We start from the raw sequence: 72,089 nt of genomic DNA, 5'->3' as shown, positions 1-72,089 counted from the left end.
AAAAACATGCGTATGCAGAGTGAGCTGGAACACTGCTCTCTGGCTCAGGTGCAAAAACTCATTTAGATTGCATTTAATGCAGGGGCGTTTTCACAAATAACACCTACTAAAATATATATATATATATATTCCCTCTTTTTTTAATTATTTCATAGTTTCCTTGCTGCCTTCTGGGCCTGAAGTTTTTGCTTCATGGTCTGTGGCTTGCCTGTTAGCTCATGCTGAGGTTATGGTGGCTCCCAGAGCAGCCGTGATGAGCACAACTATTAATATCTCGCTGCCCGGTGCTGTGCTTACTGAACAGCAGTGACACAGCGCTGCACATGCTTCTGCGACAGCCTTTAACCATCTCTCTGCCACTCAGCATATTCAACCACACAGTGTGAAGCATGTTTGCTGTGCTCTTCCACATACCTGATGGGGCCTCGTAAGAAGAGGCATGCTACCCTAAAGGGCAGCTGTGGGAATTCAAGCAGCTCCGGTCCCACCTTTAGTCTCTGTACCTAGTTCTGTCACAGCTGCTTCACTTACAAAGGAATGATTCATGTTTTACTGCCTACAGCCAGGGCTGTTTCCAGGCACAATGAAAGCTGGCACCAAGCTCTCAGAGGTAGCTAAATGCCCAGGACCTCCTTCTCTCACATTACTTATGATAGCACCCTACAAAGCCAAAGGCATTGCTGCCTTGCTCAGATAAGGGACAGAAGCAGTTCTGAAGAATAGGATGTCAGCTTCCCAGAAGCAATCATGACCTGCCTCCTACCCTCATGCAGATAGGAGCAGACTCATCTGTCCAGGTGATTCTCCAAAACCTGACTGTCCACAGCAATTTCAGCCTGCTGCTGTAGAACACCCTCACCCAGGACATCCTCCTCCTTGGGTGACGGTGGAATCCATCCCACATCCAAAATCCCATGCTGTCTACCCACCTGAAAAGACCTGAGTGTGGTGAATCGTCTGTTGACGATTCAGTTCAGTTTGGGTCTTTTCTTTCTGCTTTGTCAGTATTGGCTTTGCAGACCAAAGTACACACAGAAGAAAACTTGCTGAAATACATCTCTTACGGCTGGTTTGTACAAGGAATTAGAAATTAACCTTCTGTTATGGATCTACAGGGAGCAGCACAGACCAGCTGACTATCCCTAACAGGCACTCCTCTCAAGATCTTTTTACTTCAAAACTAAAATTCAGCAGCAGGTCACTTGATAAGGAAGCAGATGATTTTAGAAGGCTGGTACCGAGGGGTGGCCTTTTACTTAGTCTTATAAAGAGAGGTGACTCCCAGCTACAATCTTCTTGCAGCACATGCAGCTGGGTAACAACTGGATTCACTAACCTGCTGCACACATTTGGAAAATTATATGGGAAAAGCACTAAAAGATGCACAACCCTGAAAGTCAGAAAGCTGGAACAAAATGCACAGTCTGCTCTTCCTCAATGGCATATTACTGGCCTGACCTTGGGTTTTGTCATTACTGCGAGCTAATGCAACTTAAAAATAACAAGCAACATTTGTGACTATTTCTGTTCCATGAGTATCTGAAGAATAAGACCACCTTTAAAAATAAGAAAAACAAGAATGATGGTATTAAGAGTGAAGAAGTACAGACATTGAGAGGGGAATTTCCTTTCAGACCTTTTAAGTCCTTCTGATGCTTACCTATCCCCTCTGATTCCCTCCTTGTTCATCCATCCTCCCCATCCATTTTACAATTTTTTTGTGTGTGTGTGGAAAAGGGTAGAGAGCTTTCTGAAACTCTGGCAACACCTAGCTGAGAAATCTCAGGGAACAATACAGCAGATATTTCCTCTTCTAGAAAAGTCTGCCTTGACTTGACAAAGCCAGGTATGCACAACAGCCTCATGGACATCTTTTGTTTGTGTGCTCACGTGCAAGAAAGGCAGGTACCACTTTGCATAGCTGGTCTTGAAGCTTTTCTTGACCCCTCTGCTAAGGGGTGCAGTGAGAACACCTGAGCAGTCGCTTCTGATGAAACAGGAGAAAATGTGAGCTTGTGCACTGTGCTGTCACGGTTAGGATAAGAACTTGGCAAATAAACTCCTCTTCTGTCTCAATCCAGAACACCAGCTCCATTGAGAGCCAAAACACAAGATTTTGGTCTGTCCTTCAGTAAACTACAGCATGCAGCCTGCTGGTGGTTTAGTAGGAATAACAGTGCCAGGAAAGGGAGTATACCATTCATCCTTAAATGCATTCAAACTTCTGAGCCATCCACCAAATCCCATGCTATCCGCCAGTACATGGGCAGAAAGTTGCTCGTGCAAGATCTCAACACAGGCAGTCAATAGTTTCTTGCTTTTGACTCAGAAAGGTGAGAAAGAAAGCACTGGTGACTCCAGCCAAGCCACTAGCCTCCTATAACTTATGTGGAATGAGTCTATCTTTTCACTCCCCACCATGTTAGGATCTGCTGCAGTTCATTTACAATGTTCAGCATATAAGAGATGCAACCAGCTTCAGAAAAACAGCTGAGGCTGCTCACTGAAAGAAGAATGCTCTGCACTTTTAGGAGAGAAAAACAACTTGTGAGCAAGACCAGGGTGGAAGGTTCAGGGGAGTTTTCAAGACTCTGCTAATAATTTTCTTTCCTATTCTTATTCAAAGCTTTTCTAGTCACAGGGGAAATATTCAATTAGGAAACCCCTATGGAGCAAAGGGAGAACCCAGCAGGCGAGGAGTCAAAATCTCTGCAATCAGTGGTGATAAAGGGCTGTTATTTTGACAAACGGGATAAAAATAAAAAGCATAAAAGGCTGCAGCAGGAGGCCCAATACGGACGCTGAGCTTTCTCTTTCCTCAGATTGGATTTGTTTGCCATAGTAAGTCATGCATGATTGTTGGAGGCAATACTCTCTGATTTGTCACTGCTTTTTATCTTATTAGCAGTTACTGTAGTTTGAAATGTGTTAAGCAGAGCAATGCTTGGTGTGTGAAATGCTTTCAAGAGTTTGAGTGCAGCATTTTGATTCATTTTGCAGGCTTTCTGCACTGAAAGAATTGCTCTGAAGATAGTGACAAGTGGCTCTGCTGTTTGGGATTCAGTGTCCGTTCAATGCTGTAGAAAAGCATCCAAACGAGATACACAAGTTGGAGGCTCCATTCAGCACATACTAACCAATGTTTCATGGGCCTCATCTTTACCTGTCAGATGCTTTAGGGGGCTACAGGGCATCAGAGCTGACATTTGACTCTTTACCCTCTACCATATTAAGGTTGGCCAGCAGATTGCTCACAGCTATTTCCTCTGTCCAGTTGGAGCATGGTGGCTGGAGGAGCAAACCACCGAAATGTTACACAGCCATGCTCAGCAAGATCAGCCTTGCAATGTGCAAACCTAGCTCCATCTGCCACAGAAAATAAATTGCACATGGTCTAGGAGTTTTTAGTATCTAAACTGAGCTAACACTGAATAGCACAAAAAGCAATGGAGAAAAGCCATGAGAGTGGATGTAGTGAGTCACATGTGGGACACTTGCAGCAATTAGTATGCTGACAAGAATCAGGTTAGTTTCTCAGCCAGAAGTTCTCAAAAGCTATGCCTGTTTAATTAAATAAAATGCAGATCCATCTTTACCCAACTTTTCCCATGCTTCTAATAGTTAGGATATCCGTGTTCTATAGTGACATTTCTTGCTTTGCTTGGCCTGCACCAAGATGTCTGATACATATGTTCCACTCTCATTGCTGAGTTTTTTTATCAGTAAAGCAGGACTAAAATCCTTCTTACCATCCCCTGAAGCAAACAATAGATGATAGAAGACAAAGATGAATTGTCTTTGTGAGCAAATTTGGATCTGAAACAGCTTCACATGGATCTACTATGCCCAATAACATCAGAGTAGTATCTTGTACAACCAAAGACTGTCCTAATCTGCAGAATCTAATTGTTTGGAAAACATTGGATTTTTCCAGTCTTTGAGTGTCTTTAAAAAGATACATTTTAATCCTAAAGAAATAAATAAGACGTTGACTTTAGTCTACTTAGCACTCTCTAATACAATATTCATTATAAAGTGATCAAAAACAATCATAGAGATGTAATCTAATAAGGAGACAAAAGCACTGAAAAACAGTAAGAGATTAGCAGCACTGCTATATATGGAGCCTGGTGCTGACAAAAGCCAGCTAATTATTGCAGTTATGCCTCAATAATTTATAGAGCCAGCCACTTCCCCAAAAGATCTATAGATCTCTTTTGACTCCTCAAGGGGAAAAATAAATGTATCAGAAATAAAGTGCCTCGATTCTCCACAAAGGGATTCTAATGCACAGTTAATGCAGATCTCCACTCCTTTGAGAAAGATTAACTGAATGCTTACTGCCTGAATTACATCTGAAAACTCACAGGCAGAAAATCACAGGCAACTCTAAGTCATAGGCTACTCAAGATTCCCGAGTTGTTTGGGATCAAGAAACAAAATGAGGCCAACGGATGGAACAAGATTAAAACCACCACCAACAATAAAATATTTCCAGCATACTTAACAAACAAGGTAGAACGGTGGCGCATTGTGCAAATACTTACTGACCTCAAATGGGTTTGGTGCCATCTCATGTGAGATATGTATGAATTGTTCAGGTGGAAATTCTCCTATGTAGTATTGAACAGATGAGGAACATGGGTCTACATCAGAGCTTCTCCTTTAGGTTCCCTTTGCAGTCACTAAAAAGAAAGACACTTTATGGAGGCTATCTGCCTAATCTACATTAATTTTAGGAAATAAACTGCATTTCAGAAAGAGGCATTTCTCCTCGTTGGGGTATGCATAGTGTATTCTCTGGGGAATTCAATTCATAGCACAATGGAGACTGCTCTAAAAAGGTAAGACAGACAAAAGAGGAACTGAACCCACATTTTCATAATCCTCTGGGACTGAGGAGGTCATGTCTTCTGCTAGTTTGCTGTGTTATGATGTCTTTCAGATCCAGTGAGAGAAATAAGGAAGAGTGACTTCTCCAAAACCTGCTGATAGCCACATTCTCTCTCATTCCATGCACTGTTTTGCTACAAAGCTGTTTCAATATGGCTGTTTGAATGAGCATCCTGAATTTTGGGGTGTGTCTTTGAGCTCCAAAAGGCTGAATGGGAAGCACAGAACCTTTACTTGTCCCAAAATAGTTTTCCCCAATCCACTTATAGCCCATAAAAAATAATAGTAATAATACCCTGTCATAAATACATGGCCTGAAACTCTCAGAATGAATTAGGGTTTTTATATCTAGATATCAGATTTGAACCTTTCGGAAGGTCCTAGCCAATAGTCCCTGAAAACTTGTGTCCTTATCTGGTATCTCCAGTTGGTCATCTAAAATTACCAACATTTTTTGGCCATAGTCTGAAGGTTTGTTTGCTTCCAAGTAAAAAAACAGTCCTGTCAGATGAGTTATATATATTTAGTAATAAAATATGATTTTAGTTTCTCCATCCTCCTTGTTTTAAAGTCTTAGTGTTTTCTGCCTCAACCTTCCAGATTAAATCATTGGTTGGCTCTTTCCTTAGTCTTGCCATTTTTGAAATTTTACAGTATTTGTTTTATTGCTCTGTATTCATTGGATCGGGGGCAAGGAGAATTGAAAACAAAAAAAACAGCAAGAGTGAACACAAGCACACTGATGATGCAGGATAGAACTAAAGGAAATCACAAGCTAATTTGAAGGGCAATACAAAGATAAGCCAGGCTACAAAATCCTGAAGTTTTAATACGGTTTCATGATTCCATTTCATACTAATCAGTCATCTTTGCTATCTTAAAAAGCAGGCAAGAGAGTTCATTGAACAGTTATCAGTTCCTCTCTCTGCCTCTTTTAGGAAAATATTAAAACAATGAAAATCTTGCACCAGTGCAGACATTAAGGTGCATGCTCTTCGGGACGTGAAAGTATTATGAAACCCCAAGAGACACAAGTATGAATTTTCAGCAGAGTTTTAACAAATTCACTTCCAGGCTCTTCCTAGTGCCAGATTAGGCTTTTTGCCTCTCATGCCACATGTGTCTAGCTGGCTGATAACGGTGCACACATACAAGGCATCAGGAATGCCAAGAACTATTTCTTACATTTATTTTTTTTTTTCCCTGAATGCAGTGAATACCCTCTTACAGCAACATGGTTTGTGGTTATGCCCATCTCTCCCCATTATCATTGCAATTCCAAAACGATATGGAAAGGCCTCTCTGGCCAGCTTACACTTCTCTTCGCCCTAGGGGCATCATTACAGCCTGTTCACCACTGGAAAGAGATTTATTAGATTTGGATGAAGAGGTTTTCTTCAAAGCCATGGTTGAAGTTTTCACTGAGCTTATTGACTAATTTCCACCAGTTTGGGTCCAAATAATTGTGGTGTATCATTTAACAAGCAGTTTCAAATCTCCCTTTTTCAGCTAAAAATTCCCTTAGGAGATGGGCATATTTTCATTCTCTACTGGAAACCTTCTTTTTCTTTCCCATGAAGGAGAGTAAGAAATTATTTTCCCCTTTCAGTCTTTACAGCTAGTGTTACAAGGATATGTTTTTAGCCATATTTACATCTTAGAAAATAAAAATTTAATTGCAAGACTTTTCTCATGAAAACCCTGAGAATATTGACACAATTGATTGCTCTAAGAATTAAAGTGACAAGAAAATAAATAAATTGTTATTAGTGTGAAGAAGAGTATAAACTAATAAAATATGCATGATGGGTGCCAGAATTGATGGTAGGAAACAAAATTTAGACCTGAAGCCAGAGAGCCTGAAAAGTCAAAATTGCTAGCAAATGCAGCAATACATCCTGTTATTAACAGAACTCACTAGGAGAAGGACTTTGGGTTGCGGAAAGCACCCTCAGGTGAAATGAACATTCACAGATTTCCTTTTTTTTTTTTTTTTTTTTTTTTACCTTTCCTACAGCTCTCCTTTGATAATTTATTCTCACCAGCCTCCAACATGTTGTGCCTAGTCCTCCATGCAAACATAAAGCAAACAAAAACCTGTAATAAATTAATCAAGCCATTTCTCCTCTCCCCAAGGAAGAAGAAACAGGAATAGATGTTACCTCTATTTCAAATATTTGGGACAGCCATGTAAGTATCTTAAGGTAAATAAGTGAAGTGTAGCTTCATTATAGGAATGAAACTCTACTGGAATGCATGGGTGTAGTCTGGGATTCTGCACACAAAGCAGAAATTTGTTCAAAGTTTGCTATGAGGAACTTTTGCTGCAGCTAGCACAAACCTGCCTATATATTGCTTGTATTTTGTTCTTGTAAAATTTAGCATTATCCTTTCTACCAAGCAGCACTGATAGCACTGATGTTCCAGCTGTGAGAGAAGGTAAGGTGCTGATCTTAAGGATGCCATACCATCTCATACCCTAAAAACCAGCCTAGAAAAAAATGAAAATGCAATCAGCACAAGCAAATTGAATTATGTTTGTACATTGAATTATGTTTTTTTTTTTTTTTTTTTTTTTTTTTTTTTTTTTTTTACCATTTTTACCTCACCATTATCACACTGTAAAATCAGTGAGAAAAGCAATTATAAAACCCTGCACAATACTTGCCCTGGACATTCAGTTGCACAAAGTTTTCAATGCTGCACTAACAAGAGGACAGCTATGGTCCGGGTTGTGCTGTCACCTGGTTCTCAAGCATGTGAAAGCTGGCTGCTTTATGACTGCAGCCTGCTTAGCCCCTGCAGAGGGAGCAGGAACACCTCATTATCAGAGATGGGAGATTTGCAGGAAGGAATCTTGGATAAGATATACCTAATTAGACAAGGTTCTTCTCTCCCTCCATCAACAGAAAGCAAGGATGAACCCAAGGATTTCTACCACAGGCAGTATCTTTTGAACAAGAAGCACCTAAATATGCATTTTATTGCAGTATTTTCATAGGAAAGACACTGTTGGCCACTAGTCACACGTGCAGCAATTCCATAATCAAGCCCAGAATCCCAAGGGGCATGACAGCCAGTGGCTTTGACAAAATCCCACTCTATCAATGCAGTTTTGGGAGTATTTTTGTATCTTTTTTCTTTGATAACTTTGCTAAGGAAAATCCCATGTTGTTTTTCTCTTGTTCCTGATCCTGTTTTGTTGTTGTTGTTTTTCCCACTGAACATAATTCAGAAAGTAGATATTCATTTTAAATAATTCAATTACTCCGACTGCTGTGCAGTTTGCCTTAAACTCCCTGTTTCTATGCCCAGAGCTATGCTCAGGGCAAGAGAAAACTTCTAATTAGTTGGACAGTTTTGCTCTTTAATTATAGAATATCTTTGGCTAGAATGACATTTTTAAGCAATGAGGAGAGGCTTGTTAAAGAAAGATAACAAATAAAAAAAATCCCTGAAATCTTCATATATTCCTTGTTCTGATATAATTCAACCCATTACAATAAGTGCTGAAGTAGGTTTAAAGCCTGGGGGGTGGGAGGGAGAACAGATAACTTAGCATACTAGAGAGTGTCAGGAACACAGCTACTGTCAATACTGATTTTTCTAATCTCTGAGCTCAGTGTTTATCCTAAGAAATGTTTGTTCTCAGCTTGCTTAACGTCCTTTCAGGTTTAGCCAAATCCTTAAAAACCAGAGTAATACAGATCTGTGGAACTGGGATTGTGACTAACATATTTTCTGTCAGCCCTTCTCTCCTCTCTTTTTTGTGCAAGGGGGCTTGCATTTCCAAGAACATCCCCTGCAGACTTACACTGTCCACCTTTCTTCAGTTTTTGGGCATCCTTCTCTTCATCTTCCTCCCCCTCTCTTTAATTTAACTCCTATTGTCCATTCTGTTCCACCTGTCTTTGCAATGCTGTGCCCACTGCAACCTTCTTTGCCTTGGACCTATTCTAGGCTCCTCACTCTTCCTCACCGTTTGTTTTCCAGGACAGCAGCACTGTACTCTAAAATATTGGTCATTCCTCCTTGAGCACAGATGGAGCAAGCGCTTCCAACCACAGCTCAGCACTTACAGCATCACAGTTGGTTTCCTACTTCTTAAACAGAAGATAGCACTGGAAAGGGAGTCTCATCCTACAAAGTGATGAGCTCTCGCATCATCTGCAGAATGATTCAGCTCTACTAGAAATGCTTGCTCTGTATTGCAGCTTGCAGCAGGAGCTCCCCATGGGCTATTTGTGTGCTATGGGGAGTGTGACAGCAGCTCCTGGTTCTCAGGGAGGCTTTTTAGGCAAAAGCACACAGAGGCATGATGGGGACTCTTCCAAGCCACAGTAGCTTTGGCACTGTCCCTGACACCATGCCGCTGTAAACACTTGTTAATAGAAAAGGGGCAAGGAACATGGAGTGCACATCTCTGAGAAGGTGACACGAGATCAAGAATACATGACCTGAAAAAATTGAGCTCAGTCATTACAGAAATATGAGCATGTTCTGCCCCCAAACATTTTCACATAATGGAACATATATTCTGCTCACTGAATTAAGTAAAATGCAATTGAATACATCTACTTTATATCAATGTTGGGAAACTATTAGGACTGAAGGTACTAATAGCCAAGAGGAGAAATTTAGCACTTTGGACTAGGTCTAGCTGGAATGAAAAGAAATAATTAAATAGAAAATACTTGAAGTTTACCCGCTACATACATATTGCACAATGGGACAGTGTCTTAATTCTAACTCCATAAATTATGTTTCCAAGTGTATTAAGGTATCCTTTTGAGTTCAAATATGCATTAAAAAAACACTAGAAAATCAAAGGCAGAAGGGAGAAAGGCATATAGACAATCAATAAGAAGTCCAAATTCTGATAAATTATGAACATTTTTGTTTTCTGCTGAGGTAAATCAGGTCTCTAAGTGTCCACACCACACAGAACCTGACTTACAAGAATAACTAAATTTCTATTTAGGTCATAAGCATTGAGAAAGTCAGATTACTCAATCACTATGATGCCATGACAGCAAAATTGATGTAAATGAAAAAGTACAACACAGGACAAATGCTGTTCTGAATTTAAAGTGTTTAACATTTTCTAAGTACATACACACATAGAGCTGAAGGATGCATTGCAGCACACAGTTGCATGAAGACAGAGCCAAAGCACCTGCACAGCCCTGGAGTTACTACCTCCTACAGTTCCTTATTTTCTTACCACGTACCATTTTGTACAGGTTCATGACAGCCAGGTCTATAGGAACAGCTTGCTACATTCATTCTAGCTGCTATGAACACCGTCCTGCTGCACCCACTACTGACACTGTCCTGGGATCCTGGGAACTACATGCTTACCTGTAGGCTCTGGCCAGGATGATGCTAACCACATCTACTACTTATGAAAAGCATACTACTCCATACTATCCCTTGGGATCTTCCTTACAACCTCATCCTGTTTGCTATTCCCCCCCCCCACCCCCCCCATTTTTATTTTATTTTATTTTATTTTATTTTATTTTATTTTATTTTATTTTATTTTATTTTATTTTATTTTATTTTATTTTATTTTATTTTATTTCATTTCATTTCATTTCATTTCATTTATCATTTAGGTTGGAAAAGACCTGTAATATCATTAATCCAACCATTAACCTAGTGCTGACACATCTACCACTAGACCATGTCCTTAAGGACCACGTCTACATGTCCCTTGAATATGTCCAGGGATAGTGACTCAACTACTTCCCAGGGCAGCCTTTTCCAATGCCTCACAACCCTTTCAGTGAGGACTTTTTTCCTAATATCCAAGGTAATCTCCCCCAACACAGATTGAGGCCATTTCCTCTTGTCCTATCTCTTGTTGCTTGGGAAAAGAGATTGGCCCCTACGCTGCTACAATCTCCTTTGAGGTAGTTATAGAGAGTGTTAAGGTTTCCCCTGAGACTTCTTTTCTCTAGGCTAAATAACCCCAGTTCCCTCAACCACTCCTCTTAAGACTTATTTCTTAAATTGCAATCTCCATCTCTAAATCAATGGTCATCATCAGTTCAGACAGATTCTCTATAACTCCCTTTCTTCTGCAGATGTATTCTTTTCACATCTAAAAACTTTTCCTCCCAGACCTTGCATACTTATCCTACTAATCACTTGTTGACTTTGTCCCCTGTACACAGGGACTATGCTGATCCCCAAATACATCACTATGCTGATATTAAGCATGGCTGGAATTTTGCCCAATTGTGTGCCATGCATCCTTTACTGCTGTGTTTACCACAGCGCATGCTATAAGCTGATTAAATTAAACATAAGCAAGCACCAAGCGAGTGGAATAGAGGCAGCATTTCTCCAGAGGCTGACTTCAGAACCTTCAACTGAATGGCACATTCCAAGAGTAAATAATAATTGACTCAAAATCATTCATGTAATGAAACTGTGCTGCAAATGGTATTGTTTCAGATCTGCATAAACATCTTGTAATGAATTGGACATTCTGCTCATAGCACAGAAATGAATACACAGTCCCTGGATCATAGCACCTGTTTTCTTCTGGTTTAAAGATTAAATTTTATAGCAAAAGTTTTTAGAAGTATTTTTTCCTGCATTGTGAATAAATATAATCAGAGAAATAATCAAATTTAATTGCAACTGAGCAAAGCTGATATCATGCATAAAATGGTAAAAGTAGCCAAACATGTCTTCTCATCCCCAACTTAGCTCAGGAATACTGGTTATTCTGAGCCTTAATAGTAGATCATGTCTTTACAGAGGTTTTTCATCTGACATTATGTCTTTGTTGTTGTTGTTTTGTTTGTTTTCCCAGTCTAAGAAATTATTGGTAGCAGAGACTAAGAAGAGTATGGAAGTGGAGAAAGTGAGATGAGCCATTTCCCCTGATGGTCAGGATTAAGAAGCCTTGAAAGCTATTGCTATCCTCTCTCTCCCATCACATCATCAGGTAAAGAAAAGATAGTAAGTGATGTCTGCAAGAGAAGAAGGGAAATAGGGGATGTTTAGTTTGCTCCTAGGGCCAAAATGGCTGGTACAATTTCTTACAGTTCCTTAGGGATTACAACTGGATCAATTTTGCTGCTGACTTTGGAGTCAGCTCTTGCTAAACTGCAGTGGTGTTTTCCCTTGTTTTGTTATCTGTAAAATACTCAAATTTCTCTTCTTTGGTGAGTTGCTTTTGGAAAATCAAGACCCAGCCAAAATGCTTTAGAAAATTAAAACAAGTGCAAAGGACTTTGTATTTTGACTAAGCATATTCCAGTTAGCACATTTTAACATGTGCAGAGAAGGATTACCTCAGACTTATGGTTAGAGATTTACATAGGCTGGAAGTGACTGTTGGGGGTTATCCAGTCCAACCTCCTGCTCAAAGCACATCCCATTACAACAGATTGTATGGAGTTGGATTTGAGTACCTGGACACAGTCAACCAAGCACATTCTCAGAAGTGCCAAATTGAAGGGGAATAATCACCCTGACCTGCTGGTTGAGACTGACTACACTTGTCATAACACAGCTGGGATATTGTTGGCTTTCTTTGCTGAAAGAGTATGTTGCTGTCCCAGGCTTAACTTGTCCTCCAAGACATAAAGGTCATTTTCTGCAAAACTGCTTTCTGTCCATTCTGCCCTCAGCTTATCCTACTGCATGCAGTCATTCATCTCCAAAGGCAGGACTTGCACTTGCCTTTATCAAATTTTGACAGCTTCTCAGGAGCACATTTTTCAAGCTTCTGGAGGACACACTAAATAGCAGTCCTGCCCTCAGGATAATGACCTGACACCCCCATTTTAATGTAATTCATATATTTGCAAAATTGTGCAAGTCATTAATAAAGCCATTAAACAGTGTTGGCATTGGTATTGATCTCTGAGGGATGCCACTTGTAAATGGCACAGCTGAATTTTGTGACACTAATGAGCACCCTTTGAGCCTGACGGTTCAGCCAACTTTCCATCTGCCTTATTGTCCACTTATGCAAGTGGCATTTACTGGCACTTATCCAAACTTATCCAAAATTCATTGCTTTGGCAATATGGAAAACCAGAGCCTTGCTAAAGTCAAAGCATACAATATCTACTGATTTCCCTCTTCACAGAGCCATTGGTCTCATTGCAAAAGGTAATCTGGTTAGTCAGACGTGATTTATTCTCACAGATTCCATGATAGCCATTTACAATAATCTTGTCCTTCACATAGCTAAAAATGGCTTTAAGGAGGGTTTACTCCATACTTTTTGCAGGAACTGACCCAGATCATTCCTGTTCTTTTTGGAAATGTTTGTAACAACTGTTTTCTTTCAATCTTTGGGATCTTTTCCTGGTTGCCAGGACTTTTGAAAGATGACAGAGAGCATCCTTATGATGACATTGTCCACTTTACACAGGTTCATGCCACCTCCTCAGCATGCTCAGGCAATGTTTCTGTAATGCTCCTGGGCAGATTGTCCCTGTTTCCATTTTCCATATCTTTCTATTTTGCAAGTAAGCTCAGTGAGAAGTTCCCTATTTCAAACACAAAAGCTTCTTATGGAGAAAGAAGGAGTTAACTTCACATGAGAGATTAAATTAGTCTCATCAAGGATGAGAGAAGCACTCATTATTTCTAATGGTGATGAAGGTACTACCAATCCATTTACAGAACTGAATATAAGACAACTCTTAAAATACTGGAAGAATAACACAGAATCATTTTAGAATATCTTGAGCTGCAAGGGACCAGCAGGGATCATTGAGTCCAATTCTTGGCTCCACACAGGACCACACCAAAATCAAACCCTATGTCTGAGAGCATTGTCCAAACACTTCCTGAACTCCAGCAGGCTTGGTGCTGTGGCCACTGCCCTGTGGAGCCTGTCCTAGTGCCCGACCACCCTCTGGGTGCAGAACCTTTTCCTAACCCCCAGCCTGACCCTCCCCTGTCCCAGCTCCATGCCATTCCCTCGGGTCCTGTCACTGTCCCCTGAGAGCAGAGCTCAGCGCCTCGTGACGGAGCTGCAGGCCACCATGAGGCCTCACCTCAGCCTGCTCTGCTCTGGGCTGAACAAACCAAGGGACCTCAGCCGCTCCTCATACATCTTGACTCTAGACTCTTCACCATCCTTTGGGTGTGCCCTAATTAATTTTATGTCCTTTTTATACTGTGGCACCCAAAACTGCACACAGCTCTCAAGGCGAGGCCACACCAGTGCAGAGCAGAGAGGAACATTCCCTTTCCTTGATCGGCTAGCCATGCTGTGCCTGATGCACCCCAGGGTATGTTTGGCCCTTTTGGCAGCCAGAGCACACTGCTGACTCATGTTCAACTTGCTGACAATCAGAAGCCCCAGTTATCTTTCTGCAGGGCTGCTCTTCAGCCTCTCTTCCCCTAGTCCGTATATATTTCCTGGGTTGCCCCATCCCAGGTGTAGAATCCTGGACGTGCTCTTGTCCTGTATCCAGGTCATTTATGAAAACATTAAAGATAACTGCCCTAAAATGGAGCCTTGGGGAACCCCACTAGTGACTGGCTGCCAGCCTGATGTAACACCATTTTCTATAATCCTTTGAGCCTGATCCATCAGGTAATTGTTTACCCATCACATTATGTTTTTGTCTAGCTGTATGCTGGATATTTTGTCCAGAACAATACTGTGAGAAACAGCACTGGAAGCTTTGCTGACATCTAAAAAGATTACATCAAGTGGCTTCCCTTGGAATACTCTGTGTCTTGCTGCAGAAAGACAGAAAGAAAAGGTTTGTGCATCATATCTAGGATTCACTGTGTTAAGCTACTATGGCTTTCTTTAAAACGTTCTTTCAACTTTTTCTGCTTTGCTTCACGTTCCCTGAACCATCCTCCTTTGATTGGTGACTCACAGATCTGCTGTTGAACTTCATCTAGCAGATGGAGTCCCAGAGAAGGCAAGGGCAGAGACACTGTACTGGAAGCCTCACTGAGGGAGAGCACAAAGCAGTATGTAGAAGAGTGAGTCTCCTGCTTAATGCACGAGACATAACATGTTACTCTAAAGCACCTATCATAGCTCTGGCGTACAGGACTTCTGCTGTAATACTGAACTTAGACTTTCAGCTCGTAGCAAAAGGAATGCTCAAGAATTGGGGCCACTTCTATAGAAGTAGGTTATAGATATTTGGAGTGTTGACATCCAAATGAAAGGGATGGTGAAATATTAATAAAAACAGTCCTGAAAGTAGAGAGGTGTGAGACATGGAGACCAGGAACTAGATGTTTATTAAGAAAATTAATTTAAGGTCTGGTATTATTCATACGGAAGAACAGACCACAGAACACCAAAAAAATAGCATTTTCTTCGTAGCCTACAAAGTGCCAAAAAATGTAGGGGAAGATTTGGTATCTATTTGACTGAATTGCAGTTTTGAAAGAATTAGTAAGAATGGTTTCTATTAGAAGCTAATGAACTTGGACCATGAAGCATGTACAGAAAAGAGAGACAGAATGACAGGTGCAAAAGAATAATTCACATCATAAAGCTTTTATGTATTTTCATTCCTTCATTCTAACCATGAATGGTATGAACCTGCAACTGCATGCCAGCAAGGTGTGTCACAAGAGTGCCAAGTCAGTCACTTTTTCAAGTAGACACTGTACAGAGGTAGAGCTTCCTTACATAAATGTCACTCATTTCTACAGAATAAGAGGAAGTTTCTCAAGCTCATGAAGGACCCATGAGTTTACAGAGGCTAATAAGATTAAACCAATGTTCCTGTTCAGATGATTTGCTTTCAGCTGACTAGGACTAGTCTCTTTATTACTTTCCCAGTGCTCTCTGACTTGGTAAAGGCCTTGAAAGCTACTCTTTTTGCAGGATACAAACCTATAAACCAGGTCAAGTGGAGAGAATTGCAATGTATTTATTTAGGTTCACTGAAATATAGATGGGGTTGACTTCTGTTTCTCCCCAAATATTTTAGCAGTGCTAATGTAAAAGAGAAAAATCATTCAATCACATCTAGAGAGACATAAGAAAGACTGTGACTTGTATTAAGGAGTTAATCAACTGTAATAATAATGGTAGGGTCAAAATTACATACATCAATTTAAGACCTCACATTTACCATTAACAAGAAATAAAAGTATGTATTGAAACATTCATCAGTTCATTTAATTTATTAAAGAGTCAGTGCTCCTTCCATGGTCTCCCGACGCACTTCTAAATATCAGCCATTAATATGATTAGTTTGCATATGTAACTGGGTAGCCCTGCAATAGGGTATTGCCAAGGCTAGTAGCAGGCCAAAAGCTATGTATTGAGCTTGCAAGGCTTCAAGACCGAGGCTTGTCAGGTCTGTTCTGTTCTGTTGGTAGTTTTCTTGGCCTGCCTGCTGCTTTGCTTTACTAGCTTTAGCCCTGAGAGCAATACCTCTAATTGATGAGGTGTCTATGGCTAATTTGTTTTACTTTTGTTTTTCTTTGTGTGTTAAAGCCACAGTTTTGTAAAGACAGCAGTAACAAGCAGCCATTCTATGTAGAATGAGATATTTATGACTCTGCAGTGAAACTCCTTTGCTCATTTTATATCCTTTCCTGGTGATTGCTTTGTAATGCGTGTATCCTTGGGATATTTCATTAACAGCAACATCTGCCATTGAGGCCTTTAAGAAGCCCTGCTTTTCTGAAATGAAATCTTTATCAAAAATATGTTAAGGCAGGAGGGATTTTTTTGTTGTTGATGTAGAAATAAAAATAATTTAATTATAACCATATAATCTGGCTATAATTTTGAGGCAAGGGACCCAACTGTGAATCCTGGATGTATGTGCGAAGGCTCTGTTAAACTCCTAAGCTCTGAGAACATTTATGAGAGCATGGTTTGCCTTTAAATTAATATAGATCATCTTCACAGGCTGGAATGATGTGGGTAATTCCTTCTCATGCTCGTACCCCTCCCATCTGTACAGAGCAATTTGATAACTGTATTCAAAAAGCAAAAGCAAATGATACATGTAATTGTTATAGGCCCAAATCAAGGTTCAGCTATGGGCACTTTAATCTGTTTCCCGATAGCAGTATGGAAGTGCATTCTGTTCTGAGCTCTTGTCTAAATGGCATCATCAATGAAATACCAATTACAGGCTTGCAATCGCTACAGCTCTGAGGGTTCAATTCATGTATTTAATACCAGAATTCTCCAGCTTCATTAATGCTCCTTACCATTTCTTAGGAGTACATTTCAACAGATTGCTTCTACTGGACCCAAGGTGTCTGTGTGTGGACACAGTTAGAAACAAACTGTAATCACAGATTGCTTATATTGGCCATAAAAGCACAAAATTATAAACATTAAAAGGTACATCAAAGATATAAGATCTAAGATCCTATACTGCTTTTGCATGGCACCTCCTATTTGAAGACTCAAAAGTACTCACTGATTTTAGCCTTGCAGCAACATAGAATATCCTTCTTCACTGTATTTTAGGGGAAATGGTTAATATCCAGAGGCTATGTGTCATTTGTTGTTTTTTAATATATCATGTAAACAAGCTTTTGTGGGAATAAGTATTGATTAAAACTGATTGATGAATTAAGATCTGTTTGTTTCTTTTTACACCTTTCAGATGTCATTGATGTGGTATTCATCTATTGTGCTACTTGTCCTTATTTTCAGCAAGGCTGTGTTAAAAGAAAAGTGTGCAAGGCAATAAAAACTATGTGGCATACTATCTTTTGACACTAAAAACATAGACATAGCCTTAACCATCAGATCTACAAGCCAAGTGGAAAATAAATGTATTTTCACTGAATATATCATAAATAACTGTGAGAGAAGGAAGTACACATGCTTGGCTCTTTGAGTTTCTAGAGATAATCAGAAAAATTTAAGTATTCATAGTTCTTTAAAGCAAAAGAAAGTGATGAAAATGTTGCACTTAACATGTTGCTGGTTTGTGCAGAAACAGCAGTGAGAGGCTGTCCCATGGCTAACAGGAGCAGCACAAAGCATGCTGGAGAAGAACCACGTTTTTACGTCACTGGCATTACAGTGTCTTGTGTTGGCTCTAAGAGTAAGTGATAAGCTAGGAGACACTGATATGGAGAAAAACCTATGTGCTTCCTCACCATGCAAAAATTTTGCTTAAACAAATTTATATTGATGATGCCTCTACTGCTAGCATAGCCAGAAGTATGTTCATGGCGCAAGACTTAAAAGAGATGTTTTATTGGAATAGTGGGCACAAAAATCCACAAACTTATTTCTGTGAGTCAGGACACATTGTGTTGGCTGTTATAAGTTAATGGATGTTGTTATACATCACATGAAACATTGACCATAGAACATGGTACATGCAATCCATATTGAGTCCTGTTTATGTTACTCAGGTTTTAGAACAGGTCTTTTTTTTTTTTTTCCACATTTGTTTGTGTTTCCATCCATGCACCACAGACCATAAATCATTCCAAATCTGCACTATAACTGGAAAAATGTAGCTCACCAGGGGTTTTAGTGTGTAGAAAACAGGCGTTTTTCTTCGTTCTTATGAAGATCATGATGAAAGATCAGGGAATACTTCTTAAAGTATGAAACACTACACTTCTATGCTACTTCTGCAGGGTTTTGGAGAGAAGAGTGGGATTAGGATTTAGAAAAAGAACACATTCATTCCATTTAAATGTAAACAACAACACATTTGTCTAAGGAAGATAAAGATGCCTGTAATTTGTAAATAGTTGAGAGCTAAAAAATTCAGTTATACTTGCTATAAGAAGAATAAGCACAGAGGGCAGAGATAGCATTATCTCAAATTAGAATACCAAATATATTAGGAGAAGTAATCGTCACTGTTTCGTGAAGATTCACAACAACATCACCTATATTTCTACAGATCCTCCCCTTTTTAGGACTGTTAAATTATATGTTTAGATTACCATGAACCAAAACTGACATGGTCAAAACCCACACAAATTAATGAAAATTACATAGAGCGCTGTCTGGGAGGTCACAAGTAAAGCCAGCCTAAGGGTTTGGGGAATATACTGTGCTACATTAAAACTTCGATTTTATTTTTCTTTGAGAGAAATTGCTTCTTGGCAGGCTGCTGTTTGTTTTCATGATTAAGTGGTAAAGAACCTTAGGCATATCTCTGGGGCAGAAGAGTAAATGAGTAACACAGCACAGGCTACAGAAACCGAGGGTTAAATGCAGCCTTTCAGTGGTTCAGTATTTTTACTGTTTACATCCTGGAAAAGTGAGTACCTGAACAAGCAGTCACAGCCTTTGTGCCCTACAATTTTTTTCTCTGTGCCCCCATGTTGTGCTAGACCTAGCATTCATGCAGCCATACAGTAAACTTTGGAAAACTGCTGCTCACTCTGAATAGGCTTTTTTCTGCCCTGCTCCATTTTTTTTCTTCCCTCCCTCAAATTCTCACCTTACACTGTTTCAGTCAGTTCATGTTGTGGCACATTCACATTAACTCTATCATAAAGAGAAGAGTAGGAACGACCTTTTCAGCAGTAGCACAAACAGATGCCAGATTAAAGTGACCGTGGAATTTAAATCAAGTCTTCAGATGCTTTCTGATTATTTATAATGGCTTAATAAATATGTCATCTTCAATGGAAAAAAAAAAAAAAAAAAAAAAAGAGACTATGGCTGGGCCTGTCAGAGAACTGTATCAATGATGTAGATGTAGAACTCCATCAATTAAAATTCTTATTCATATGTGTTAAAAGCTAGCATGTCCTATTCATTTCAAAAATAACTTTTCAATGAATTTCAGAAAACAAACAAACAAACTGGCCTTTCAGAAGCTCTTTAAACAACCTAAACCTGTGTAGCTTCTGCTATTTATCAGTGAATATACGAAACAGCCTTCTTCTATGCATTTACCACAGAAGTTAAGATAATATAAAATACGCATATTCTGTTACTACCTATCTTACTGTTTTTTCTTTTGACTGCTTAAATTAAATATATCGCAGGGTATCAGTAAAATAACAAAACCATGTAATATTAAAACCCCCTACACCTACACAACAGAATTAAGACAATAAAAAGTGCCTGCCAAATCAAGACAAAAAAGTCAACAGCAAAAATCCAAGCCAACCTGGAACCACATTAAACTGAAAGAGAAACTACAAAGGAGATGCAGTCAATAGAAGGAACCGATCACACTTAACATGCATCGTTTAATCCTACTCTTACTTTTGTACAGCACAAAGGGAGTTCAACCATAAATATTCAGCCTTAAGGCTATAAAGATTTCTACAGAGTTTGCTGAGTAGTAAGACCAGATACAGTTTATTCCTTGGTTTGAATCTGTAGAATGTCTTGCAGAGAACTGTGAGCAGTGAAATGCTTCCCCCTCCACAGGCAGACACACGAGGTAACCTGGGGTTTACTTTAACCCAAGGTAAATTATGCACATACTAAAACGAAGAACAAGTGTCCAACACCTCTAAGAAGAACAGCCACAGGCATAAATGTCAGGAAGACATTCCCTGCATAGCAAAGTGAAGTGAAAGTGAAGCAAAGACTCTTTATCAAACTTACCCCAAATGTATCTGAGTAACAAAGCGTTCAACCCACCTAGGGAAAAATCTTATCCATTCCTAAAACTTCCAAATAGCTATATCAAAACATAAATAGTTACCAGCTGCTGGGAATAAGAACCAAGAAGAAACCCCCACCACAATCAAAAGTCCAAGCATTTATGGGATAGAAAGAAAAGAAATCACAGGCTCCACTACTAAATTGCAAGAGTATGTAACAGCTCCCTATGGGCTGCAGCTGGTAGTCTCTTTTAAATTCCAAGAGCTAGCAAATGTCACTAAAAGGAGAAGTGGAAAATAAAGAGTTAGTAGTACTCTGTCTAAGGAAAGAGAGGGTTTATAATGTACCAAACCCTCTCCACAAATTATAGAGAGGGTTTGGTACATTATAAACCCCCAAACTACCACAGTTGTTTGTATTAATTTGGGTTGTACTTATCTGCTCTCTTGTGAATGATACAGTTTAAGTTGCGCAAAATTAATCAGGGCAGCTTTGAAACTCTATCTCAGAATTCTTCATGTAATTTGAAATAATATTGCACAAATATTTACATATTTTAGATCTAGATTTTTATACTGCGTACCTGCAGCACGTGCAAATATAGCTGGACTAACCTTAAAAATGGTTAGCCGTGTTTTTGCAGAAAACAGAGATCAGTGTGGATTACTCACCCGAGAGTCTACTTGGGTTTTTCAAATGGATTCATAAATGGTCTGAAGTTCTACAGTGACATTGCTGACATTGACTTCACCTTTTCTATCTTAAGAAAAGAGATCTATCACTGTCCATTTTAAAGGAATACCTATGCTGGATTAGCTTGTGAGAGTGCTAGAGCATGTGATCAGGACTATTTTTGGAGCTGTAATTATGAAAAAGTATATTCATAACCAAGTTAGTCAATGAGGTTTTTTATTTATTTTATTTTATTTTATTTTATTTTATTTTATTTTATTTTATTTTATTTTATTTTATTTTTTGCTTTGATCTGCAAACATACATAGTTAATATTCTCAGTAATCTACTTTATTGGAGCTCAATCAATGTATTCACATTCTTAAAGATTGTCTCTTTGTAGAATCTGGTTTTATATTAAAATATATATTTAAAATATATATATATATATATTTTATATAAAAGCCTTAAATTAAATTACCAAAATAATACAGGCAGATTTAGAACTTGAATCTAGTATTCATGGAATATACTTAAAAATTCCTGTAACTTTCAAGGAAAAATTCCTGTAACTTTCCTGCAGTATTTTTGCTTGCACATAATGGTCATATACAAAATGTACTCATTTGCAAGCTTTCTCCTCAGGTTTTATGCTCAAGAACTGCAGTCTGTCTGCTGTGTGAATCTGTTCTAAAGAAACTGGAAATTATTTGCTTCCTACAGACAATGAGTAACTATAGTAGTAAGTTGCCTGCTATGGAATAGGAAAGCAATATTGGTTTGCGTCAACAAAACATGCATATCTCTAGGCTGCAAAGCCCAGAAGTCAGGCCAGATTGTCTTTCCTTTACACGGATGCAACTTCTGTGACACCGGGCCACTGAGTGACTCACTCCAGCAATTGTGGCAGAGTAAATCAGGCCATTATTGAAATTAGAAATGACCAAACCACAGTAGGTTACTAGTAGACTTGTATTTCTTATATTGCAAGCTCAAATTTTGGGTTAAAATAATTAACCTTAAATGGAGAAACTGTTGGCTATGAAAATATAGTAATTTTAAAAAATGTTTGCCAGGCTGTTATCTAGCAGTAAGAAGCTTCATGGATGGCCTAATAGAGTTCAGTATTTCACAATGGGGTCTGAAAGGCCAACACATGTGTTCCCTTTAAATATAATTTTCAGCATTATATGAAAAGACAATATAAGGACTTGCTGGCAGGAATGTGTATGAGCTAAAACAGCACAAGTATTAGCATATATACACACCATCAATGTCTCTCCTTCTGAGCACTATCTATCTCAATCACTTTCAGATAATTTAGATCTTTATTAAAAATGTTCAAGGGTTTTGTTTTGTTTTTCTAAACTGCTAACCTCATGAGCAGCAAAGCATTTACATTTTAAAGAGAAAGCTCTACTAGGTGAAGGTTCTGTTTGAATATTTGCATGAATTTTAATGAGTCTGTTCTAAGGTTTTTCAGTTGTTAGAAAAACCATCATGCACTGAAATAGTTTGAAGCTCTGGCAAGCTGCAAGGGCTATCCGTTTGTAAGAACTCTCTAGGGGGTAGAGGTACTGCATCCTTTACATTACTTAGCATCCTTACATATTATTTTTCTTCTTCCTGTTCTTTTATGGTTAAAAACAGTGATGCTTTTTATTTAGAGGATTTGACCATATTGTTATCTGTTTCATAGCTTAGGAGAACATTCTTTACTATTTGCATGTCACACTGTGTGGCTGTCTCATTATTTGAGTGGCACACAAATGGCCAAAGAAGTACCAAACGCTGTAAATGCTACACTGTAAAATAACACAATGACTGCTACTGCATTGAAAATTCTTTTTGACCCAAAGAATGGCATTAGGAATGTGCTCTGGTATGGCAGTACAGGATGCATTTTAATCTCACTAGAGAGAAACATATTTTAAAATGGACTATTAGAAAGCTTGTAAAAATGGAGAAGTGTCTATCTAGTGAAACAAATGAAAACACTCCTATTGATTTAATTAAAATTGAAGTGGACCCTCTTTACTCATTATCAATTGGTAGTAGAAACTTGTTTGCATCAAATACTACTGCAAACCACAAGTACTTTCAGTGGGATCTCTATAGGACTATTTATATTGTGCAATAGTCTGCACATGAGTAAAGGCGTCAGAACCAAACTTTGATTGTTTGATCAAAGACTGTGCACACTTGGGGACATTTTAAAAAGTTCTGGAGGAGAAAATGTTATTTTGATCATGGTGTCTGAAATTTAGGACTCTCACTTCTTAGAACTTTGCAAACACTAATTACTGAAATACCTTTTCATCCTCTCTCAAAGAGGCAGACAAAAGCTCTTTGTTTCATACAGCAGACATGAAAACTGAGCAAAGAGGAACATAACTTTTCATTTGCATAAGGTGATTGTCATTGTTAAAAAATTAGACTAAAATCAAACAGAAGTGTTGGGAACTTGGTATTTCCATTGTAACCTATGGGAGCTATAGAACATAAGAACATACACACTATTTGCACATACAGAAAACATACAGTCATGTTGCTGCAGCAGAGCTGCTATAGTAAGCAGCAATAACTGTACTTGTGGTCAAACTCCTGTGACTGGTGGTATCATGAACTGCTCAATTAAGATCTTACAGCAGAATCACTCCAATAGCATTACTCTGACAATGATAAAACCAGCTGTTGTAGCATATTTATTATTATTATTTTTAAAAATCAGACAAACAGATCAGCACACTGAAAATCTGACACACACATAAAAATTGGAGATGGCTCTGGAAAAATGTAGTATGTAACCAAGCCTGATGAGAGTTCTAGACCAGAGGACAGGTTAGTACACAATATATATTGCATGATTTTTGCAGGGATGTTTGACAAGATAATAAGTAATACCCAGAGAACAATAGAAGTGGAAGGATACGTTTGTGCGAGTGGATGTGTGTTTCTATGTATACATTTTGTATCTATCCATCTCCTGTTACGTCACTAAAGATTTATCAAGTGTTTTGCCTCTTTCTTTCTTTTTTCTTTATTAATATTATGTTTAAATTCCTTCATCCACTATTCTATTTTCTCTCAGAAAGTAATCCACCTGTTTTTTTTTTTTTTTTTTTTTTTTTTTTTTTTGTTTTTATAAGTAGTATTTTCAATACAAGTTCTTTCACCACTGTCACTTTCCCCAGGCAGGCCTTTAAGCAGATATTACTGGAAACAAACCAGAGCTATAATTAATATACAAGGAACACCCCAGGATACTTTTGCATCTTTCTGATCTACAAACAGGACATTTGTTTTGAAGGAAATGTTCATGTGTTCTGAGTCAGAAGGAGAACCTGAGAATAGTAGGAAAGTTTGCAGAGATGAATTTGGGACAGATAAATTTAGATACACAAGAAAAAAAAAAAAAAAAGACAAAAATTTATATTTATTTATTTATTTTAATACTGAAAAAAGGTATTTTATTATTCTTCTAAACCAATTCCATATACCTTACTAAGAATAGATGCTGGTGGCTGGCCATTACTCATTATGCAAAATTTATAGTTTTATTTTTTAAACCAACTATTTACAGATAGAAATTAAGAGAAATGATAACATATCCCAAAACATTTTTCTGGGGAAAAAAAAAAAAAAAGATATTTGTGCGTTTTTAGGAATGACTGCAACAGAGCAGACAGCATTTTCACAGTCCAGTGACAAATCTCTGGTAGTAAAGTATAGCTGATATTTTAGGGGAAGATTCTGACATCCTTCAGTAACCAGTCACAGAGAGATCTGTTTTAAGGAAAAAACTACGTCTATCTTCAAAATATGTGAACTCATCTTCAAACTTAAAACAATAAAATTGTAAATCTGATTCTGAAACATGTTCTTTTTTCAATTTAAACATCCATTCAAAATGATAATAAAATCAGCAATGACTTTACTTAGTATCCTGCTATGTTTCTGACCTCAGTTATCTTCTGAGAATGAGTTCAACAAGCAATCATATTTTCATTTAATTAATATACACCTCTGACAAATCATATTTCTTTATAGGTAGTGGAACTTGAAAATAATTTCTTAGCTAACCCACAGCTGCTTATAAAATGCTTCCCTGATATCACAAAAAATGTCAGGAAGAAACAAAAATTCAGTAGGTGGGAATTCCTAGATAATCTTATCTGTACACACATACCAGGATTGCAGGATGAGAATAAGTATATATACATGTATTTATATACCAGAACTGTATCTATACATGTCTCCCTCCTCCTCCCCTTAATGGTCATGATTACTGTGATTGAACAGGGGGCTTGGACTGATGATTTTCAAAGATCCCCTCAGCCTAAACTATTTTGTGTTTCTCTGCCTTATGCATTTAAATGTGTAGCTTGTTACTTATAAAAATCATCTTCCAAAGTTACTCAAACTTGATCTCATAACATCTCTTCATAAAACAGTTTTCTATCTGCCATACACCTAATAATTCTCATTGCTTGTTTCTGAACACTCTCTATTTCTTCATTCTTTTTGGGATCGAATCTGCAGGGAGTGTTCCATTGATTTCCAATATGATACTTATGTGCTATATATCCTGTTCATTATGCATCTTACCAAGTTTGGTTTCTTTAATTGCTGCTGTGAAGTTAAGAGTTCTCTTCAGCCTGAGCCGTCTGCAATGATAATTACTATTTAATCTCTCTGTGAATCTTTAAATGTTTTAAACCTTAAAGCAATTTACAAGGAAAGATGTCTTAAGTAGCATCTTGGTCAATTTGTAGGTTTCTAACTAAAAGGAAAAATAAGTGAAATGATTTGCCATCATGTTGGTAGCACGTCTCTAGAGCATGTCAGAATACTTTGTTTTTAAATAAATGTTTGCTTTTGTTTGTTACTTTCTCTATCAAAAATCATGGCCTATCTTAGAAATATTAGATTAAAGTTTGACATCATTGTCCTGGTTTAACCGAGGATATAGTTATTTTTCCTTATAGCAGCCAGTATGGTGCTGTGTTTCAGGTTTAGGATGAAAATAGTGTTAATAACATGCTGATGTTTTAGTTGTTGCAGAGCAGTGCTGACACTAAGCCAAGGACTTTTCAGCTTTTTACACCACCCTGCCAGAAAAGAGGGTGGGGGTCCACAAAGAGCTGGGAGGGGAGAGACCTAGGACAGCTGACCAAAACTGTCCAAAGGAATATTTCATACCACGTGGTGTTTCACTAGACAACTACATGGGGTGGCTTGCTGGGAAGGGTTGGATAGCTGTTCAGGGATGGGCTGGGCATCAGTCAGTGCGCAGTGAGCAATTGCATTGTGCATCACTTGCTTTGTGATGTTGTTATTATTATTATTATTATTATTATTATTATTATTATTATTTCTCTTCCATTCCTGTCCTATTAAACTGTTTTAATCCCAACCAACAGGCTTTTTTTTTTTTTTCGTTTTTTCTTCCCCCCCTCACCCCCCCCCCCCGACCCCCTTAATTTCTCCCCCCCCCCCATCCCCCCATCCCACTGGCTGGGGCTGGTGTGTGAGCAAATAGCTGTGTGGTGCTGAGCTGCCTGCAGGGATCAACAGCACCAGTCATGCTGCATACTGATGTTCTTGTCCTCAAACAGGCAGAAGTCTACAGAGCTCAGTTCAGAAAGTCTAGAACTGCCTGATCTGACTGTCTACTTAAAAGGCAAGGACAGGAGAGATTCTGGAATCCAGCTTTGATGCCAATCAATGCTCTCATTACAAAACTGAAAAATGCCTCAGAATCACAGAATCATAGAATATCCCAAGTTAGAAGGGACCCACGAGAATCACTGAGTCCAACTTCTGGCTCTACACAGGGCCACCTAAAAATCAAATCCTATTTCTGAGGGCATTGTCCAAATGCTTCCTGAACTCTGGCAGGCTCTATGGTGTGACCACTGCTCTGGGGAGCCTGTCCTAGTGCCCGACCACCCTCTGGGTGCAGAACCTTTTCCTAACCCCCAGCCTGACCCTCCCCTGTCCCAGCTCCATGCCGTTCCCTCGGGTCCTGTCACTGTCGCCAGACAGCAGAGCTCAGAGCCTGCCCCCCTGCTCCCCTCAAGCTGCAGGCCGCTATGAGGCCTCCCCTCAGCCTGCTCTGCTCCAGGCTGAACAAACCAAGGGACTTCTGCCGCTTCTCATACATCTTGCCCTCTAGACCCATCACCACCTTTGCTGCCCTCCTTTGTATGCTCTCTAATAGTTTTATGTCCTGTTTATACTGTGGTGCCCCAAAACACACAGCACTCACGGTGAGGCCACACCAGTGTTGAGAAGCATTAAAACCAAGAGTGAATGGACAATATTGCAGAAAAATCCTGTAAGTGTCATTAAATAGGTAGTTGTGGCATCTAGCTGAAAAAAAAAAAATAAATATCTCGAAATACAAATTCTGCAGGCTGGAGAGTATTTTCAGGAAATCCCACTGTAACTGTTCTGTTCTTATACTTTCCCTTAGATATCTTCTGTTCACCATGGTCATAGATGTTCAGCTTAACAAAACTTTGGTATGATCCATTCTAATTTTCAGAAAAAGGTATCAACAGTTTTCAAGAAAATGGATTACTTGTCCAGTTTTTCCTCTTCAGAAAAAAAGATAACAGCATTTTAAGTAGTGAAAATTTTAGGGCATGACTTACAAGCAATGTGACAGAATAGGACCTGAGTTAGTAAACTTACAGTGCTACCTCTAGTCTTCTACTGTTACTAGTCTAACAGACTTAGTCTTCTATTAGGAAGTAAAGCCATATCACAAATGCTACTTTGTAGAAAAAACTTTTTTTTTTTCTTTTCTTTTCCTATTGGTAGAGCTGTTTTTAGTAGAATTCTTAGATTAGCCACCTGACTCATGTCATAGTAAGAATTTTGCTCCTTGAAAAGCTCTTAAATATTTAGAGAAATAATGACGAAGTCTGTATCTATCAAGTTAGTTGAAATTGCACTTACTGAGGGAGAAAAATAAAGCATCTGGGATATCACATGATAGAGTATAACTAGCATGGGTTCTGCAAAGGAAAATTGCATTTAATTATTTTTTAAACTTCTTTGAAAATATCTATAAAGAGATGGGTGATGGAAAACTGGTTAACATAATTTAATAAAACTACTAAATAGCCCTAGAGAAGGTCCTGAATAAGACTCTATAGACAAAAGAAAATAATTTTGAGAGGAGTGGCAACATCGTCATGAAAAGAAGGCCAAAGAGTACAATTAAATAGTCAGTTAAAAACAAATCAATCAAACAAACAAAAATAAAACACAGCAAACATCTTTCTTCATTCTAGCTTCTATTGTTTGACATAAAACAATAGTTTCACAAGTACTGTAGAATAGAACTGCTTATTAAAATTTGCAGATGTTACTGTCATTAAATTAGGAGGTGTTGAAGAAACTTTGGCCTAATTCAAGTAGTTTATTCATCAAAGTAATGAATGTTGCATTTCACATTGAAAGGGAAAGTTCACACTTCTCCAGCATCTAGGAGGGTTCTAAATTTATTGAAGTAACTCTTACAGCATACCTGGAAATTGCTGTAGTTTGCTTGATACGAAGCTGCAGATGGGAGTCTAACAAGAAGTTAAGTTACTTGAAGACTAATAAGGTAACTAATGTTGGCATATAATGCCTTTTTATAATCAACGATATGACCTCATTTGGAGTGTGCAGTGCATATCACCTGTCTTGAAAGTGACACTGCAGAACCTAGATTAGCTCTTAGGAAGTTGAAAAGTACGATCAGTGGACTGGAAGTGCTTGCTTATGAAAAGAGACTGAGCAATTAGGACTGATCATTTAAGAAACAGAAGAAAATGGCATGAGAAAAGTACATTATATTAAAAAAGCATTAGAAATTAGATATTACTGTTCTCTTTGTCTCATAATGTAAATGCAAAGAAAAATGATGACATAAAAAGCTGTGATTTAAAAACTGATTCAAGAAGAGTTCCACTCATTACCGGAAAATTAATGTGAACTCTCCTGTGAACTGTGGAACTTATTGACACAGGAAATTACCAAAGCTAGATAACCAGAAAGAGTCAAAAAGAGATAAACTCATTTAATGGATATCAACAACAGATTAAGGAAATAATCACCACAGGTTTCAGAAATAGCAGGATGTTGGATATATTGAGCTCTTTTGTCCTGTGCTCCTAACTCTCTCATTCTTATGAAGAAGCTGGAGTACGAAGTCTACTACAGCACATATCACCTTCAAATGCATAGTAGGTGTAACATTGTCTTCAACCATTACTACCAATATTGGTCTTGCTTCTGCCATGGGCACAGGTGATCACAGTAATGAAGAGAGGTTGCCAACAGTACAATCCTACCCAGCATCCTCACTTCATCCCACAATTCTGGGCCAAATGAGGCCAATTCTGAAGTGGGTCAGGGGACCCATTAAATCGAAACCCCAGAACAGGGATCACTAGACAGTATCCCTTTGGCCAAACATCTTCTACTTGAGAAAAAGTTTGGCCATTTGTCCTCTTTTGGCCAGACGCCCTCTACTGGAGCCAAGTAGCTCAAGGTGTATCTATACCAAGCTGTGCTGGAGCAATGGTTCATACTATAGGTCCAAGCAACAAAATACAAACTGAGGGCAGGCTATTTAGCAAGCGAGTTTGCAGAGTAATTCCTCGAAGTCCTTGTAGGCAGCAAACTGCATAGAAATCAATGGTGTTTCCCCACAGGGAAGAAGGCTGATCATATACGGTATTTGTTGTCAAGAAGGAGCCAGCAGAAAAAGAAAAGAGATTTTTCCTTTGTTGCCTGGCACTTGTGAGACTGGCTTGGTGGGCAAGGGGGTAAGGTAAGTAAGGTAAACAATGTTGTTTACTTTGACTTTATATCAGAAAAAATGTGTGAGACGTGGACTGGAGAAACGGAGTACGAGGTAGGTTGAATGCTGGCGAGATCACCAGGCGCTGGGGGCTGTGATCAGCAGTACAAAACTGACAGGTGGTTACTAGTGGTATCCTCATGAGTCAACACTAGGACCAACTGTGGGTAATGTCCTCTCTAGCAACCCTTAGCAAGTCTGTGGGTGACAAGTTGGTCAGTAATTTGGAGGCAGGGGTGCCATTCAAAAGCGCTCCCACAAAATGGAGGAATGGGCTAACAGAAACCTCATGAAGTTTATCAAAGGCAAGAGCAGTGTCCTGCATCTGGCATGGAGAAATCCCATACAACAGTGTGGCCTGGGGACAGATTGGTTAGAAACTAGCTCTGCAGAAAAGATCTTGGGGTCCTGGTGGAGAAGCAGCTGACCACAAATTAACAGTGTACCTCTGTGATGATGAGGGATACCCAGACATGGTGTAAATCTAGAGTGTAAACAGAAACTTGAGGGAGTTCATTCTTCACTTCTTTTTGATTCTTGTGAGACCGTGCAGGGAGGAGGGTGGTCATTCTGAGCTACCCGGTCAGTATATGCTGGGCAGTGAATTCCTGGAAGAAGCCCAGTGGCAAATACCTCAGGATGAGAAGGGGCTGTCCTCATCCCCATACCTGCTCCATGTCTCTCTTGGAAGTCCCAGAAAATAATGAAAGGGCAGCTCCACTCTTCCCGCAGGTGGATTAGGCATAGCAAGGGGTTGTGCATAGGCAAGGCCTGCTAGGGTATGTCTGGGGAAAATAATCCATGATTTATCTATATATCCATGACTCATCCCTGACCTGTGCTGAACTCTGAACCATTCCTGGGAATTGGTTAGAAGAGTGTGAGTTATCAGAGAACACAGCTGATTGTATGTTGGTACTCAGGTATGTACTCTGGTACTGTTTTTATTTCCAGGAGAGGCACAATCATTCAGACTGGATGACTTTGAGCAGGACTGCAGAAGACTTTAGCAAGGACACAAGGACACACTGGCAAGTAACAAACTTGTGCAAATGTTTTTTCCTTTAAGTACAACCTGACCAAATCTTGTTTATGTTACCTCTCTCTCTCTAGGATTATGCTTGTACTGGCTTCACAAACACATCTTCTAAATCACAAAAGTATTTCTCTTCTTCAAAGAAAGAGCTAAAGAAATTCTAAGTTTTGATAGAGCTGTATTCCTATAAACTTATACTTCAGGATGGCTTATATATCACTGCTTTCAGTGATATAATCCCCCCAAAAAATCAGCTTGATGCAATCATGACAAATTTTCATTTCAGATAGTCATTATGTATATTGCAAGTATAGTTCAATCATTCCATCATTCCATTACAACTGAGAAAGAGGTAATGTGATGAAAAGTGTTTGACTTTTTTTTTTATTTTTTTTCCCTAGTGATAGGCCTAACCACCTAATTAGTTCTGTGGGCAGAATATTGTTCCCAACAGTGGCAAAACTTTTGTATAAAACTCATCAGATATACTATGATTTTTGAAAGCTTAGTTTGAGCAGCATCTACAGAATGTTGCATATCTACAGAATGCTGTTGGAAGCTTAACTTGCTAAACAGCAGAATTTCAATTATTTTTGTTTTTATTTTTTTATATATCATAAACAAGTAAAATCACAAACAAACTAAAAAGGGATTTATACTGCACATGAGGGATTCATCCAAAGAATGAGCAGGAAGAGATGAAGTATTTGTACTAATCAAGGAGGAATTGGACTTAACTAACTCATAGAGAACATTTGCAAATTTCAGTGAGTGACTTTCAAGTCTTTAATACACTTGGCTGAATCTCACTGCATTTTCTGCTAGAAATGTTTTACTAACAGACCACTGAGGTGTGAAAGTACAATAAGTTCTTAATGTGGGAGGAAAAGTGCATTTCTTAGGAGTAGAGCTGAACTAAAAATAGATTACTCTTTCTCTCACATGGATTATGCCACTCCATATAATAGGGTCAAATTTATCTCTGAATACTAAGGTCCTATCAATGTTCCTTCTTAACAGCTATGGCAAGCCCTTGTCACAAACACAGGTTTATAAAAGAAACCATGAAAGCTATGATCTCCTACTGTCAAATATACTTTAAAGGAACAATTCTATGTAAGATTTAATAATCACTCTAAAGAAAATAAATAAAGAACAGATATAACATCCTTATACTTGCCTTTTCCAATTTGCAACTCACTTTAAGGAGTGATCATCTTGTGAATCATAGCTTCATGATTAAAAATTCTTTCCTTCTTTATGTTTCTATTGGAATTGCTTTTCAAGCTTTGTGCAATTTTAGGCAGATTGTACTGTGTCTAAAGAATACACATACCAAATAATCTGTCTGTGTTTAAGTCAATGAAAGATTTCATGGCTTATTGACAAATCCATGATTCTGTTATGCACATCATTTCAGTGTTTTCTATTTTTATTGAGGATAGCAATTCAGGGTTTTACACAAAATTATAAAAACTGGCAAAAACTGAAGCTTTATGTGTTCTGTTCCATATTTCAATTGTTATTGAGAATTCAAAATATTTGCATCTGTTTTAAGAACAGAAATAATTGAGCTTATATGTGGTTTTAAAGAACTAGAAACTGTGAACATCAAATCCTTTTCCATATAGCTTTGCCAGCAGCAGGTCATCCGGTTCAATGAACTAATTTTCAAAACAAAGCACATTTTGCTGAGTAAAGATAATGTTTCTGTGTCTTCAGATAAGTGACACACTGAAAATGAACACCACGCTATGTTGTCTCAATTAGAGTTCAGAGAACTTGGAAGAAGCCCATATGGACACCAGAGTTGTCTGTGTGCCTTTATCTGTTTTTCAGTGTGTGTCTGAAGCTGGTAGCAACAGACACGCTAAGGGACCAACACTTTTCATTATTACCCTTCTTTCAGTTGCTTGCAACTTTATCACAGTATACATGCTTAATTTTAGTTTTTCATATTTGATCTTTATCTGTTGCTCTCAGCACAAGCAAAGTTGTGCTGATTCATTAGATTCATAAAGATTCATTATTTTTCCCGGAGCTTTTTGTACCAAATTCCCTTTTAGATTAGGAAATAAAGACTTCATGAGTAGGATACATCTCTTTTTTTTTACTTTAGAAGACTCACAAAATAATATTTTTAAAGAATTTTACAACCCTTGTTAGTAATCAATGCCTCAGAGTCTTACACAGGCCAGTACAGTGGTTTCATGTGTGTGCACTCCGGGTCAAGGCATAGTGGTACAGGAGCATCCACAGACAGGTTGATCCTACTGCCTGCAGGTTGATATACTTCAGCATCCTGACTGCATTTTGAAACTTTGAAACATTGATTGTTTGAAATCAATGGTTTTGAAACATATAGATGTCAGGAGGAAAGTACAAAGCATTAATCACAAACAGATACTCTTGGGAATCTGTATTCATAACTATCATATCACAAGTGGTTCTGTTCTTCTCAGTGAACCAGAAAAGAAAATTCAAGAAACGCCTTTCAAACTGTGCAGTCTGCTTTTCCAGATACTCTACACATGCCCAAAAAACTTTATAGAAGCTGCCAGTCAGAATATTAGAGAGAAGTGAGGAGGCTTGATAGCAACAGCAAGGATCGGATGAGGAAAGAAATATCCACTTTCCATTGCCAAGAAGCAGTTTTTACTCTGGATATTCTTTGTTCTGTCAACAGTCTCATTTCAATTCTCTCCTCCAAGGTCTCTTGTCGTCAGTCTATGTCACTTACCCTTTGCTGCCCTTTATGTCTGGTCTCAGCTGAAATTAAAATAACAACTATGCACTATCAAGACATTTGTGTTAGACTTGCAGGACACCATGCTTTTCACTCTGTTCAATCTTAAGTAAAACACAATAAAGTTATTGTCTGTTCAGCTCTTATGAATGAAGGCAATTAGTTCAGGATTATGACACCTGAAGTATCTGAAACCAGTGATGTCCCAACACAGTTGTGGCTTGGTGGTAGTACATAATGCAAATAAAAGACCAAAATGTCAATAATTAAATAGTAGCACAACCACATTTAAAATATATGTATATTTATTTTGAAGAATACAGAAGAATACAAAGTAACAGAGAGATTCCATAGAAAAAGCACACATAGAAAGAATTCAAATAACAATCCCTCTGTCATCCTGTCATTACATTCCTCACTGCTCTCCTTTGATATATATATACTGAAAAGTATAAAGTTTCATTAATTTACTCCCAACAAAATCAGATCTGTACATCCCTTCTTTCCACTTGGTTTCATCTCACAGCTTCTAAGTTTCAGACTACAAGTCTAATTCTTTAATTTAATTTAGAGCGCTTTTTTTTTTTTTTTTAAACTTATTCTGTGTTACTTCCAGAAGATGTATTTCATATACTAATCTAGTTGGTGTAAAAAGAAAATAGGCACTGATTTTTTTTTTGAATGTTTACTTTTTTTTTTTCCCTAGCTGACATTTTGTGAGGTTTATATGCACAAATGCCAGAATCAATGAAAGTCTTACACTATTCTTGTGACACTTGTAACGATACTCTGGATTGTCTCATTTTTTTAAATTTTATTTTTAGAAAGAAAGGATTCACAAATTTTATTTTGTGCTTATTTTGACCTTAATTGAAAAAGCACTTGATAATGTATGATTTAATTTTAGCAGACAGCATGGCTGGCTTTCTTGTCTGGATGGTGATCTGAGGCCTATGGAAATGTACTAGCTTAGAAGAAAACTTCTTCAGAACAAAGACATTAAAATAACCTAATTCTGTCTCAAAATGCAAGATGACAACCAGCTAAGGAGATGTAAATAAATAAATAATATTCAAAGTTGAAAACTACCACCACCACCACCAACAACATTATTTATTTATTTATTTATTTATTTATTTATTTATTTTCAACCAACTCAGTTAACAGATTTGCACAGAGGTAGTCATAGTGACCTACGCAAGTTTAGGCTGATGGTGTCAGAGCCATGCCATAACATGTTGCCCTTGTAGTGGTTTAGTTCAGAATGAATTGGTGCTACAATGCTATGCATTTGTTTCTATTTATGCCAAAGTGCTGTAGGATATATCTGCAGAAGACCTGCTATGCAAGACATAGCTACCATCTCTGTTGACATACTCGCTATGACTATTCTACTACTTTCATATTTAGATGAGTGAGGATGTCCTTTAGATCAAAACTTTACTCATCAACTGTACTTTTCTTGTTCTGATCTTATTTTCTATAACTTAGTAACGACTCAAAGGGAGAGAGAATAGGAAAAATTATCATCATTTTCAGTTGTGACAGCCTGACAGACAGCAGCCATTAGGTCCTACATCTATTTTCAGGTTTGCTGCTGTCACTGAGAGCAGAACTTGACCTTTTCAAAATGTATGTGTGTGGGTCTCTTTGCCTGTTCTTAATTTAAAATTGAGGAGGGCAGCAGGAGCATACTGAACACCTGCCAAGACTTGCTGGTATCATTGTAGATATGCAGAGAAGGTATCCAGGTTTGAGAACAATAAAACTAAGACAATGTGGAGATTGTTAAACAGAGCGATCAGACTGCATGCAGTAATTGTATTCAAATGAATTTATGTGAATGCATGCTAGCATTAAGGTAATTTCAGCCAAATTGTAGTATTGTCATGTATTATGAACTAGCACATGCATTAAAAAAAAAAAAAGTCAAATCTTTTGTCACAAGACAAATCCAAGACATCTGCAGATCATGGCTGGATTTGTGCAAAATGGGAACATATGCAACAGAACAAATACAACTGATTGTCTATCTGACCTACTTATAGGTGGACTATCCTTGCTTGGTTGTACTTTTTTTTTCTTCACTTTTACTTCACTCAAAACTTTCCACTATTTCCTTGGAACACGAGAGCCCTTCTGAAGTTAATAGTTCTGATGGGGTACAGCTATTAAAACAGATAAGAATAGTTTTCTTCTCCTAACCTGGAGAAAATCCCATTCAAGTGTCATGTTTCTATATTAAGAAGAATTCAGGATCACTCACGTAGTTTCCTTGCTTACTGTATTTTTCGTTTTTGTTAATTGTACTATATTAATCAATGTATGCTTTAAAATGTGGGCTGTCTTCTTCTTCTCCGTTAGTACACATTGTACTAAAGCATCAGTACTTCAACATAAATCTTCCCTTCTGTCAGCTTCTGAGAGATGATCACGTTTTTATAAATCAATACTACATTCTGATCATTATAACATTTAGCTCTATAATACAAATTCTGATGATAGATCAGATAATTTTTAAAGTAAAAGAGATGTCTACTTTTACTGGACAGCAGCTAAGAGAATCTCTTTCCATATTTTTGGATGTATCATCCTTTAAATACTGACATGAAGGCTGGTCATTGCTCTTGTGACAAAACATCTCTTGCTCCTCTCGTTCTGCTTTGTCTTCCCCTGCCATGGCCTCCTCATTCTGTTGGATGCTGACAACCTCGCCAGTCTCCTCATCACCTCCCTCCAAGATGGGCAGCCTCCCATCTCCCTGCTCTGCTTCCTCTTGCTGCCACGCATGGTTGGCGTCTGAAAGCCTTGAAGCCTGGCAGTGGTGGGCCTGCTGCGAGGCTCCTGTTTTTATAGGGCCCAGAAGTAAAGGCAGGTGGCTGCTGTGGCATAAGCAGGCCGCTGCAATGGCCATTGCGATGGTGGCCCACACCTGTAGCCAAACATGGCTGTGTTGCCATGGGAAGGAGCTTCAGCCTGAGGGCCTCCCCCCTCCAGGCCCCAAGGACCTTGGGGGCCCTCCAACAGACTGCCTCAACAATCAACAAAATAATTATTTATTTCTGCAGTGCCCCTCATTCTGTCATGTGTAGATTCTCCTCTTCCACTTGAGTTTGCCCAGCAATCCCCTGTTTTACCATGCAGGTCTCCTGGCTCTCTTTCCTGACTTCCTGCCTTCGGAATGCTCTGTTCTTGAGCTCAGAAGATCTTAAATGCTAACCAGCTATCTTGGGCTCCTTTTAGTTCAAGTACCTTGTTGCACGGGATTTCCCCTGGCAAAAAGCTTGAAAAGGCCAAAGTCAGCCCTACTGAAGTCCAGAGTTGCAGTTCTGCTCGGTACTCTGTTCCTGCCATATAAGATCCTAAACTGCACCATCTCGTGGTTGCTGCAACTAAGGCTGCCCTAAACCTCCACCAGTTCAACCAGCCTCTCCTTGTTAGTGTGGACAAGATCCAGCAGCGCTCCTCTCCTAGCTGGCACATCCACCAGTTGCATCAGGAAGTTATCATGAATACACTGAAGGAACCTCCTGGACTGCGAATGGCTGGCTGAGTAGGCCTTCCAGAAAATGTCAGGGTAGTTGAAATCCCCCACAATAACTAGGGTTTGTGATCGTGAGGCTGCTGTCAGCTGCCTGTAGAAGGCCTCGTCAACTTCCTCATCCTGATCTGGCGGCCTGTAATAGACACTCACAACAGTATCCCCCATGCCAGACTGCCCCTTAATCCTCACCCACAGTCTCTCAACTCGCTTCTCATCCACCCCAGAGAGTACTCAATACAACGTAGTTGCTCTTTCACGTAAAGAGCAACTCTGACACCTTGCCTTGCTGGCCTGTCTGTCCTGACAAAGACATACACATCCATGACCACATTCCAGTCATGTAAGTTGTCCCACCATGTCTGTGTAATTGCCACCAGATCATAGTTTCCTGACCAAACATGGATTTCTAACTCCTCCTGCTTATTCCTCATGGTATATGCATTAGTGTACAGGCACTTCAGGAAGCAAGCTGAGCATGACAATTTCACCCTATGCGGGTGGGAGGTCTCCCAGTCTTAAACACTACTAGGGCACTGCCCCACTGGTGCAAGTCTGGCTACAACCCCATCCCCTTCAGATCTAGTTTAAAGCTTTCCAAATGAGTCCTGCTAGTTCCTGTCCCAGAACACTTTTGCGCCTGTAAGATAAACCTTTCACGCATATTACTGTCAGGCCTGGTGCCTAATAAAACCAGCCATTTTCCAAGAACCCAAAGCCCTGCCTGTAGCACCAGTCACAGAGCCAATCATTAATGGACCGGATCCTTCTATTCTGTCCCGTGTCATCACCCTAGAATGGAAGAAGGGAAGAGAAAATGATTTGTGCCCCAGACTCTTTCACCAATTGTCCCAAGGCCTTGAAGTCTTTCTTCACTCCCCTCAGACTACAGGATGCTGCTTCCTCCCCACCTATCTGGAAGATCAGTAGCAGGTAGTAGTCTGTCGAGTGCACTAGGTTGGGTAGTGTCCTGGTGATATCCCTTATCCGGGCTGCATGTAGACTACAGACTTCCCTTCAATGAGGGTCAACTCTGCATATTGTGCCCTCTGTTCCTCTCAGAAAGGAATCTGCCACTACAATTACCCTTCTTTCTTTTCAGAGGCAGTCTTGAGGTGTGGTGTCAGCTGCCTCTTCTGATGTGACCTCGTAGGCGGGCCTTCCACCACATCCTTGCCTACCTCTCCTTCAAGATCCAGGGCCTCAAACCTATTACTGAGGGGCACCTGGGGAAGCGAGGTAGGGAGGGAGAGGGTTGCCTGTGGTGCTGAACTGGGACTCACTTCCAACCCTCCTCATCTTTTTGGTCCCTTCCCTCTGCCCAACGGCAACAGGGCAGGGGCTCCACCACCCTCTGGGGGGGCATCCCCCGCCGCCCTTCCCACTGGCACTCCAGGGAGTTACTCCACCAGTCACTCTTCTTCTCACACGCCCTGATGCACCTTAGTCTCTCCACCTCCTCCTTGAGCTCAGCCACCATGGCAGGCAGACCTCTCCCCTGAGAACAGGTGGTCTCCCCACTGCCCTCCCCTGGCAGCAGCAGGCTCAGCCGTGTCTCTGGGCAGGCCCTCTGTCTGGATCGCCACAGTCTTTCTGGAGTGAGCTCTCTACCTAGCAGATACCATGGCAGGTGTGCAATCTCACAGACTGCCAAGAGTTGGTGCAGAGCCTCGTGCCATGCCACACCAGCTGCACACCAGTGCACACGCGCTGTTGGCCCCTTCCTGCTCACAGTAGGCACCATGTGTCACCACCCTCCTGGAGGCCCGGTGCTGCCTGGTCACACTGCTGTCCTGGGCCACCCCTGGCAAAGCAAGGGCCTGAGAGCTGCCTTTAACTTGTGGTCCGGTGCTGTGGCTGTGCCAGCTCCGAGGCAGCCGACCTCGATCTTGGTAGATCTGAACAGCTTTGTTGCTCTTCATCCTGTGCAGTGAGGGGTGTCTTGCAGTCTTTTAACCTTTTAGACTCTGGTCTGAAAACAACTAAGTGATGTGTATTTACTATTTTAAACAACCTACATCCTTATATGCCTTACAGCATTTCTCTTACTTTCTACTGTAGGGTTCATTCTGTCTTCCAGAATACCTAGAAAATAAAATAACCAACAATAAGTAAATAACCAGTAAAATAACTAACTAATAATAGTTGTTTTCCCATTTCAAAATAGCACGAGTCCGTACAATTTTTTACTTCATATTTTCTGCTGGTCTAGTGACTCATATTTAACTTTTTCTCAATCAGCCACTTACATTCTCATTGGCTATTTTTTTCTAATACACTTAATATATCTGTGTCTCATTCTTGAGATGCTTCAATCTTCTAATAATACACAAATTTTAATATTTCTTAAAAATACTAATCCAGAAGTTAATTGTTTGTAGTTAAGGTTTCTGTAACATCTGCAGTTGGGTATCTGTTCATCTCTGTTTCTGGGATGTCACCTATACTTTGAATAGTTTCTGTATCACTTGATAATTCTGTGTGTATTTTGATTTTTTTCTATATATTTTCTTAATCATAGTACTCTTGTTTTGTAGTCTTGCTTTACATGAGATGCCTCTTTGAAAAAATTCTGTGCACTCTGTGAAGAATGTTACTTTCAACCTAGAAATTTTTTTCATATCCTTGAGGACAGTTTTAAATGTAGATCTTGAGACTGAATATTGGAAACCAATTTTTTCAAACTGAATATATAGTGGATGTTCTAGCTGAAAGATATATATATATTTTTTTTCCCAGTGCTTAAAATATTATAAATACATGCATTTAGAATTTTAAGTTTTCTGTACATAATGTGTGTACATAGAGGATTAAATTCATGGATGAAGTTAATACATAAGTGGAACTATCATTATAAAATTTTTATTTGCTGCACCGGGGATTCTCAGGCTCTTCTGTTTACACAAACCAACACATTTTTAGAAGTACTTTTCTTCATAAGACCGCATTTCTGTATGAAAGATCTGATGTTTTGGAACAGTAGTTCACAAGATTTTTATTTTTTTTTCCTTCCAGAAGAGCTTAGTGTTCACAGTTAATTGTTATTCTTCTTACTGAGAATTCTTAGTGAGGATTGCTGCTGAGATTATTGAAATTTCTTTTGTCCTCTTTCCTCATTTCTATTTTCATTGACTTCTTCGTTTAATTCTGCTGTGTTCAATGAATCACTCCTAGTGTTGATGCTCACTGGGAGCGGCTGACTGTGCAATGTGGGGCAGCTGAGTGCTGTCTGTGTAACTACGAGGAAGCCCTGAGGGCTACTGCTCTCACAGGGCTCTGTAGTTCCCTGATCAGTGGGTTTCTGTCCACACTGGGAGGATTTTCTTGGAAAGACCACTTCACATTATTATTATTATTATTATTATTATTATTATTATTATTATTATTATTATTATTATTATTATCATCATCATCATCATCATCATCATCATCATCATCATCATCATCATCATCATTTCATCTGGAATTTCATGTCAGCAGAATGTTAGCTAGCAGAAAAAGGGGCAGAATTTCATCCTCTGTGCTGCTCTTGTAATCCTTTGTCTCTCTGTTATACATGCTGTCCAGCATGTCAGTTATTACAAGAATATCTGCCTGCACTGAACTGCTCTGAAAACATCAAGAACAGCAAAGATGTGTCAGATGTTGTCCAACGAGGGTGATTTGAGTCACAGACCTTAAAGAAGGTAGTTTCTTTAAGCAACCAGAATGCCAACAGACCTCCGTATATCCAATTTTGTATGGCAGTATCACAGGTTAATATCATTGTGGCCAAATGTCGATAGCACAGATAAATACTTTTACTTAGATACTTTTACCATACCTAATGAAAAGTATGTACTAATTTATCTTTTGAAACATCTAAAAAGAATGCTTTTTTGTTACCAAACATTTTCACATGCATTTCTTTCTGGCACATGGTGCTAACCCAACAGTTTTTTGAAGAAGAAAAATATGTCCACATAATGCATCAGCTCTGACCTTGGAGAAAACTGTCACCACATGTGTACAGAAACCCTCATTCTCAAATAAGTAGACATTTTAGAGGAGTGTTAGGAGAGAAAAGTATTATATAACAGAAAATAAGCATTTTTTTATATTTTTTTTTGTCCCATCTATTTTACGTTATTGTTAGTCCAATGATTTATAAACCACAAATCTTGGTTTATGTCAGATCAGTCTGAAAAGGAATTATGCCCTCACTTCCCAGCCTCATTCTCAGATGAGGATCTCACTCCTGAACACAGCATACTAACAGAGGTGATGAGTCTTGCTGGACACAGCGCTAGGTGTGGTATCAGCCTTCAGTCTATAAAATTGGAGCAGGTCTGGCAGCTTAGTACAGTTATTTTCTAATTTCAGCTGAACTTGACAGATACTTTATCCCTGCAATCCCTTGATCCTTAGCATATTGTGATAAGCTTTAAGTCCTGCATAGTACATGAGCTCATTGACAGGATGAGTGAAGAGCGAGGGGGATTATTCATTGTTCCCATTAAATGTAAATCCTTTCAACAATAACTTAGCAGGAAGGTGGTGTTACTTCACAGGGAAGTTTATTTTGGACAGATGTGCTTTAAAAAGCTGGACTTTTAGCTACTAATGTATTTCAGAAAGACAGTTTATCAGAGAGTTGCAATTTAAAATAGATTCAAGTACTAACATAAATGTAGTGCTCTGCTTTCCTCCGTTGGCAGGTTGGAGGTAATGGCAGAAGGCACCCCGAACTTGCTTTCCTGGCTCAGATACAGGCTTCCTCTATTGTTGTTTTACCTAACCTCTCGGACTTATTTCCTACATCCTTTTAAAAAGACAGTTAAAGGAGTGAATAAAAAATCACCACAGTTATTTCATCTCTGTTCAGTGAGATTGATGTGTTCAGCAGAACTCCATGATTATCAACATTTTGCTGAACCATGCTTTCTGCCACTTATAACATTCTCCACCATCACTATATATTTCCAAATCTGTTTTTAAACAGATCCCCATGTGCACTGATGCTCAAAGAAGGTACAACTCTCAGCTAAAGAAGGCTTTGCAAGATTTTCCCCATAAGGAGTTACAAATAAAACCAAGTGTGAACAGTCTTACTGATCTGAAAACATAGGAATGAAATCAACTAATGTCTGTGAGAAGGAAATGGCAGTGCCCAGGTTCCTGAAATAAATCAAAGTAAACATCCTAGAAATGTAGATAATGCTTGAGCAGCCAAACCCATGCCATTTACTTTTCCTCTCTTTGTGTGTTTCTTCTTTCTCTCCTGTGACCTACCTTTTGTCATCTTCTCTCACTTTTTGATTTTTTTGTTTGTTTGATAGGAAAATCAGATTTGTACTGGGATGCCTCTAGGTGTATTTGCTACCATGATTTTTTCAGCAGGATTATACAATACAGTACTGCTTAGAGATTCAGACACTGGTTGTCATGATCTTCAGGTGCTCCTCAACACTGCGGCTACTTCCCACACCTCTCAGGATCATCCCATCTGAATTTAGCCAAACAAAGGATTTGCAAAGAATAAAACAAGCAGGGTGAAACATGCATAACTGCCTTCTCCAGTTTATGCCATGCACAATTTTCAGAGAGGAGAGTTTCACAGCATTCTTGTGATTTGGAGCTCATCAGGGTGGTTACAACTCTAGCCAAGTTGCATACAGAAACAATATAAAACACACACACACAAAGTGAGATCAAAGTGAGATGTAAAACCATTTAAAATTATCATGGATTTGAAACTCAAGCTCATAATTATATTAATGAAAAAAGATTCTATATTTTTGTGTTTATTTGTATGATTCTTTTTTTTTTTTTTTTTTCCTGAAGTGCTGATTTTCTAACAGGTATGATGTGTCATGGTGTTTTGGAAGACTGGAAATGGTCTTTATTCATGAAGGTACTTAAGCACACAGCTTTAATGGGACTTCTCACCTGCTTCAGGCTACATGTGCACCTAAATACAGAACTGAATCAAGGCCCCCAGGAAGAAAAGAAACCCCAAACCACTCAGACATTGATTTTCTTTCTTTGTTTTGATAATTGAGCAATTTAGAATTGATAAAGTAGCATTTAATGGGAAAAAAACACATATGATTTATAAGGTATTCTAGAAGATACGTTAGAAAACGTTATGGGATGCAATCAATCAGTGCCTGGACTACTCAGGGTACTAAGTGTTTTTCTCTCTCCTACTTTCAGCAAGTAAGAGGACGGATCAGGTATTAGTATGACACATTTTTCTAACTGATGGCATCGTTTTCTAGTGCCTTTTCCTGATTTATGTTCCTGTGTTTATCCAATTTCCTTTATAACATCATCCAAAGCAAAAACATTAGCTATTTGTTATTTAACCTCTATGATACCTTCAGAAGTTGGCAGAACAAACTGGACATATATTCCTATTGTTGCTTTAGATGACAATTTGGCAAAGTTGAAAAACTGCAACATTATTTACGGTTGTTATCATAAAATTATGGACTTGTTAGTGCATGTTTGGCCTTAGAAGAAATTTGATTTTCCTCACTAGCTAGCAAGGTCGAGAGAAAAAGACCTTCTTCTGTTCCCAGTAAAATAAATAGGAATCTGGGCACCAACATACAGTGGGAGGAACTCTAGTTCCTAATTATTTATGAATTTCCTGGTATCAGACTGAGCTGAACAGAAGTCTGAAAACTGTGGGCCAATGCAGCTCATAATTTATTTAGCATACTATTGAAATTTATACTGGGAAAAGAGAATTTTGTTCCCTGGTTGAGGGGTTTCTGGCTATTTCAGAGCCAATTTGGAGATAGTGATTTCACTGGAGTCTGTCCCTCACGATTTCACTTTGCAATCAAAACCATAACCGACAAAAAGCCCACTGTGCACACTAAAGATCTAGGGTGTCCTCAGAATTAGCCAAATGCTCATGTTTGTTTCCCACCCAGTGTTTTTCCTTCTTTCTCAATGTACTATATGTGATGGCAACATTGCATAACATACAGTGTGCCAGAAATAACGTGCAAACTTTGGGAATCTAACAGAACAGAAAGAACCTGACCAACCTGACCCCATCTCAAAGTTTTGTCTTTGCTTTAAAACAACCTAAGTTACAACTTGGGGGCTGATTCTGGCTGTATTCTATCTGCACCTGAAACCACGAACATATTATTGCTGTTCTCCTCAGTCTGCTGGTTGTCCCAGGGTCAGCAGATTTTGATCTCATCTGAGTTTAAAAAGACCACCATGCAGTGTCAGTGCAGATGAAAATTATCAAATTCTGTTAGATTCCTAATGCCCTCTCACAGCTCCCATGTATATCCAGCAAGACAGAAAATTCTCTTCTCAGTATTAGTACAAATGAATTTCTAATGTAAATCATTTTATTGCAGCAATAAAAATGATGAGATGTGTCAAGAAAAGGTCTTAGAGCTCTAAGTGAGCTAGTGACACTACTTTGGATGTTGTAGTTCAAGTATTATTTCACAGTGGTGCAGCCATTCACAGAATCACAGAATCACAGAATTTTCTAGGTTGGAAGAGACCTCAAGGTCATCGAGTCCAACCTCCAACCTAACGCTAACAGCCCTCCACTAAACCATATCCCTAAGCTCTACATCTAAACGTCTTTTGAAGACTTCCAAGGATGGTGACTCCACCACTTCCCTGGGCAGCCTGTTCCAGTGCCTCACAACCCTTTCAGTGAAGAAGTTCTTCCTAACATCTAGCCTAAAACTCCCCTGGCTCAACTTAAACCCATTCCCCCGACTAGATTACCTTAAATGTGGGTTAACATAAGCTAACTTGTCAGAAAAGACATAACCTCAAAGACATAATTTGAGAAGTGAGAAGTCCTCCCTATGGGCTGAGTTTAATTTGCTTCTGCTTTTCATGTTTGCCATCAGATTAGAGAGAGTACTTGTTTGCTTGTTTTGCAATAGGTGATTCAGCTCACACTACTGGCTTCTAGGGAACAGAGCCAAGTTCATTTCAGTGTGCATAATAAATCAGATTTGGGCACTAAGAGGACAGACAGAAGTATGTGCCCATTCATTCTCCCATCAGTGCACAATGTCGCTTGCACTTGTTTTCTGTGTAGCCAAAGGGGGAACCTAGTGGCCCAGCTGTACAATCTAGACCTCTGGTATATCATTCCCCTTCAGAAACTGAAGTGCCCAAAGAATTCATCACCAGATTGTGCACCATTGTCATTCACAGCTCTAGGACAGGAGCTGCTGTATGGAAACTTTGGGGTTTGGGCATGGGGTTTGTTCTATGCTCTTTGATACCACAGGGCTCTGGAGCAAGTAAGTTTGCAACTTTCTGTAAGATGCTTGGGACCAGAGCTGAAATGCTGAACCTTACTGAAAGATTTAGCAGCAGTGGTGGCACTAGATACTGAAAGATTTAGCAGCAGTGGTGGCAGTAGATAGGAAAAAGAGATTTGTTAAACCTAGGCTGTACCTGACAGAGCCCCAAACCAGGAATGATATGAACATTATGTTGTTTCTTGCTCCCCAATGATTATATACATTGCCTTATTCATCTAAGCCAAAATCCACAGGAGTCAGAGGCCCTTTGATAAATTTAAGAGTGGTGTGTGTTCATCCAAAAGAGCACTTAGCTGGGAATCCAGTGTCATTGACATTTACTTTTTCAGAAACTATTAATATGCTCCACTAAAATCATGACTGGACTAAAAGTTTTATGATTTTTTAAAAAATCAATAAATTCTAGATATTCCTTTGCCTCATTAGGACAATACAAACAGGAAAGGAACAGTAAGACCATATAGAGTGGATACAGTGCCATTCTCACAGAGAGAACTGCTTGAAAAAATGCAAAGTACTGATGGAGATAACATTGCTGTCCTTCACTGTGAAAGAACTTTCAGGAACATGTCTTTTTTTTTTTTTTTTTTTTTTTTTCTCCCCCTCAATGAGCTGCTAATTGCAGCCTGAAAATTTCTCTGATCTCAGTCCCAAAAGTATATAGGATGATTTAAGAGATTCATGCAAGTTAAGCTTGGTGCAACAGTAACAGGCCTTAAGGGAGTAAGGGGGGGTAGACAAAAAAAAATAGACTTGTCCCTTCAAAGCTCTTGCTTCCTCAGGAGAGAAATTTAGAGCAGTGTGTGAAATTTCCTGCCAGATCTTTTCAATCACCCACAAAAGGATAAAAAAAAATAAAAATAAAATAAATAAAATAATTAACCAGTCTTCTCTGAAAGATATGAACTTTGCCAGAGAAAGCCTTCAGGAAACAGGCCAATTCTTCTCTGGTTCCAACAGACTTAGTCTCTGTACTTCATTAGTCCAGGAATAAAATCAGAAAGGTTCATTCCCCGTGTGACTGTTGTCCAAAAACTAGAGGCAGTGGGGCCTAATGGTAGCTGCAGCACATTATAATTCACTGTTGTGTTTTCTTTTCTTTTTTTTTTTTTTTTTTTTTTTTTTTTTTTTTTTTTTCTGATGGCCTGTCATTTGCCTGTCATTTATCATGCACTACATAATGTAGAAGTGGAAAAGCACTCAGCCTGGTCTATCTGCATCTGTAATGGAAGTTTTTCTGGTAGAGCTCGTCCAGCCTGAGGATGCAATTGCCATGTTCCAAGATTTTATAGCTAGGATAGCAATATCTTGTAATATATTTAACTTCAGGGAGCTCCCTTTTAATTTCCTATTTCAGCATTTGGCTCCTTTCTGGGGCCAGAATGAAAGCTATCTCTTCCTCATTACTGTCTTTCTCCGGAGGAAAAGAATCCTTCCACTAGCAGGGTTTACAACTAGCCCTATAAAATGAAGCATAGCATTCTTATTACAGGAAATATTTCAAGGAAATATTTGAAAAACTTAATGGAAAAATAACTGTAACCAACAATTTTCCTCTCATCACTGTATCTGTGGTGGAATGTGTGCAGTTTTCTGTACATTTTTTTTTTTTTTTTTTTTGTAAAGCATAGGTCAGGTGACAATTTCAGATTACTATGTGTTCTGGTTTCAGTTAGAACGGAGTTAATTTTCTCCCTAGTAGCTGGTAGAATGCTATGTTTTGGCTTAGGATGAGAAGAGTGCTGATAACACCCCAATGTTTTAGTTGTTGCAGAGCAGTGCTTATACTAAGCCAAGGACATCTCAGCTTCTTGCTCTGTCCTGCCAGTGGGCAAGCTGGGGGTGCAGCAAGAGCTGGGAGGGGACAGACCCAGGACACTATGTTGAAACAACAACAACAAAATCATATTGTGTGAACACTCAATAAATTATCGCATGTCTTAGAGAATTTCTGTGATGATGAGAAAACTATTTGTCTTTCAAATTCCTTCAAGTCATGCTTTTCTTTTAGCAGTATGTTATTAGAAGCCCAAAACACTGTTTGGATTGATATAATTTGACATGGTTCTGATGAGATTCTGGGAATCTAATATGACAAATAGACATAGACCACACAAACCTTCCAGCTAACAAGTTTTGAAAAGAACTAACTAGAGAAAAGAGGTGTCTTGAAAAAGAAATTATATGTTAAAAAATATATACATCTTAGCTCAAAACCATCTCTCTTAAGTAATGCAGAAAACAAGCCTGAGAATTTCAAATTAAAAAATGCTAATTAGATAATATAAATCATATTAGTTGTGACCATATCTTAGGTATTGGTTAATGATCAGTCATCTAAGGATTAAGACCAAGTTAAAACAACATACTGACTACATACATATCTGAACCCAGAATCTTACCACTGATTTGGTAAGATTCAGATGTCTATACTAGGAAATTATGCCAATATTTGACTTTTTTTTTTTTTTTTTTTTTTTTTTTAAAGTAGTGAAATCAACATGGTACCAACTATTTCGTATAGTAAAGAAATACTTACCCTTAAATAGAATCTCTATTGTTTCCTTTGAAAGTATTCACTAAAAAGATCTGTTGAGGGAAAGGGTCTTAAATTCTGATTTTGCAGTCATACACAATTACATTATCCTTATTTAAATTATCACTTGTAAACCTAAGTGGTGGTACATTTCTACCTCCTTAATCTCCAGCAGAAAATATTACTATGTTAAGTATGCTCTAGAAATTACTTTAACTGAAGCAAAAAATGTTCTTACTTATGATGACATAGATAACCTTAAAAATATGAACCAAGTATAAATGATGACATTATTTTTATCCTGGAAGAAGCTCAGCTGAAAAATGTGAACATTCATCTCAATAAGTGGTTAACTCTGCAGTTACACCTGTGATAATTTAGATATCTCTACTGTTGACTAAATACAGAAGGAATTGAGTACAATGCATTGTTTTCTATCTATTAGTATCTATCTCCTTTCTAAATTAACTTGTGTTTTGTCAGATATGATGAACAACCCTACTGTTCTCTAACTTTGTCTCTTAAAATCTTATTTGTTGGTGTTATGCATTGCTAACAGAAATCTGTAATACATTAAGAACAGGAGACAATGGAATACAAAATAAGAATTAAACACAGTAGACATTAGAGAGAAGCTTCTGCTAGTTTCTCTTGTATAAGCCCTACAAGTACAACATAAGTATATAAATATACACACACGTGTGTGTGTATATATACCTATATATATGGGCAATTGCAAGCAAGGCAATTAAAAGAATTAGAATTCAAAGACAGCTAAAGAATTAAAAGAAAGTTAAAGAAATCATCACAAAAGATACATTTTGCTGCAGTATAGAGTACAAGGCATAAGCCACAAGTTCGTTTAGTCGAAAGGATAGGAAAGTGTGGAACTCAGCATGCTTTCTGAAGAGCTCTTCAGCTTCCTTTCAACTGGTCACTTCACACACCCTTGTGAGAGAACCACAACTACATTACTAAAATAAAAAAACAAAAAAATGTGTCTTAACAGAACCATTCAGATTCTGAATAGCCCAGGAAGTAAGCAAAATCATTTTTATGTATTGTAATGTATTGTATGTATGTATTGTAATTAGCCTTCTCATTTGTGATATATCTCACTTTTTTCAGGATTAAAACTGTATTGATGTGACAGACAGATCAATCCCTGGAAGTGTTCAAGACCAGGTTACATGAGGCCATGGACAACCTGATCTAATGGATGGTATCCCTACCCATGTCAGGGTGGTTGGAACTAGATGACCTTCTTTAAGGTCCCTTCCAACCCAAGCCATTCTATGGTTCTATGATACATCCAAGACCTCATCGTTCTGTCTTTGTTCCTTATTTTTCTTTTCAAACCATTCATTTCCATTACAGACACCAAGAAGAACTGATAGCACACTTCGTTTAATACTTACAGAGTATGGAATATGCAGAAGATTTAGTGTTTAGGACAGCATACCACTGTGCATTCACTTCTCTTTTGCTGCTTCAGTTGGTAACAATCACTGGCAAAAGGCAGAAAGGCTGTAACTAACACTAAACTAGAGGTAAAACTAGATATTATTGGAGGACTCACAGTGAGGAAATTGCAAGATATAAAAATCACTATAGATTTTATACTAAGTAAAGTTATTACTTATAAAATCTATACAAATAGATACAAAGTTAAGATATAAAGATATATTAGATATAAAGATATATTAGATATAAAGCTAATACAAAGTTAAATGAGGATAGTAGCTAGATTAATTTGTTTGTTTGTTTGCTTATTTATTTATTTTTGGCATCAAATACTGGTTTTAAGACAGACCTTTTACTGCTTTTAAGACAGGTCTTTTTACTTTTTCCCAGTTTTCTTTACATGGCCCTGCCATAGTACTTGATAGTGCTGGTTGTGCTTACAAAGATAAAATGAAAGTGATGATCAGGACGTAGTGTTGACAGGCAGACAGGCCTGAAAAGTACAGTGCCCTGAAATTGTAATATTCCCAGTTGGTAAGCAATCATCTTCTTTGATACATTTTAAATAAGTCTGAAATGAGTTATCTTCTCTCAAGAGCACCTGGTGTACAGTAAACTTCCCAAACTTCCCTGACTGTAATACATACAGAAAAACTTTTTGTTAATAAATAAGACAAAATGCATGTGACCTTTAAAAAAAAGACATATTAAAAACATTTTGGTATCATAACAAAAATTATGAAAAAAAAAAGTAAAACCTCCCCCAAAAAGGAAAAAAAAATCACTTTCCACAGTGTAGATGAAATATATTCACTATACACGGTTAGTGAAATTGCTAAAATATTTTCTTTTCTAGTCAAATTTATGTATTGCAGGTCAAAACATTTCCAGAAATTATTTTTAGAATCCAAAATGCCATTGTCTAACTTTGGACTGCTATATATGTGCTGATAGAATCATTTGGCAAAAAACATCTAAGGTGAGCATCAGATTATTCTATATATTTTATGTATTTTGAGTGTGTGCATACATTTGGGGGAACACTACCTTTGAGGGTTATGAGATTGAATATAATCTTGTAAATGAATATAATTATATAAATCATGAATTCCCTCCTATTTCTTTCCTTCTTTCCTTTTTGAATAATTCATACATTTCAATGCATGCAATTGAAATTACAAAAGTTGCAAAAAAAAAAAAAAAAAAAAGGTATTTCAACAGAAAATATTTAGTTATAAGGAATTTTGTGCTTATGAGAACTTATCAGTCCACTTGACTTCATTATTATATTAGGTTTCCTTGGCACACTTTTAGTCCACCCTCTGACAGCTCCATGTATATGAGAGCCTAGAGCCTGGTTATGCAGGTCCCAGAATGAGACTAGACTTAATAACCTGCTCCACTCTGACTTCATGGAAGCCTTTGCCTCAGGGTGGCAAAGTTTAAGGCTGCCCTTTCTTCGTAGAAATGCTAAGAAATATCTCTTGTTCATGTGCTCTGTTGCCAGATATTTAGGAAAAAGCGGTAGACTAGCACCTGCACAAGTGAAGGTTTTTAAACACAGGCTAGTTTATAAAGCTGCTGCTGATATATAAGCTATGATATAAATCATAGCTTACCCCATAAATAGTGCCTTTATTTCAATAAGAAAGTTTTTGGGGTCAGTAAAAGTCCCACATGTGGAAAAAAAAACACATCCAAATCTGTCTCTTCAGAGTAGTGCTCTACCACAAAACACCAGTCTTAAGCATTAAAATGCCTTTAGTGCTCAGTTCACAGGATAATATTACAGAAAGCTGTAAAATTGGTAGATCTGAAAGGGAAATAGGGAAATAAATGCAAATCACATGTAGGTACAGAAATGTCCTGGAAGAAATAAACATGGAATATATTTGATTGTCCAGAGCTCAGGAGTGAAGCAAAACTCAGCAGGGAAGTTCATCAAAGATGAAATCTCTATTAAGAAAGCCTAATCGCCTGCTGAAGATTAGGATTTTTCTTCCAGCTCCTGAGTTTGGTGGTGGGCATGTCAGGTAACTCTTTCAATCTCTATTTTTCTTCCTGGTTTGAATGTCAATGAAGAAGAAGTCCCTGAAATGAAATGCAAAAGCCACATTAGAATATTAGACATTGAAAAAACATTCCTACACAGGAAAAGACTGGCTGTGGAAGCTGGATTAGGAGCCTATTGGAAAAACCTTCAGAATGAGGTGAAGGCTGACTCCATCATGCAATGAGAGAGAGCTTTTTATTGCCCATGTAAAAGCAGACAGATTTCTATTGCTCTAACAACCTAAATTTTGTCACTGCCTATTTCCAAGATTTCAACTTAGTTAATGAGTGCTTGTCTTTTGTGATCATATTGTTAAATATAGAGTTTTGGATAAACTAAACTAATATCTTTGCATGTAATTGTAATTCTCTGTTGACTAAGGAGGCATAAACCTCTACTTTAGGGCCAAAGATGCTGAGTTATCTGCTGTTAATTGTACTTTTAGGAGGATATGGAAATTGTCACTGATGCCAGGCAGGCAGGTACCTGAGCAGCACTAAGCTGCTGAACTTTCTGACAAGAACTACAATGAAATGACTGCACATCAATGAGTTTATGACAATGAAATGAGCCACAGCAGGCAATGTTTTCAGGAAGGAACTATCTTGAATTTATTAATATCTAAGGTGACACTGTTTGAAAACATATTCTGTGTTTTTAGTATGGAAATTTTATTGATAACATTTATTTCTGCTGACACCTTAATTTCTTTAAAAGCTGGCAGTTCTTTGGCAGTTCCTACTTTTTATGTTATAGTATTTCAGATAAACAAAGAATTCTGCTCAAGGCATTTTTTCTGAATTTTGACAGCTCTTCCGGTTTTCATTTCTTTGACAATTTTTAAACTAGTAACCCAGTAATATGAGGGACTACAAAACAAGGCAATTCTGACAAAATACACATGGTGTTTGAACCTTCTGTAAAAAACATTTTGGAATGGTATATTGCTGTTCTAGTTGATTTTGAAGCATTTTAAAAATGTATCTGCAAATCCAAACATGCTCCCTCTGACCTGAGCTACCATACATACTAGACTGGGCAAATGAATTTTCTGCTTTTTCTTGTCCTTTACTTGCTCATGTGCTCCACAATTTGGAAAGAGATTTGAATGTAGTAAATGATGAAAGAGAAATGACAGGGGTGTTTGTTTGTTTGTTTAAATATAGAATTTGTTTCACTGGCTCAGAAAAGATTTATTTATTTATTTATTTATTTATTATATGGTTTTGCATCTAAGACCTCATATCCTAAACAGATTAGAGTCTTTCAATTGACAGACCCCTCATCTTGGGGTCTGGTCTATAGCAATCATGATTTTTTTAGCCATTTATACTTATGAATTATATGTCAATTTCTTTGATAAGCTAAGTGTTGCCAAAGTATGACCAGAATTTAATCTGTCCTCAAAGTACAGAAAGGGTCTCAACCTCACTTGGTATATAGACCTCAGATTCAGCCAAAATGTGCTTCAGTCTTTCTTGAAATCTACAGAAGTTGGTAAAAGAAGAGGTAAAAACAGAAGACAGGTTACTGGAAAATGAATGAAATCTGCTTTTCAAGTGAGAAATTGTTAAAAAATACTGTGGGAAGTTAGAGTGCACATCTTGCAAAGAAGCTGGAACCACTGCAGTGCTGGTAAAACATCATGAGCTAGACACTTCAGTTTTTCTTAAAATGGCAAAACTTCCCAAGGTCTCTGATAGAGACTCAATAACAACCCAAAACAGGGCATTAACCCTAAAAACTTTAGCAGGACTTCTGCTTTTTTAGCTAGGGAGGCATTTTAGACTCCTAAATGTATGAGGATGAACAAACTCAGCAATGCTCTAAGCTGTATTTGATTGTCTCACTTCAGAAATCACAACCAAAACATACCCAAGGAGGGAAAAAAATGCTCAACAAGCAAAAGCTCTTAATCTTCATATTCATCTTGCTTTTTTTCAAAGTTGAAGTTCTCTTATGGAAATCTTTAGCTTAGAACTCCCTTCTCAGATATTATTTCAAGATGTGCAGTATTTCTGTACTCTGCTTTGCCATAGCCTTATGGCTATTCCTGCTCCTCAAGCTTTTGGACTCATGACTGTCTGATCCTCAAAGCTATATGACAGACTGAAAAGCAGATGCTGTATTTCCCTTGAATGCTGATTTAGTCTTTCATGAGATGCTCATATATCCACAATCCTTTAAGTTATATTGGTGGTGCTAGTCAGACACAAAAATGTGTCTGAGATGCAACAAAAAATGTTCTGGATGCAACAGAACACAAGTATTTTATTAAATGTCATATCACATTTTACATCCTTTCAAAAGAAATATTTCATGCCAGGACAAAGCCAATTTTGACATCTTTTTTAGAACTTGGCTTCTATGAAGGTTTTCATCCATCCACTTAGGTACCCTGAAGCAAACTGCGTTTTCCTTTACCATGTTTACGTGAAAAAAAAGAGTGAAGGAACTGTAAAGCTACAAAAGAAATGAATGAGTGGAATCCTTATATAAAAGAATCAAATTTGTGGTCTTCAACAGGTAACAGAGGCAGCTAGGCTATCTATTTGAGTAGCCTTTGGTACTATTTTTGTTTTGTTTTGTTTTTTAAATATCATTCTTGCCTTGTCATTGTTGGACACCTAGAAAAAAAAAAGAAAAAAAAGGCAGGGATTCAAAAACACATCAATTGTTCCCGAGCAGCAAGTCTGATACATCCTACAATTGATCCTGTGTGAGTGATCAGTACAGTCACAATAACCACTTTCTGCAATGTTTACTTGTGGAATTGTTATTAGAAGGAGCAGATGGGAGACAGCAACAAGAAAACCTTCCATGGTAAGAATGTATTGGTATTAACGTCCTGTCCTCTGCAAAAGGATGTTCTACAGACTCCTTTCTGTCTCTGTACTTCATATTTTGATGCTAATATTCTCTGAACACTGATACTTATTTTCTCTGTGATTGTGAATTTAGAGCATTCAATAAAATTTTGCATTTGTTGTATCTGATGTACCAAAACAAGAGCAACTTCATACACAACTCTCACATTTTCAGTACTTCTAATGAAATGTCGTAATTTCATTTAAGAACAGACGAATAGCATAGCACTAACACAGTCAGTAACAATCTCCTCTCCCTGTTGGCTAAATCTTGTCTCACATGCTTACAGGAGCCAAAAATGAAACACCAACACCAAGAAAAAAAAATCCAATATCACTTTTAAGTTAGCAGGTGTGAGATATTAATAATAAAAGATTTCTTCCTTTATTCCTGCCAAGAACATGAAATAGTTGAATTACATTACATTAGCCAACCTCAGTAAATCATCCCACCTGTCAGTAGACAGAAATTATTTCACGATGTATCCAGTTGTTAATTCTTAAATGTGAATTCAAATTTTTCATTCCGAAACTTCACAAACTCTTCTTAGGCACATCCTGTTTTAACAAGATTTAGGAAACAAATACATTAATTAGCATAACTGTGCTAAATGACTACCAAAGAAGCAATGGGTGGCTAAATGATGTTGAGGGCAGTTTCTTTGAATTTCTACTGAATATTCACAGCAAGCATCTTGCATTATTTACCTTGCTTTCAACAACATGAACATGAAGTTCTCCTACTGTCAAGCTTGTAGCAAATATTTTTGGGGGTATTGAACCAGCTTCAAGTAGAAGCTTAAGTAGAAGCTTATCCTTTTCCTTTTTTTTTTTTTTTTTAATTTATTATTTTTTTTTTTTTAGTATTTCAAGATGAAGTGTCATTGCTGATAACTGTTTGTTAACATTGTTTTATTTAAATAAGCAGAAAACTAAAGAATTTATTTTCTTTTTACCTGCTTCTGTTCCACTATGAAGGTAGATGCATAGAAGGGGATCATCTTTGACCCCTATAGAGAATAACTTTATATGAGGGGAAGCTAAACATTAAGATACCTCTTTCTGGAAATAGATAAACAGAACAAGGATACGATACAGGTCTATAAAGTCTGGGATTACCTATGATATTTGTAACTCAGTATTATGCATGATACAAGAAGCTGGAAGCACACGGTGACCTTATCAGGTTTAAACTATGCATTTATGGCAGAGGGACATATATTTTCATACATGTACTGTGCCATAGAATTTTTTAGAGGGAAAACATACAAAAAAGTTTGAAGAGAGATGCTGGAAAATTATTACTTGAAGTCACCGATGCTTTTAAACAGTGATCCAGTAACATGTGATCCAGTAACATTCTCTGGTTCAGGAGATCTTCATATTGTTGCATCATAGGAGCTAGAAATACATTACACTGGGGAAAGGCCTGAATCTTAAACTTCTCCCCAAACACCTGTTCTTCTTCACTGTTAAAGGAAACATAGTGATAGATGTAGACCATTGGTCTCATCCAGGAGGGAAGGTACAGCATGAAATGAACATGAACAACTCAGTTCTGTGCCATGAGAAGTTGAAAACTGCATGCTATTTTAATCGGTTAATAATGTGTTTTAAAATGGTTGAGAATTTTCGCTTAACAGTATTCTAAACATTTTCAGCTTCCTTTGTGTCAGGAGGGAGGAAACTAGCTTAGCAGTAACAATTTTGCTCCTTATTAGGTAACTGATAACCCTTACCTCATCTAAAGATGAGAGACAAGCTGCAGAGAAGTTTTGATACTTTAATCCCCCAAGTCAATTATTAGTTCCTCATAAGGCCATTCTTAGAACAGAAATTGGTTATAAGAACACACACAAAAATGCAAATTTATTCTTACACCTCTTTTCATGCTGTAATCACTTGAGGAAGGGCAGTGATGATACATGAGTTTTAAACTGCTCTTCATGTCAGTCCGGTGCTTTTCTTTGTCTGATGATAGAATTTTGTCATATTACAATAAAGCTTTAGTAATGGTACAACTTGTTCTTGCTGTAATTTGCCTTTTTTATTGTTATTTTTTCAGTTTTGCTTCTTATTTTATGAGTGTTAAAAGAAAAACAAAACAAACAAAAAAAACCCCTGTTAACAGCATAAGCCAAGTACATACTGAAGGAAAGGGTTTTCAGCCAGCTGGAAGATTGTGTGTGGCTGATTAGCCTCACTGAGAGGTGAGCTGTAGAGTAAAAACACAATGTTGCCTCGTGCAAGACAGCTACATCAGAAAAAACATGGAAAAGAAAATATATATTTTTCAAACAACCTGCAGCATTCATAAGATGTGCCTGATCACATTGCAGTATTATGAATGTCTTGTACCTGTGGAACAAGAGGACAGAAATGTCTTGGTTTCATCATGACATGTTTATAGCTTTTGATGGTTTGGAACAACTTCCTATTGAAGTTGCTTGCACAGCTGTTTACCTATCAGAATGATTCAATGGTCTCAGGATTCCACAGTCATTTGCACATTTGCTGAAAAACTGATTAGCACCTAATTTTGGAGGCACAACTAGCTCTCAACAACATATTGGTTTGTCAGATTCAGAGGGCTGATTTGACTCATTTTAATATCATCCATACTGCAAATTACTTTATCAGAGTATACAACTGGGACACAAACTGAATTAAGTGGCTCTTTTCAAGTCGTGGCTCCTGTCTTTAATATGTAGCCAAGGTCTTTTTGCAAGATATCAGCTAATCAAGGATGGAATCAGAGATACACGGGAGCTCAATTCAGGAAAGATGCCAAAAGAAATAATCCTCAAAGCATGGGGTAAAAATCTTAGTTCCATAAAGGTCAATAAGGAAAAAAGTCACCAAATTTTATGTTCTTTAATGGTATTAAAAGACTATGTTACACAGAAAAGAGATCAGGAATTTTGCAGGCCAAACATATACACTTGCATGTTTCTAATAGGTAATTATGTCTTTCTTTATAAGCTCAATTCCATTTGCCTCTTTTTATCAACTAGAACTAAACACAGGTAGCAGAACAGCGAGTATTTTCAAGAACTTATGGTCCAAAGTGAGCTACTGGTGAGACTGCAAAATAAAATGCAATGATAGTTACCATCTGTTCCTTCACTGTGTTAGAATAAGACTGCTCATAAGCACTATTGTTTTCCAGGTAGCCAAAATATAAGTAAATCCAACAATTAACAGATAGATATAACCACAATATGTGAGCACTTTTGGCAGGATTGTATGTCAAAAAATGTCTTAGTTCATATTTCTAGTATTGAGAAATTTATCTGCACTAACAACTACAGATTCTTTTTGAGTACATCCTTTTCTTCACTTGATATGCATGCACAAAGATGTGTCCAGGTAAGACTGAATTTGAAATACAATTCTATATATCATACCTTTTGGTTTTATCTTTGCTGCATGTAGAAGTTTTGATATGTCAAAGATACTGACAAAGTTACCAGCAGACAACCTAGCCTTATTTCTTTTTTTTTTTTTTTTTTTTTTTTTTTTTTTTTTTTTTTTTTTTTTTTTTTTCTGGAGAAGGACAGGTAGGGGATGATTCTGCAGTATTTGTACAAAGTCTATCTTATGCATATCCATCGCAAATCTCCCATTACAATGTTTGGGTGAGAGAAAATCCTGTAAAGAACTCAGATGAATTAGAGACAAGGCCACAGACAGCATCCACTGGAAAGAGGCCAAACTGTCACAAAGACTGTACTGTTTCCTCTGACATATTCTTATACAGTTTTTACCATTAATAAAAAACACACATGCACACACACAACGGGATCATTTGCTGCAGAAATTGTATGTGAAGATTTAAGCAGGTAAATCAATTTGGTACCATGAAATAGCAAGAAGATAATTCAAAATACATATTACTACTAAAGAAAATGAAGAAAATGCAACACCTTGAGGCAACATCTTCTAGCATGACACTGAGAACAGGCAAAGATGGAGAAAATATATGAATGCACAGGAATAGAGGTAAATAAAGTATCTAAGAAATTCAACAAGAAGTAGAGAAATGAAGTTTGCAACAGGAGACAGAAAGCCAAAAAATGCTTATGAAAAACATAGCTGGGGGGGTGGGGGTGGAACTGCCCAAACCCATACAGTTAACTATGTCATTACAAATTAACTGGAGTCCTATAGCCATTTTTCCAGCTGTCCAGATTTCTCTTTTCAGTTATGTCAGTTACTGTATTTATGCAGTGACTCTAATATGCATGATGGCCAAGCTTGATCAGAGCTACCAATTTTTTATTGGCAGACAAATTACCAAATTAACAATTCAGCAACTTACTAATTCACTAAAATAATGAAAGGGAGAGTTTTATCTAACAGGAATTTATTGTGTTCCTTTGTAACACTCATGAGGGAGAGCTCAAAAATAACCAGTTTAGGAGGGGAGAAGGAAAACTCTTGAAAGACACTAGTCATAGTTAGACACTGGAACGGGTTACCCAGCAAGGTGGTGGACTCACCACCTTCCTGGTGGACTCACCCTGGGGGTGCTTTCTTAAAGAAAGATCGGACGTGATGCTTAGGGACAGGGTTTAGTGGGTGACATTGGTAGTAGGGTGATGGTTGGACGAGACAATATTGGAGGTCTTTTTTAAACCTTAATGATTCTATGAAATCACAAATAATTAAATCTGTAGTTTGATTAACATCATGCTAACAACAAATTAATCAACTTTCTGCCATCAATTTTGAGTTTTGGATTAGTGTTATGGAATTAGTGACTAGAAAGGGCATGGAAACAAATCAGTATTTTACACAAATGTTAAATTCAAAACAGATGATTTTAAGTATAACATGGTATACTATTTATTTTGAATACTGTGTTGTTATTATTATTACCATGCACACTTATACTTAATTCTCTGAAAATATTCTGTTCATTTTTAATGATCTTTGTTCATTTTGTAATACCTTTTTCTGCAAGAAATATATTTTGGAGAATACAACATACATGTAAAAAAGAGCTGCAATGATAAAATTTGTATCTACATTAGACCATGACTGCAAAATTATCAAATGTTAAATTAGTCTCATATACTAAGGAGAAAGGGACATTTCAATCATGTATGAAAGGTTAGAATAAACTGCATGGCTAGTCACAGAAATACATTAAAAGCAGGTTATAAATTGTTATTACCAGGTTCTTCTTTTGTAAAGGAAAGATCAAATGCTGTAAGTCCTCAGCCACAGATGCTCTGATCCATCCAACTTAACTTTAGGCACTTAATGGAACCACCTTGTTAAGAATGCACTTGTCCCTGGCTTCTGTTATAATCCATGGTGAGAGCTCAACACCTCCAGAGTGACATTTCGTCCAATTAAAATTTGAAACATCCTCTGAAGGCCCTCTGAAGGCACCTGTTTCTTTTCATTGGCTAGGATGACTAAGTTTCTAAGTTGGATGCCTCAATTAGGTGCTTCAAGTTAAGTAAGAATGAATCTAGGTCATAAGAGATCACAGAAAACCTTTCCAATGTTTCACATAGCAAGTGCAAGAAATAATTCTGTTCACATTACCTATGCTCCTAGAAGGATGAGCTTTGTCTTACCTCATGGCCCCTCTGCCAACACCTTTTCATGTCAACACAGTACACCATCTTTTCCCAAGCAGACACAAGTATATTTTGAGAGTCACAATGAAGTTGTAAATAAAAGCTTTGTACTATTCTACAAAGGAAGTCAATAAGTCAGGTGTAAGACTTTCCTCATTAATTTTCTTGATGATAATTCAGTTGATTGTAAAGATAAGAGTTTTAATTCTTGCTGGTGGGACTTCTTGTTTCTGGATAAAAAAAATATCTAAATTCTCCCAAAGGACAGCTCTCAGTAGTGTGGAGCTAAGGTATTCTCTTTACCGTCAAACAGACAATTACTTTCATCCTGTGCTTCCAGAACTGATGAGCCTGTTTCTTTCAAAAGGTAGTTCAGATTCTCCAGGGATCCAGACTGATACAGATACTGAATGACAACTCTACCAAAATGTATTATGTTGCTTGTATGGGTGTTTTTGTCTATAAAAATACAAATTTAATCTGAAATCTGTCTGATTTCTAATAGTTAAGGAAGAGTTACTATATAATCTTTTGCATCTGTAGATAAAAAATGCAAGTAAATTTACTGTATTTTGACTGTCAATGTATTTTGACTGAGCAATTGACTGTATTGCTCAGATAACTCCATTTATACAAGGGACAAACAGGGTAGGTAAGTTCTATCTAAGGTAAAGTACACGTCCATATAGAAAAAGACAGTTAATAAGGACCTAATCCACAAATTCCACCACTGATTTTACCATTGATCTCTTTTGGAAATTTTTTGAACATTAGGTAGGGGGTTGGAAATAAGTCCCTTGCTCCTTCCTCCTTTGAAAAAAACAAAACAAAACAAAACAAAAAATAAAGTCTGTCCAGCCTTTCTGCTGTTTCTCCAGAACACCTATTAGAGGTCTATCTTGCTGATGAACCAGATAAACTATAGGCTATTTACCTGCTGACATGCTCAGATACAGCATCTTTCTGAATTTTCACAGGGATCATTTTGTCACACAGAAAATGTTTCTGAAAATCTCTGGTCTGCATACCCTGAGGCTCAGACCAACTTTAAAAGTCATTATGAAAAATCTTACATTCTCAACTTATCAGGCTGCTGGTACTGACAAGCGGAGCTGACTTTGTTTCCTTGCATTCATGGTCTAACACAGTGAGGGCTATGTTCTAGCAGAGACAGATGAAACTAATGGATTCGAATTTCAATAACACTGATAGTTTAATTTAGTACTAGTTGTCACATATTATGCAATTAATACAGAATAATCAAAGAAATATTTCTTGGAAAGAGACAGCTCTGGTTTTACATGTAAAGCATTTTGTGATCCTTAGCTTATTACAAAGAAATTTCCCTTTTGGAGGAATTAATGCAGATGTGTAGGTTTCATAGAATTAGTAAACACTCTTAGTTGTTGCACTACAGTAACGAATAGGCCTCTTTTACAAGTGCTAGCTGCTATCAAATCATTATATAATCATACATTCATTTAGGTTGGAAAAGATCCATAAGATCATCAAGTCTGATCATCACCTAACACTACCAAGTCCACCACTAAACCATGCCCCTAACTAAACCATGTCGCTAAAGGTGGACACGTGCCTCAGCTGAAAGAATTGGCTTGTGAGCTTATCACATAGCTCATGCTTTTACGTATGGAAGTGTCTGGTATTAACTGGAATTGCTAAAAACAGTGGGAAAATACATGGCAGGTAAACATTAGTATATTACGAAGTAAACTTCAGTACTGGTACTCTGACTGGTATGTCCTTCAGAGCAGCCCTTGAACTTCTTGCTAGTGTTTACCATGTGCAGCGAGTTTCTAGAAACTTTCCACTTCTGAAAGCATTAACTCTGACTTCTTTTGAGGTCATAAATGAGATGATGAGAAAGATGCAGACTTTGTGCCTAGCTGGCCTACTGATTCTTTGACTATCACTGGCAGCTACACTGACACTTAGTTTTGACAAAATGGTCTGATTTTACTCTTCCCTGTAAGTTTCTGTTAAACATTGTTTTCTTAGTCTGTGCTATTTCTCTTTTGTGATTTTCAGCATTCATGTGAAATCAGTAGGTATGTACTTAATGGTGATACAATGTTTTCTTCACACATAATCACATTCTGACCACCAGGTCTTTGAAGCATTAGATACTGGGATAGAGAATAGAACTATTTGGCATGCATTTCACAAACCTGTGCACCACCAAAGAGAGGTAAAATATACATGCCAGAACTCACTCCAAGGCTCATCCTTTGCCAGCTGGGCTTGTAAACACATTACAGACTTCTTGAATAAATAGCATTGAGAAAATCTGTGAACCAAATGTCCCAATAACCTGAGGCTTAGTTTGACCAATGACCAAAAACAAGTTCTGAAGCTCTGTTCTCAGCTGAAAGATGATATGAAACAATTTTCCTGTGGCTTTTGCCACCTGTGAGCCTAGAATAAACTCCTGTTAATTCCACTGACTGAGACGAAGTCAGATCGGATTTATTAATGTAGTTCCTTAGATAACAGCTGAGGAAAACAGTTGGCAACCGACTGTGTTGCTCAAAAAGAAGCTGTGACATTTTTTTCCAAATTACTCAGTCACTAATCAGTTGCTGAAGTAAGATTCTCAAGAATCTTCTTTTTCAGTATGCTTTCCTAGTGAAAACTACCTTCTGACAGCTCTTTTATTTCTCCTGACCCGTCTTCTGAAATAAGATACACTTTACAAATCTTGATTTCATGATAGCAAGAGACTTGCTGAAGGATTATTCCTGAATTATACCCCATTGTCACTGACAAAAAAAAAAAAAGAAAAGGAATGTGAGGTACAAATAAATAAATAAATAAAAGTGAGAAAAAATACATATAAAACCTACACCTTACAGTTTAATGGACTATGAGTAATTCCTCATCAGAGGCAACAAAAATGAATTGATTAGCAACAAAGATTATTCTCCGGTTTATGCTTGTTGGGAGGGCGCATACAGACTGAATGCACATACTACTTCAAAAGAAATGACAGAAAGCATTCAAAACTTCACTGGTCTGAAGTTGTGATTCATACAGACACATACTCTAAAGACAAATGGTATTTGTTCTTCAAGAAAGGTCATTGCTTTGGAAAGCTAAGCCTTATTCTTGTTCTACAGGCTTGGTTTTAATTTCCAAATTAAAGCCCTAGAAGGAGAAAATGTATTTTCTTCTTAGATATCTGAGTGCTGAAAATTCCCACTGCACTACCAAATACCCTTTTCTGCAACCTGAAATCAGACTAAGGTAACAATTGCATTCTACAGTGACTCATTTTCTTGAGGACGGGATGATAGACAGTAGTGAACCCAGTACTTGTTAAAGGAACTTGTATTTCATACCTCCAGATATTGCTGAATGTCTTAGCAGTACCTCAGGATGAAACTGAATGAACAGTACTTTCCCTCTTTGCTTCCTTTTGTCAGGGCAACAATAATATATAATATATACATTCAACTCTCTCTCTCTCTTTTTTTTTTTTTAATAATTTCAGCTTCGTCAAGCCAAGAGACATTTGTCCCTTTGCTTCTGCTCTCCATAACTGTATTTGTTCTTTTCTATTTATTTATTTATTTATTGATTGATACAGATGAGTTTAGAGCCAAAAAAAAAGACAGATATAGAACTCTTTAGATCATGGTGTGGTTGTTGTTGTTGTTGTTGTTTTCTTGTTTGTTTTGCTTTAAATAGGATGTAATTTCTGAGTTCTGGAAATTGTACAAAGCTTTTCTAAGAAGCAAGAGATTCAGGAACAGGTTTTCAGACAGAAGAAAACAAACAAACAAAAAAAAACAGCAGAGAAGCAGACAAGTTGGCTTCTGTGTTTAGAGCAGCTTTAGGTATAGCAGCAGCAATCTTCAGAAGACACTATTTCATCATCTTGAAAAACCTTACTGCCCTGGCAAGTCAAGATAGCTCAAACAAGCAGCCTAGTTAAGCTTTGAGTTCTGTCCAGATTACCTGGATAGGACATCACACAGAAAGTAGTATAAAAGTCTCTAAAAAAACTGGAAAACCCTTATTTTCCCACAAATGTGGAAACCACTTTGGATGACATTGTTATCTAAAACTGGTAATGTCAAGTCAAAGTAGAGGTTAAAGTATCTACACCTTGCATGCATCTAGAGTTCATTTTAGCCTACTTATAAGTGTGATTTTGTATTACTACACAGCTTATAAGTAGACATATCAACGTTACTATTTTGCACTTGTTTGAAATGCAGTTACTACTCTAGTGAAGATTATCGCAACTTTTTAAAGCTAATAAAATGCAGGTATTCTTGACAAAGAATGGTGCTCAGATTTTTGATTTCTTTTTCTGTATCATTTTCTGTATTCAGAAAATATGTATCTTTTTCTGTATTCAGATTTTGCAATGTCCCGAGACCAAGACTTGATCCTGCACTGATGTTCTGATCCAATAATGTTAATGTCCTTGAATAGAGAGATTAAAAGCCTTAGACCAGAGATCAATTTGTTCTTTTGCTGCTAAACAGGAAGTCACCACAAAGATCCCCCATTCCAGATTCTCCCACATCAGTCCTCAAGGTCAAAAATGAAGAGAGAGAGAGTTTGCTTAATTATTGCTCAGTTTCTCTGGCATTATGCAGAAGTGGTGAATTGTAAGTGACAACCCATTTGGTGATGTTTGCATATGAGAAAAAATTATTCTGGGAAATCAGATTATGAATATTATTGATCCCAAGGTCCCTAGGATGTGTCACTGTTAAAATCACAGAGCAGCGAACTGAATTTGACATGCAATATTTTCTATTCTGTCTTTTCCCAGCAGATGAGCCCTTTCCCTGTTTACTAAAAAATGTCAAAATCTGCAACAGTCTTTTCTGCATGTGGTATGAGCATCTCCCTATAATGTGACATTCAAGCTGTCTCTCAGAAAGAAAAAATAATAACCCATGCAATTTTAAGGACAAGCATAAATGTCAGTCACGCAGGAATTTGGCAAATAGCTTTACCTCCTGGAAACTTTTAATGATAAAATAGAAGAGGAATCACTGAGAGCCACCATCAGTAGACTGTCTCAAGTGTATTATGCCCACTCAAGCACGTGCACTAAGGTATTTTGTTCAGTGCCTATGCAGACCCAAGTGTTTCCCATGCCATGAGCAGCTGGGGAAAACCTGGATGATCTGCAGTTACACATGTAATGAAAATATATCATGCTCTTTCCTGAAGTAATAAACTTTCAGCTTATCCTGTGCTCATTTATACAGCAAAATTGACTAGTCTAATATTAAAAATCTTGTCAAATCACTATCATAATCTTTGTATTTTCTTTTCACAAAATTGCATGAAATTGTATTTTAGCTCTTCAGTGGAGATTCTGTCTGTGCCTGTCACAAACGAAAATGAGAACATCAACTTTAACTGAAAAGATGAGACCAGCTCTAGCTACCTTGTCTCACTGCTGTTATGCAAGAATTAAGCTGGCCATATGACAAAGTAAAGAGGAGAGAAGAGAATAAAAACATTGCTCTTTACATTTGCAAGCTGTGAACTAAATGCTTTCCCACTCCTTTTTAGCACAAACTCAGAAAGGCTACCTCTGTTCTTTTCCTGACTACAGTGAAATAACATCTTATTTCAATCAGAACCTGGAAAATAAGACAACAGAATCTATTTAATGTAGAAGATTATCTCAAAGAAAGAGAAAATAATACTGCTACAGCTTCTGGGGCAGTCTGAATCCTGAATCTAGTAATGACAAATAATTAGAATCACAAATTCCAGGTAAACAGAATTTAGTTACTTCTGGGCCTTCCATTACTGAATGTAGGCAGTGATAACAGCCCCAGCTCCCATCGCAATTGCTTTATAAATATTTTTAATATGAACTGACTGGAGTAGGGTAATTCCTGGCTGATGCAGAAGATGCAAAATTGTTCTCAGATTTTGGGAAAGATAGATTTCAAGTCATGCAAAGGTAGTTATGGGTAACCAAAACAAACATTAAAGTAAAATCTAAACTCTCAGATTAATCTAACAATTCTGACTGCTATCTAGCTTTATATTTTGGAAAAACAACAACAACAACAATAAAAAACTTTCAGAAACACTTTTAAATAGCTGTTGATAGACAATTCAAACTGATGTACAAGTAACTGAACTGATACATTGAGGATGTTTATCTTCAGAGAATGTGAATATTCTTCAAAAAATGTGTATTCAGCCAATTCCAGACATGCAACTCTCTATATGGACAGCAAATAATTTCACATTAATTATCATAAAATAACAATGTTCATTTGTAAAATACATTTTTTTTCCTTCAGCTGCCACTTGTCAAGAATATTAGTTGTTTATTTATTTATATATTTGTTTGTTTGTTTGTTTATTTTTAAAGCCACTAGGGAGCAGCCACTAGGGTAACAAAATGAAGTAAAAAGAAATTGTAACTTTTCAGTTAAACAAACTAAACTGTCCATTCCTGAGTTTCTTCTCAGGAATGATGACACATTTCCTCTCTTCTGTATATATACTGCACTTAAGCATCTACAGATTTTTTCCAGACTTCATTAGATCAAGTAAAATTCAAAGTATGTAGGTTAACAGAAAGCTTTACCCTTGACATAAATGATTATTTAAAAAATGTGTCTTCTCAGCCTTAAGTCACAGGTTTTTCAGCAAAATTGTGTTTGCTCTTGATGCAATCCAAGGCAAAGAGGTTCAGCTGCCCATAGCCCATGACCCAGTTTTGTATGGCATGGTTATGTGGCCTTGGCTTTACTGAAAAATTGCTGTTAAGATGATAGCAAATATATGGGATAAAGCCAAAAAGATGAAAAAAAAAAAATTAAGACAGAAGTGGGATTGTTGAAACAGCAGTAGCAACTGGGAGACTCAGAGAAAATACTGATATGAGAAGGCATAAGACACTGAAAGGAAGCAGTGAGTCAAAAAATGATTGAGAAAAGATCAAGGACCTGCATATTCAAAGGCAGGCCTGAAACTTTCCCATTGGAATGATTGTCTATGCAGAAGAGACTCATCAGAGGGTTGTGCAGCTAAGCATACTTATGCTTAGTCTAGTGATTGTTATTCCTATCTACCTGTTCTGTGTATTTAGCCAGTAAATAATAGCTATGTACTTATAAACTATGTATACTACTATAGTAATAATATAGAGCCTCTGCAAATGGTGAACATTGCCCAGACTAAAGGACCCCAATAAATGAAGGGTTACATTTGCCTGAGAATAACTCAAATGTTCAATGAATATAGTGACATACGTAGAAAAAGATCACCTCCAGAAAAAAAAAAAAAAAAGTCTTATCATTGTAAGGCATAGTAAAAAAGTGATAACACTAAATATATGTGAAGTGCATATGCTAATTTTATATTTTAAACCTTGTTCTCTAAGCACTGTATTTTAAACATTTATATTGATACATAATATCTATGTGTTGTAAGAATTTAATTGGCATATACATGTTTCATAAGAAAGTCCTATAAATCAGAATAAACAAAAACAGGAAAAAAACACAAAACTCTGTCTCAGGTTGCATAAAACTAAAATCCTACAGGGCACATCTCTGGAATTTGCAAATATTAACTGATTCTATTTCAAGGAGTCTTGTATCAGTTTCCAAATACAACAAGAATTCAGGAAGACATAAATTGGTTCAATCAATGTTGGTTTGCTTCCCAAGCACTTTTGAAACAGAGAGATACCAAATAAATATACAACAATTGGGTGAAGTTGCCTTGTACCTTTCAGGAGCTCTTGGGATGTAGGTAGTCTGTTGTTGTTGGTTGACCCTGGCCAGTAGCTTCTTGGTCTCTCCTCCCCCACCAGAGCGCAAGAGAGGTGGGGAGAGAAATGAAGGAACAAAAGCTATTCTCTGTTTTTCTTATTGTAAGACCAGTCATGCTCATTTTATTTTTTTTCTCAGTCTGGATTTTTCTGATCACGCTATGTGGCAACCTGAAACCCAAGGACAATGGACACTCCTCGGGTAAAAGTTATCTAGATTAAGTCCAAGATGTCCCAATGCATTCGTTGTATATACAGCATAGACTACTGCTAGGCATATAGAGCTAGATGTGCCCACTCCACTGTTATGTATAAGCATCCCTCTTATGTACCTGTATGTTGCCTGGTATTTGTAGGATAGAGACCATAGTGAAGGGCATAGCAGGCCTTCTGTTCCCCTCCATCAGTAGCTCTTCCAACTTTACTTTTCAAAACCTAATAAATTAACAAAACATTGCAATTTTGATTGTAAAATGGTGGGAAAATATTTCAGAGCAACAACAAAAAGTTGTTTTCAAATACATCCTTATTATGTTCATTTTCCAAATAGGTCAAGTTTCTTTTGAAAAAACAGGCTTAACACTAAATCGTATCTCAATATTTAAATAAACAATGGACATTCCATTTCATCGTTGAGTTTTTCTTTTATTATTTTATTTTTTTTAATTGAGCATTAATTGAAGACATCTGAAATTTTTAACAAAACTTTCAGAGGGTACAATCTAGCCTTTTGAAACTGTTCCAGCCCTGCTTATTCCATAAGTCTCTGTGCATTAGCGGTTGATCTATTGAACATTTAAAAATATAATTAGTATGAAGAATATGCCTATTACTGAAAAAAAAAAAAAAAAAAAAAAAAAAAAAGCTATATTTTATTATGAGCCTCTAGGGCTTTGCTGAAAATCTAAGGCTTCTTTGATACTGTCAGATCAAAATCTTTTCATCTCATGTACAGCAACGTTCACTTATTTTTTATTTTTTTTTAATTTAAACAAAAGCCTGAGCTCTACAGCAGCACTGATCTAAAATTTATATCCTAGATTAAGTTATGTTCTGTTTGGATTTCTTGTGAAGGAAGGAGTGTACCAATCTGCCTAGGCTGAGAAACTGTAAGTTGACTAAGTCAAAAAATCAAGGCAAACATTTTTTTCATGACCAAATGGAAAAATGAAAGAAAACTAACCTATTCTTATTCAGACAGAAAGCTGCTAAATGAAATTCATACACATGGTATTCAGCATTCATATTTACAAAGACATAACTTCATGTGGCATCATCACTCTTCAATTACCAGAGTGGGAACATTCTTACAAGGAACTTTAAATGAGAAAAACAGACAGAAGGAAAACATTGTATTGGTTTCTGTGTGCATGGTGGGAATCACAGAATCGTAATAACAGTTATGAAAAAGATTTTTTCTTGAGGCTAAAACAGAATTCATCATTATTGGGTTTTCCATGTGTGACTGTTTCTCAGTAAACAAAATTTATCTGCCATTGTTTCATACCCTTTTGCTGAGATTATTTCTTCTAAACTGTGTACAGGAAGCTTTTTTGTTTTGTTTTGTTTTGTATGCTTTAATTGATACCCCTAACTCTATTAAAGTATTCAGTCAGTGCTGCTCAATACCTAAGAATTTTATGTCTTTAGGGAGGAACCATCTGTTGCAACAGGAACAACATTGTGTCAAGACCCAAAATTGCAAGACACAATTACATGCTTATACTCACATTTAGGTTCCTGAAAAAAATGCACCCCCCCCTCCTCTCCTTGCCTTTTTTTTTTTTTTTTTTTTTTTTTTTTTTTTTTTTTCCCAGTGTTTATAATTCCCTTCTAAAATATAATGCAAATAGAGTGCATTAATTTTTCTTGGTGGAAAAGGTATCCTTGGCACAAGCATATTCCTGAATCATAACACCTAAGTATGAAACTATTCTTGCCACACAGGAACAGAAGCGTGCAAGGTTGTATGTGAAGTATTACAATACAGCAAACTGTATTGTAAAATACAATGTCCAGTGGACAGCAATCCTAGCTAATTTATTTTGACTGAGCTGTACCCATGCAACAAAGGTCAGAACTTGAACTAGCTGAAGCATAACAAGACACATTCATGTAGGAACATAAAATGAAAAATGTGCTTCCTGAAGTCAGTCATAAATTGCCCCTTGCAATCCTCCCACATTTGCTTGTATTTGAATTCACATATGGCACACAATTAGTCCAACACTGCAAACAGAGAAACATAATCAGTAACAACTGTAGAGCACATCTGGCCTTAAGGATCCAGAAGATGCTGGCCACATTTACTTTAGGTCATTTAAGACTAGCAGATTCACAGACCCTGCTATATTCAACAAGCTTACAATTACACATTGGGAATGAGAATCAATTAGGTATTCAGATACCGGCAAATAGGATATTATGAGAACTATTCACTTAATTTTCATCATTGCCATTTAGTGAGGAAATGACTCAAATCCTGTTCTCATTCAAATTACAAGGAAAACTCTCACTGTTAGAATATAGAACCAAATCCTGGTCTCATTAAAGAACTTTTAATTTAAAAGCTGTACAGCTAGCAAGTATCTGTTATACTGTTCCTTCTGGGACACGTGGAAGCAGCTCACATGTATCTATTTTGTTCAAATTTAATTTCTTCCAGTTTCATTCCAAATCTGGAAAGCTCTTTGGTTAAAAACAAAACAAAACAAAACAAAACAAAACACAGGAAGAATAAACTATATTCTGACAATATTCCTTTTAGTGGAGCATAAACATAACCTCTCCTAAAGCATGGGATGCCTGAAGACATTTGCATGATAAGATACTTCTATAACCAAAACTGACCGACCATTATTGTCAGTACCTTAAGGGCTGCTCAGACCTTTCTCAGTTCTTGCTCACTACACTGTGTATTCCATGTACATTTAAAAGGTAGCTCTCCTTTTTTATCCCAAGATTTTCTCAGGTCATAAAGAATAAAAGATTACGTGACAAGATGCTTGTCTACTTTCACTAACTTTTATGCGTAGCTTGGGTGCTCTGTGATTATCTCCATCTACATTCAGTACTCCTGCAGATACGACTTTGCAGGCTCTTAATTTTCTTCTATTTTTGATATACAAGGCCATTTGGAAACTGACTTGATGTCCCTATGGGTATTTATTGTTACAGATCTCTGGGTGAAGAAGATCCAGCAGCAAAATGTGATAAACATTTTTAAGAGAATATGAGATATTACAAGGTGTATGGTTTATGCAAGTAGTAAAACAAACTGAATATGGGTGTTTTAACCTCTATATGAACTCTCATCATGTCATTTAAAACATTCTAACAGTTTAGCATTGTAATAAAAAATTAATTGAAGCTATTCTTTTAATAATTAGTAACTGTACCATTGTAATAATAATTAAAAAAAAATCAATAAAATCGGACTCTGTTTTTGTATAACAAAAAATACTGTCTTTTATGAGTAGATAAGACAGTAGGTGAACACCTGGATGGAAAGTGAACTTGTGATGGTCCTTGAAAAAACATTAAAACTGTTTTCAAGGTCTCCCTCAGCACATAAAATAGACAAAACTAAACTGCTTTCACATGGACTGTGAAGAAATGTTTTATGGAGCAAATCACTAGTATTTTATGAAACTTGATAAAGGAATCAGATGTGAAAGTACAGGATTCATATAAATACACACTGTTTCTCAGATGCAAATGTATTTAAAAATGGCATATATGGACAAGTGTATTGTATGTGGAGAACTATTTAACTATGTAAATTTATAATTTATCTCATTGGGGAAGGCAACAACTTGAGAAATCAAGATGAATGAAACACAGGCTTTTTGTAAGTTGTAAAGGTACTCAGTGAATAGTGTTCTGGGCATCTCTTTCATTAATTCAGAATAAACTCAACCATTACTGTATTAATCTATCTTTACAGAGGAAATTGCTCCAGAAATGTCAACACATATTAAAGCATTTCTGAAACAATGCTACAATTCATAATGGTAGCCTGACTGTAAAGATACCACAGCTATTGTTAACAAAACAGAGCGATGTTATTAAAGGATTACAAAACAGCCAGAACTAACAAACATAAAAAGTACTGTCTGTTGATTTCAAGAAATTAAAAACGAGCAAAACAACCTAGAATTTTTGAAATACAGTGACATAAGAAATAATCTCCTTCTCTGA

Source organism: Aythya ferina, assembly GCF_964211825.1.
Source record: "Aythya ferina genome assembly, chromosome: 2".
Classification (NCBI taxonomy): Eukaryota; Metazoa; Chordata; class Aves; order Anseriformes; family Anatidae; genus Aythya; species Aythya ferina.
Note: the sequence above shows the minus strand (reverse complement) of the source record.